Source organism: Lepidochelys kempii, chromosome 4 (genome assembly GCF_965140265.1).
Source record: "Lepidochelys kempii isolate rLepKem1 chromosome 4, rLepKem1.hap2, whole genome shotgun sequence".
NCBI classification, from domain to species: domain Eukaryota; kingdom Metazoa; phylum Chordata; order Testudines; family Cheloniidae; genus Lepidochelys; species Lepidochelys kempii.
In genome coordinates, this window is record NC_133259.1 from 31,571,959 (window position 1) to 31,644,047 (window position 72,089).

The 72,089-nt window shown below is 42.3% G+C and overlaps 2 protein-coding genes across 2 annotated transcripts; both read left to right on the forward strand.

Moving 5' to 3' along the window:
* Positions 1-23,947: 23,947 nt before the first annotated feature.
* On the forward strand, positions 23,948-29,999 carry RPL34 (ribosomal protein L34). The gene is made up of 5 exons (XM_073340866.1): positions 23,948-24,073; positions 25,040-25,113; positions 25,198-25,297; positions 27,267-27,370; positions 29,872-29,999. The coding sequence occupies exons 2-5, from the start codon at positions 25,049-25,051 to the stop codon at positions 29,954-29,956; spliced, it is 354 nt and encodes a 117-aa protein (XP_073196967.1). The 5' UTR covers positions 23,948-24,073; positions 25,040-25,048; the 3' UTR covers positions 29,957-29,999.
* Positions 30,000-38,689: 8,690 nt separating this feature from the next.
* On the forward strand, positions 38,690-51,114 carry OSTC (oligosaccharyltransferase complex non-catalytic subunit). The gene is made up of 4 exons (XM_073340872.1): positions 38,690-38,947; positions 43,564-43,657; positions 46,134-46,331; positions 50,434-51,114. Exons 1-4 carry the CDS (start codon positions 38,809-38,811, stop codon positions 50,450-50,452), a joined length of 450 nt encoding a protein of 149 aa, XP_073196973.1. The 5' UTR covers positions 38,690-38,808; the 3' UTR covers positions 50,453-51,114.
* The last annotated feature ends 20,975 nt before the right edge of the window (positions 51,115-72,089 follow it).

Consider the following 72,089-nt stretch of genomic DNA (forward strand, 5'->3'; position numbering starts at 1 on the left):
AAGAAAAAGATTGAGGACCCCTGATCTAGAACACTGAAATAATGACGAACTTGCTCCCGGGGCCATGTTGTGCAGTAGTTGTGCCATATTCTTATGCTATCCCTCCCGCTGGTGTATTGAGCCAAGCAGGAATCTAGCCCACAGCTCAGGATGAGGAGTTTGGTTTTTTTCCCCCTCTTCATTGTTTTTTTATTTTCATGCACCTCTGCATTTCCACCCAGGATCGGAAAGTGCTGACGTACCATGAGAGAGGCTGTTACCATAGCCTATCCATAAACAGGAAACAGTGGAAATTTTCCAAAGCGCTCCGGATCCTCCACAGCCTTGCACCCTTGTGTAGACATTTGCACCTTGCACAATAGGTGTAAAATGTTACCATTCTGTTTTGGGAGCATTTTACACCCACTTTGCACTGGTGTGAGAGACTACACAAGGTGCAAAGCAGTGAATCTCAGCCAAGAAGTTTAAACCATCTGGATAAGCTTCAGACAAGTCTCTGAACCTTAGGGCTTGTCTACACTGGTGAGCTTACAGCAGCACAGCTGTACTGATGCATCTGAACCTCTGTAAGTTTGCTTGTGTAGCCTCTCTGTGCCGACAGAAGAGAGCTCTCCTGTTGACATAATAAAACCACCTCTATAAGCGGCGGTAGCTATGTCAGCGGGAGAAGCTCTCTCACCGACATAGTGCTGTCCACACCGGCGCTTCTGTCAGTGTAACTTATGTCACTCATACTCCCGACTGACATAACTTGTACCAATAAAAGTGGTAGTGTAGATAAGCCCTTAGAATCTTCTAAGCTTCACCTGTTGCTACCAAAGCTGCTATTATTACAGAATAATGACATACAATTATCAAAAGAAACCCTCCCCAGCTAAAGCCAGTAGGAGTTTTGATGCTGATTTCAGTAACAACAGAATCAGGACCTTTGTCTGTGGGTATCAGAGTGTCCTTTTCAAAGACTCAAATCCAGTTCTTAATTTGTAATGAAAGAGGTGTCGGGGCGCGAGCAATTAGGTGTCAGGGCTCAAGCAATTTTTTTACTTTCCTAACTGATGCAGCAAGGCCAGAGGTGCCAGGGCTCTGAACTGCCAAACCTAGAGGTGCCAGGGCTCAGCCCTGGCACAAATTAAGCACAGCCCAAACCTGATTTATATGATTAGAGATTGCACTCAACTAACATCACTGTATATTTTAAAAGAAAATTCCTCTTAATAGCCTGATTTTAAAGTTTTTTACAACATATTTATTATCTCATGCAGTGATGTTTTGTAACTTGGATTTTTTGGCTAACGAGTAGCTCATCTAATGAAAATAATGATTTTTTCATGCTGTACTACATGGTAATTTAAAGCATTTCAATTAAACAAACTGTCTCATTAGTGTGCCTTGATAAAACAGTTGAATTTTCTTTGATACGGTCAGAAATATCTATCATGCTTTTGGGATGCAATCAAACTCTCCAATAAACTTGTTGCTAAAGACGGCTGCCTTGTACCATATACTTTCAGAGCAGTCAAATGACCTAGTTTAGAAGTGTTTGAAGCTATTTTATAATGTGGAATAAGAACAAATTAACCTTGTTTAACAAGTAGTTTTCAATTTGTGTTTCAACATTCCTCTAAGCTCTATCATCTCAGAGGCAGGTTATATAATATATATTTAATAACACTGGAAAGCACCCCTTAAATGATGTACAAGGCCCTTGGTGTGTGGCACTTCCATTGCCCTCAAAATGTATCTTATGCCACAGGGTTGGTTATTTGATTATTCTGTTGCTCTTTGTGTGTATTTAGGTGAGCAAGTCTAGGCACCATTCTTTTCCTCTTTGATTTGTTTGGCCATTTCTTCCAGGTTACAAAGGACTTATTTGAATTAATAAAAATGGCAAAGGTAATGTAGAAATAATTGTAGCAGAAATAACTTTGTGTATCTGTAGCCAAGGTCAGTTGCACCTTCCTTGCAGTGGACTGCTATGATTGAGGCCAAATGTTTCTTTGAGCGTGAGGCCAGATCCTTCGCTGGTATAAATCAGTATAGCTCTATTGAAGGCGATGAAACGATGATTATTTACACCAGCTGAGGATGTGGTTTTCATTCACCGTGCTGTTATTTCCCCCTAACAATGTGTTTCGCGTGCAAAACCCCAACACAGTGCCAAGCTGTGTTAAAGTGGTGACATGCAGGAAGATGCTATAGTATAGCCTTTTACTTTTGGAGTCTTTGGTTCAAATATAGTCAAATATACATCACAGGGGGAAATGAATTGTGTGATCTCATGTTAGTGATAGGATATTTTATCCGTGTCACAGCTTGATTGGTTTTAACTGCTGAAGAGAGATAATGGAGGGGTACAAGAGAACCATGGTTTGTGATATCTTGCAAGTCAGAAGGGAGACATGCTGGCAGGACTCGAATGAGAAGTTTGCACAGACAAATAGACAATCTGCAATGTCTGCTATAACTAGTCTTTTCAGAAAACAGAACAAACAAACCCAAAGCTGAAAAGCCAATTCAAAGGGATCTGAATTTACATGTGTATTTATGATACTGGTAGATCAGGAGCCAGCTCATGTCAAGGTCCCCATGTCACAACTAAACACTGACAAATACATAGCTGGAATCAGTCTGGCTCACCTGTGTTACTAGGTTTCAGAGTAACAGCCGTGTTAGTCTGTATTCGCAAAAAGAAAAGGAGTACTTGTGGCACCTTAGAGACTAACCAATTTATCTGAGCATAAGCATAAGCTGTGTTACTAGTATCGTTAAAATAGGTATTAGGATTGTAAGAATGCATTTGGTGTTTAGACGTTATTGAATGCTAGCGAGTTGTTGCGTGCGTTAATCTCACTTATAATGTCTGTATTCCACATTGTAAGATTATATTTAAGCATTTGTAGAGTAAGCCTCTGTGACTGTGTAACTCACCAGACATGAGAGAGACATTAACTAGTGTGAAATGCTGGTCTCCAACAGAAGGTGTTATGTCCTATCGGACAAGGAAGGCTCATTGACACCAGATGAACTATTATTGAACATTACAGAGGACAAAAGACTTTGTTGTTTACACACACACCCAGGAAGATTAGTGATGCAAGTGAAAGGCTTTGTCTACACTAGGAACTGAATAAAACTTTTGTCATTCAGAGGTGTTAAAAAACACACACACACACCCCAAAAGACAAAAGTTTTGTGGATGAAAAGCGCCTGTGGGAACGGCGCTTGTCAGCAGGAGTGCTCTCCCCTCCCACAAAGCTACCTCTGCAGGTTGGGGCATCAGCGGGGAGGACACGTTGCATTCCTGTGCTGTGATTGGCCTCTGAAAATGTACAGAACACACAACCAATTCGGGGTTTGTGCCCTGGTTTTTAACAGTCTGTTCTTGAGCCATGGCAGGACAACTTGACAGGGTTAAAACTCGATCACTCCCTGCACTTTCAGCAAACAGACCAAAAAAAAAAAAAAAAGGCTGAGAAATCACAGGGACCTGGAGTGCCCTGCCCCTCCTCCCTTCCCCCGTCCCCCAATATCTGAGCATGGAAGGCAGCATCCACACAGGGATCCCCTCCCTCTCACACAACGGGATGCTTGATGGGGGGAGACAATAAGTATCTTTAACACCATTTTACAGCTGGGGAAACTGAGGCACAGGGAGGTGACATGACTTACCCAAGGTGACCCAGCAGGCTGGTTAGCTAAGCCAAGCATAGAATTCAGGTCTCCTGAGTCCTAGTCTAGCATGCTACCTGATAGGCCACCTAGCCTCCCCTAGAAGGTGGGAAAGGAAGGATGGCCCAGTGGTTAAGGCACTAACCTGGGCTCAACTGATCCACATTCAGTCCTCTGCTCCACCATAAATTTCCTGTATGACCTTGGGCAAGTCACTTAGCCCCTCTGTGCCTCCGTTCCCCATCTGAAAATTGGGATAATAGCCATGCTCTACCTCACAGGAATGTTGTGAAGGGCTCAGGTACGACAGTGGTGGCTACCATATAGGTAGTCAGACACCTCCATGTCCCTTTCTCATTCTGTGGACCCCAGAGAGACCTCTCTGTGGGTCCAATATCTATGTTGGAGGAGGGGATGGAGACTAGGGTTTGAGAAGATGCTGTAGAGAACTTGGGTGGACACTGAATTTTACTCGGTATCTTTTCTTTTACAGACGTGTGTAACTGACTTAGGAGCCTAAGTCCCATTTTCAAAAGTGACTTAGGCACAGGAGCCTCTCATTGAAAGTCAGTAGGACTCACATTCCTCCCTTCTTGGAATCATTTTTGAAAACAGGACTTAGGTTCTTTTGGTCACTGTTAAAATAAACACCATGTGTTTTTTAAAATCCTTGTCAGACTAATAACACCGTTGTTACTACATATGACGGAATGTTACAAGTCAAATAGTGTTTACTTTCTGCACTTGACTCCCCTTCAACAGTAGAACTAGACTGGACAATATCACTTTCTGTTTCTAATGGTTTTTGCTTGATGGTTCTCATATACCAGCAGAATGATCATATATTTGGGTTCGAGTATTGCAAGGAAATATTTATATCCAACACACAAGCCCCTCATTTACCCACCCCTGCTTTTTAAGAAGGGCTAAATTCTAAGCCTAAAATAAGCAGACAGTGTCCCTTTAATCAAAATTTAATGCTTGTTTTCTATCTCCTCCAAGTACTTACAAATCTAAAGCCTTTGGAAAGAAACAAATCATTAGTGCTGCTGTTTTCTTCTGGTTTCCAGCATGTGGGAAGTTTGACCCTGAGGTATCATGTTAATTTGTTTATTGTTTTGTTATACACAGAGCCCTTTTTGCAGCCATCTGTCACAGTATTTCTCGTTTTGTTGTTTAATGGGGGCCGTCTTGTGGGGAAAGTACAGAATGAGCTAAAATCTGCTTGAGCACAAGATAAGGCCAAAACACTTCTTCAGCAGGGTACAAAAAGCATCTGCTTGCATCCTCCAGTTACAGAATAGAGAGGTCCACAGAAAAACACTTCCAAGCATGGCAGAAATATTCTGTACTGTTGTGTAAAGTCTTGTCACTGGTATGTCGGATGAAGCAGAAGTTGGCCATTAGGCCAGCGTTTTCAGAAAACACTCAGTTCCCATTTAGACACCTAAAGAAGTGGCCACATTGAGTGCTGAGCTCTTCTGGAAATCTTTGGCTCTGAGGTTGAGAACTGAGCACAAGAAAATCTGGCCCTTTGTGTGTCCATGTACATCTCGGAGTCCTGTACAAGGAGCAGCTCATCAAGGAGAAGCCTAACTGAGACAACCAGTTTGTCACAAACTCATGAAAAGGTAAAATCTCCAGGGGGTTTCTCTCCACAGAGTGAGGTATAATGTTGTAGAAATATTTTGTGTGTTCTGTGCCATACATGTAGCCAGCTGATCATAGGCATAGATATCTAAGGCTGCCTTAGCTTATTGATCCAGGTTTTCTGTTACAGTGGGAAGTTTTGTATTGCTAGCAAGCAGTGTGACTTGCTGTATTTTTCTTTACAAAGCAGAAAGGGAGAATCTTTTGAATTAGCCATTACCACCATGCAATCTGCTTAGTGCAGTTGGAGGCTGATGGGCACTGTATTGTATAGCATCATTTCCTTGTTGCACACACAACATCTAATTTTTTTACAACAAATTTCCATATGTGTTGCACATTGCATGGGTATAGATAGCCCTTAGTTGTTTTATTTCCAGGCTGTAACACTATCTATCTAGCTAGATTAAGTATTTATACCACATTCATTGCCCCATTCTTGACAGCTCCAAACTTTAGTAATTTTTAGTCCCTAGAGAAAAGTAATGTTCTGCAGTATGCTGTCTAAAGTCTTACTGTTCTTCTCTTATCTATCAATGAGTAATGCCTTCCTTGGGGCTGTGCAGGTTTGTAACTACCCCACAGTGTGAGCACGGAGGTCAAATTCAGCCCTAAATGAATGTGCAACACACTGATGTAGGGAGGGCAGACAGCTGTTCTTCAAGTTTTGGATCACATAGTAGCGTGATATTCTTTGGTTCCCAGTGTGCCTGTGATGATGTTGCTGTCCTTTTCAGCATTTCCACCTTGGTACATATTAGAAACCAAACCTGAGGTTTATTTCGGTTGTATTGTGATCTAGAGGTACAAAGGCAGTTTTCTCTACATTAAGCAAAAAATCCTTACTTTGAGGAAAGAGGCATTATGGGCCAACAACTAGGCCACTCAGCTGTGACTCCAGAGATCTGAGTTTCATTTCTGGGTCTTCTACTGACCTGCCCTGTGACCCTGGGCAAGTCACTTAGTCCCACATTTTTGAAGGTATTTAAGCATTGTTCTGAAGACTAAGTGCCTAAACCACTTTTAAAAATGAGCTTTGGGTTCCTAAATCACATAGGCTTTGCAGTGCTGAGCAGAGCAACACCACAATACCTTTAAAAATCTGGGCCTTAATCTCTCTGTGCCTCTGTTTCCCCTCTCAGCCTTAATCTGTTTTGCCAATTTAGCTTGTAAGTTCTTTGGAGCAGGGACTGTTTCTTACTATGTGCTTATATAATGCCTCACATAGTGGGATCTGATCCCAGCTGAGACCTCCAGGCAGCACAAATAATATACAGTATTATTATTATTCAGGGAAATGACAGGTTGGCCTATTTGCCACTTTTGGTATTATCATTATTTTATTATTTATTTGGTGCACCTAGAGGCCCCACTATGCTAAACACTGTGCAAACACCTAGCAGGAGGTAGTTCATTCCCCACAGAGCATACAGTCTTAACAGACAAGACCAACAAAAGGTGGGTGAAAGGAAATATTATTATCCCCATTCTACAAATAGGGAACCCTGAGGCACAGACAGATTTAAGGACTTCCCCAAGGTCACACTGGGAGTCTGCCGTAGAGTTGAGAATTAAATGTTGATCTTCAGAGTCTCAGTCCATAGATCATCCTTCAGTACAAGACAGCTAGTTCTGCGTCGTTTTAACATTTACTTAGCTAAAAGCAAATGAAACAAAATGATCCTGTCACCCTCTTTTCCTCTTTAAAAAAAAGATGCGGTAATGGGGGAGGGGCAGTCTGTTTCATATTTTTAATTCAGTAATGTACATGATTAATGGGGTGATGCATTCTTCTCTCTTCAGATGATAATAAAAAGTGATCAAAATGGATTTTTGTTATCCTCTGGGCATTAAGAGCTTAAATGCAAAATGCATGACTTATTATATCTAGCCAACACTTAGGGGTAAATATTCAGCACGGGGAATTAGTTGTTGTTAATTGGAGTTGTGAGCTGAATTCCCAGGGCACTGTACCCCTTTGTTTTAATATTGAAATAGGGAGAAGCCAGCACTGTGATCTAGGAAAGCATGTGTATTATGCTCTGTAAGCTGGAGTGCATGCTAAAAATCTTCATTATCTAAATGCTTAATTGCAATTGTTTGAGACATACATTTAAGGGAGAACTTGCTAAATGCACCCTGGGAGGTGTTTAAGGGGTTTTTTTTAATGGATTATGAACATCTCTTCCATACACTATTTTGAAAAGTTGGGGCCAAATCCCTCGCTAGTATAATTACGCATAGCTCTATTGATTTCAAAGGTGCTAGCTGATTTATACTGGCTGAAGATATGGCCCCACTGTTTTTCATCCATTGTCTAAATGGATAAAACATTGCATAGAAAATGCAGGGGGGTCAATTCTGGTCTCAATAACTCATGTGCAACCCAAACTGAATTCACTGGGGTTGCATAAGAACTGAACTTGGCCTTTATCTTTTCCTAATAGTAGTTCCAATTAGAAGGTTTCACTGCAACCAAAATGAGCAGTTTTGTAATGGGTCTGCTTTACAGTGGCATATTTGAGGTTCTTACAGAATCTACATCCTTGTACAGTATTTCAGCTTTCTCATATGCATTCCCCGTCTCTCTCTGAACAGTTTTTAATTACTACAATAAAAAAATCTCTCTAACACATTTAAGAGACCCAAGAACACCCTGAGTCTGCACTTCAGGTTTTTGTCCCCTGAGCCAATCCAGGCTGCACATGCTGAGAAAATGATAAAGTAGCAATCCCTGAAGTAGAGGCCACAGGTCAGACATCTCACATAACACCCTCTTTTAGCTGATCCTCCTTGCATGGTTAATTGCCAGTGGTATAATCCAAAAAGTAACAGATAAACCCAGACTAACCTTGCCTGTTCCTGTCAGTAAAACATCACAAAGAAATGTTCACAGTGCTCCTGAACGGCTCAGAAAAATAAGCTGAGATGTTTAAATGACTTATAAACCCCTTAGACTATCTCACCTGCAAATCCTTCCTGTACCTCTTCATTGATCTTTAACTTAAGAGCACAAATACATATTTTTAAAGAAAAATTGACTCATGATTGACATTTCATCATCCCTTGCCCAATATTTGGTGCATTTGCTAATGCTTCACTGTTCTTTAGGCCTCAAAGTGGGACACCAGCTCCCTTGGGCTCTTGTCCTGCTGTCTACTCAAGTTACAGTTCAGTCCTGTGCTCACTCACTGAAATCAAAGGGAGTTTTGCTATTTATTTCAATGGGAACAGAGTCTAGCCCAGATCATTCTTCTCTGCCTTGGCGGGCTTTCTTTTACCATGTGGCCAAATTGTTTGAGTCAGATCTTATTCAGTGCTTGGCGTTTTCATAGCACATATGGTCTCTTAACTGATTAATTATCCTCCTTGCAACATACCTCCAAGATAGGTAAGTATAAATTATTACCCTGTTTTGCAACTGGAGAAATAGGAAGCAGAGATATTAAGGGTGAAAATTTAATCAACTTTATTGCCTTGGGTTTTGAGTGCTCATCTTGAGACAGCTTAATGTGTCTTATGTTGGGCACTCAAAAATTGGGGCATCCAGAATCAGTAGCCACTTTTGAACATGTGGCCCTAAGTGATTTATCCAAGCCCACAGAAGGAAACTGTGTCAGAATGAGGATTAGAATTCTGTAGATCTTGCCCTCCTGGCCCTGTGCTTAGGACACTGAAGCACACAGTTGCTCTATAATGTAGGTTAAAAATAAGTATGTTCCTCACTTTAAGACACATCCATAAATGAGACAAAACAGGAGATCCTGAAGAACTGTGGAGAGGTTTCCAGCACAAACCGCTCTGGAAATTGTGAGTATATCATATAGTAATGTGGCAAACAAATAGCCTGCAGCACCTCCCAGCATCCTCTGTACATTATTGCAAGAGGGGTTTTATACAGAGTGACATGAGCTACAAACAAAATTAATTTGCATCTCACATGAAGGATAATATGTAGCTAATGCAAAGGGTCTGCACAATTATGAATGCCCCACTGTAGCCTCATAGTAGGGATCTCAGGGCAGAGTGGAGCGAATCCTGCACTGACTGTGTACTGAAGTGAAGGCATCTGCACTCATCACACATAGTCTGGTGTAGATAGGAGCGTGGGGGCTGGACCAAGGTTGATGCCACTGTGTCAGCAATTACGTGTCTTCGTAATTGCTGACACAGTGGACTGAATCCCTGCATATGTGATGTGTGAGGCCAGTGGCCACTACAACAGCTTAGGTGGAAGAGGCTGTGCTGGCTTCCAAGGAGGATCCGTGCTTTAACCCCATGCTCTGCCCACATGTTGGGTGTTGTATTCCATCCCATACAACTACTGTGTGGAGATTTACACAGAGCCCATTTAATTGAGTTTAGTGCAAGACAGGTTAAATTTCACCTCCAGAGAATAGGAGGATTGCAGGTCTCCTCCAGACGGTGAGACTTTTTTTTCCAGGGTAAAGGAGGAACTAAGCAGGTACACAAATGGGGCACACCTATGTTGGTTTTATTCAGCAACTTTAAGCAAACTCGGTGCTCTAATCAGCAAAAGAGAAAAATAAACAGCTGAGCACTATAATTCATTTACACTTCAAATATACTTTTGAGTTGGTTATTCCTCAATTAATCAAATAGCTGGTGTATCCCTAAAGTAGTATAAAGTGACACATTGTGTGAAATCAATTTTCCCTTCCAAAATCATTAAATTCAGTAACCTGTGACTACATCCCTACTAATTCTGGTACCGGTCCTTTCATCCTCCATTAACTTTGGCGCGCCTAACAGGCTGTCAAAAATAATTTCCCAGAACGTAAATAATTCAGAAATTAAAAATTAATAAATAATAACAGAGAGCTACTGGGAGATAGACTGGGTCAATTAGTCGGCTCTGCATTCTGTTTCTTCGCAGCAGGGAGGTAGCCACATTCGTTACTAGAATCTTTCCTCTGATTCCTAGGTCTGATTTACGGCTCTTCATTACTGGATCCAGTCAGACACAATTACCTCCATCACCATCTCAGTTCCTAACTTCAAAGAAACACACATTTTCTTGTCTGCTTTTTTTCTCCTTGCAGCAGCCTCAGCTTGACGTCCTGGAATTTCTTCCACGCGGACTAATTAATAAGACTTTGACTTATCATATTCACTTCTCTTCTTTGATGTCCTACCTTAGTCAATCATCCTATTTAATTAGAATTTCAATGATAACTTTACTTATCTTGTGGCTAGATGTAAATTAAAATAACGGGATTTTAATTCTCTTTCTTATGAGGTTATGACATTTTTGACAGAAAAAGTTTCAACCCAAATACGACATTTATGAACTTTCTATGCTAGACGTGCATTCTGCTAAATTGTTTTCCCCATTGCTACAAAATAATTTTGCTTGTTTCACAAGCTCCACTGAAATGGAAATGAATCCGGTTACTTGTAATGTAATTTCTACAAGTCCATGTCATGAAAGGTTACATTAGCTTAGATGAATACAATTGAATCATGAAACACGTCACACAGTTAACAAGAAAAGATTATGTGATTTTGTTTTTTAGACGCAAGAGTTTCAAAGGGGCACCAGATTTTAGGACTTTTCCCTCTCTCTGCCCTTTTAGTCAATTCATAGCACATACCATAAAAAGATTTCTTGCTTTCTTTCCTTATGTAAATACCCAATCCTGCTGTTCTTATTCAACCAATACTCTGGGCCAGGTTTTCATAGACACTAAGGCAGTGTTTCCCCAACTTGGGACGCCACTTGTTCAGGGAAAGCCCCTGGAGGGCCGGGCCAGTTTTTTTACCTGCCGCATCCACAGGTTCGGCCGATCGTGGCTCCCACTGGCTGCGGTTCGCTGCTGCAGGCCAATGGGGGCTGCAGGAAGCGGCGCGGGCTGAGGGACTTACTGGCCACCACTTCCCACAGCCCCCATTGGCCTGGAGGGACGAAGTGCAGCCAGTGGCAGCGGCGATTGGCTGAACCTGCGGACGCGGCAGGTAAGCAAACCGGACCGGACCGGCAGGGGTTTTCCCTGAACAAGTGGCGTCCCAAGTCTGGGAAACACTGCACTAAGGAGTTTTAGTGTAAATGAGAGTAAGGAGAGTTGCAGTCAGTGAAAATATGGACTGAATGAGGACTACAAGTCAGGCCCTTAATGAGAAATGACAGACTTTATAGAACATGCATATGAATAAATCACAGGATGACTGCAGTCCATTCAGCATCTTTTCATCCCCAAACACATAACTCAAGGACTGCTTAACTGTGAATAGTAAAGGTATCTAGTGGGGTGTTTTTTTTTTAATCCAGAGGAAGAAGTTTCGAATCTATTGAAAAAGGTGCTTAAATGTCATGCTTTTCAGTATGGTATCATGAAGTCAAAGAGCTTCTCTACACACACAAATTGTACTGCTTTAATTATACTGGTATAGCTACACCTTGGACACAGTTATACTAATACAAAGTTGTCTTAGACCAATATAGCTTATGTGTGGGTTGTACTGCTTTAATTATACTGGTATTATACCTCTATAACCTATATTGGTACAAGATAGTTTTAAAGTGGTATAGCTGCATCTACATGAGGGGTCGTTCTAGTAAGTAAAAGCTCACACTCCTAAATGACACAGTTATATCAGCCACAAAAACTGTGTATAGACCAGTAAACTCAATAAATGCCACCTGTCCGTTATATATAGTACGTCATCTTACAGGTTTTCTTCCCCATTTATTTTCATCCCCTTCTGTCTAGTCTATTGTACCCTTTACCTGCGTGCATCCTCTCCTGTCTAGTCTCTTGTACCCTCTACCTGTGTGCATGTATTCACCTCTGCTGATGCAATGTGTAGCCACACTACCAGTGAGAGCTCACACAGTTGAATGGGGATTCACTCTGGGACAGAGCAGGCAGCGTTTGCACAGCAATCTTCCGCAGAGCTCTGCAAGTGGAGAACAGCTTCTGTAGCTGGGGCTCAATAGGTTCAACATATTCCCCAGTTGCATCTAGGCTTTTTTCTCTTCCATACTTATTTGCGTGCACATACAGTGCTTGCTTCCCCCACGTCTTTTAGAATTTTGGCAGACTAGGTGAGTAAATCAATGAATGAATAAGAGATTAAATAGTAGTTCGATCTTGAAACAAATTTTATGAACTAGAAGAGCCCATAGGACTGCAGAAGTCTACTAGCGAGCAACATTACCACAGGGGCAGAGGACCAGCACAGTGGATTCACAGTGGAAGCCTGCAAATACTAGACTACCAGAATGAGACAGGACAGCCAGGAAAAGGAAAGGAGGTGGTGAGAGGATACCTTCTGAAAGTCCAATTATGTAAGCCTTAGAGCTCTTACCCTGTGACTTCAAGGGAGCTACTAGTGTGAGTGAGTGTTCTCCAGTGTGAGTATGGAGTATGGGGTTGCACAACTGAGGATCTTGGGAAGGGAGACGGTCATGGAGGAGGACTGTATAAGGAAGAAAAGAGCAGTAGCTAAGTACGGGGGCAGGGCTCAACAGCCTTTGGACTCTCTTCTGGTTTATGCCTGAAAAAGGGTTTCAGCTGGTCTTCTCTAGGGATCAGGAAGGGAATTCCCTCCAGTGGGAGTGGGGGTAGTTTTGATCTCCTTCTGAAGAATCAGGTATAGCCACAGCTGGACATGGAACACTGGGGAGGTGGGCCAGGGCTATGAGGTGGCACTGAACATTCTCTCTTTCAGGTGTGTCATAAATATAAACGGAAGGGTAAACACCTTTAAAATCCTTCCTGGCCAGAGGAAAAACCCTTTCACCTGTAAATGGTTAAGAAGCTATGATAACCTCGCTGGCACCTGACCAAAATGACCAATGAGGAGACAAGATACTTTCAAAGCTGGGGGGGAGAAACAAAGGCTCTTCCTGTCTGTGTGATGCTTTTGCCGGGGACAGAACAGGAATGGAGTTTTAGAACTTAGTAAGTAATCTAGCTAGATGTGTGTTAGATTCTGTTTTGTTTAAATGGCTAAGAAAATAAGCGGTGCTGAATGGAATGTAGACTCCTGTTTTTTGTAATTTAAGGTTTTGCCTAGCGGGGATTCTCTATGTTTTGAATCTGATTACCCTGGAAGATATTTACCATCCTGATTTTACAGAGGTGATTCTTTTACTTTTTCTTCTATTAAAATTCTTCTTTTAAGAACCTGATTGCTTTTTCATTGTTCTTAAGATCCAAGGGTTTGGGTCTGTGTTCACCTATGCAAATTGGTGACGATTTTTATCAAACCTTCCCCAGAAAAGGGGGTGTAGGGTTTGGGAGGATTTTGGGGGGAAAGATGTTTCCAAGCGCGCTCTTTCCCGGTTATACATCTGTTAGACGTTTGGTGGTGGCAGCGATAAAGTACAAGGGCAAAAGGTAAAATAGTTTGTACCTTGGGGAAGTTTTAACCTAAGCTAGTAAAAATAAGCTTAGGAGGTTTTCATGCAGGTCCCCACATCTGTACCCTAGAGTTCAGAGTGGGGAAGGAACCTTGACAGGGTGCTTGGCTGGTGGATTCTTGCTCTCATGCTCAGGATCTAACTGATTGCTGTTTGTAAGGTCGGGAAGGAATTTTCCTCCAGGTCAGATTGGCAGTGACCTGGGGGGATTTTTGCCTTCCTCTGCATCATGTGGGTGTGGTCACTTGCCAGGATTAATCATTTCCCTGCCATTTCAGGGGCCTTGGGCACTGGTGCACCTCAGTCCCTTGTCTTCTTTACCTGTGATGCATAATAGTCTAGTCTCCTGTGAGCTGTAATACTTTGGCCTAATTTCAGATGTTGGGTTTAGTGTGCGGGGCGCTGGGTGACATTGGTGGGATGTGATATACAGAAGGTCAGACCAGATGATGTGGTGGTCCCTTTTGGCATTAAACTCTATGATTCAAGATGTCATGAGATGATCTTAAAATATTTACAAAGCACCTAGAGGCCTGGTTCAGTCGAGAAGTTTTGGTTATACTTTGCTGGCCAATGCTAAATGCTGTTGTTCATCTTTCTTCATATCCAGGACAAAGGAATGAAGAACTTGGAATTTCTCTGGGGATGAAGCTTGGGAAAAAATTTGGTGCAACATAAAGTGCACTTCACCTTCACCTAACTGTTACCTAACACAAAACAAAGTATTGAGTAGATTCTATTGGAAAAGACCCTCTTGTACTCAAATAAATAAAATATCTTTCTGAAAAAACTGTCATGATTTTTGCCTGTCTGTACGTCTCTCTCTATCCTATGCTCATCAAGAGGGTATCTCAGTGTATATGACTCCTGGCATGTAGCCAGATTGTCTCATCTTTGGAGGAGGGTAAAAAGTCCACTGGAACTTCTGTGAGGTTCTTTGTGCAGGGAATCTTCCCTATCCACCTCTGAAGAGGGAGGGGTTTTCAGTTTTGCAATGAAGACAAAAGAATGGTCTGGACACCATACGAAGCAAAGGCTCTCTAGGGAAATAAGATTCACTCCCCCCAGACCTATGCACCCAAGGACATCACCGAAGGAAATGATTCTTCAGTGATGCTCCTGGCTTCCCATTCCCTGTTGAGAAGTTGTGCTGCATTTGACTGTCATCCCTCACCAGTACACTATGCTTCATCCAAGGGGAGCAGCAGAAGTTAATGCCACACGTCAACCACAGTGCCTCCAGAAAGTCAGTTCAGCCCTGTGAAGTAGTGGGAGCAATAAAGGGAGGGTCAAATCACTTGATCATCACTAATCTGTACAACACTAGTTACATTCTACTCTAAGAACATAAGAATGGCCATACTGGGTTAGACCAAAGGTCCATCTAGCCCAGTATCCTGTCTTCCAACAGTGGCCAATGCCTGGTGGCCCAGAGGGAATGAACAGAAGAGGTAATCATCAAGTGATCCATCCCATCACCCATTCCCAGCTTCTGGCAAACAGAGGCTAGGGACACCATCCCTGCCCATCCTGGCTAATAGCCATTGATGGACCTATCCTCCATGAATGTATCTAGTTCTTTTTTGAACCCTGTTATAGTCTTGGCCTTCACAACATCCTCTGGCAAAAAGTGCCCGGAGCAGGGGATGCCAGGCCCAGTTCAGAGCTAGCCAGGCCAGGACCACAGGGCCAAGTAGGAACGAGTCAGCGGCAGGCCCTGCCTTGCACCACCCGGAGGGAACCTGGCAGCAGCAGCGAGAACCATACGAACAGAGCCCCGCTCTGCCCGAGAGACACCCAGCACAAAGCATTAGCTAATCCAAAGCCCAGCCGAGCAGTATCACCTGGGCTGCCAGGCTCAGCCGCCAAGATCTCTCCCCTCTCTAGCACTCCTTGGCCACCCACCCCGCTGCGCTCAGCCTTCTGCTCCCTGCAGGAGCCAGCTGCTCTCCGCCTGCAAGCCCAGGGACCCCTTGCTGATGCGCCATGGTCTCCTGGATAATCTGCCGCGTGGTAGTGCTGGTCTTTGGGGTGCTCTATCCGGCCTATGCCTCCTACAAGGCAGTGAAAACCAAGAACATCCCGGAATACGTCCGCTGGATGATGTACTGGATTGTGTTCGCAGTTGACTGTGCATTGTGTGAAAAAAATACTGCCTTTTCTTTGTTTTAAACCTGCTGCCCATTAATTTCATTGGGTGACCCCTAGTTCTTGTGTTATGAAAAGGAGTAACTAACACGTCCAAATTTACTTTCTCTACACCAGTCATGATTTTATAGACCTCTATCATATCTCCCCTTAGTCATCTCTTTTCCAAGCTGGAAAGTCCCAGTCTTATTAATCTCTCCTCATACGGCAGCCGTTCCATACCCCTAATTATTTTTGTTGCCCTTTTCTGAACCTTTTCCAAGTCCAATATATCTTTTTTTCAGATGGGGCGACCACATCTGCACGCAGCATTCAAGATGTGGGCATACCATGGATTTATATAGAGGCAATATGATATTTTCTGTCTTATTATCTATCCTTTTCTTAATAATTCCCAACATTCTGTTCGCTTTTTTGACTGCCACTGAACTTTGAGTGGATGTTTTCAGAGAACTATTCACAATGACTCCAAGATCTCTTTCTTGAGTGGTAACAGCTAATTTAGATCTTGTCCTGAGGTGACATGTACCCAGTCAATATGGGGATAGTTGAAATTCCCCATTGTTATTGAGTTTTTTATTTTAATAGCCTCTCTAATCTCCCTGAGCATTTCACAGTCACTATCCCCATCCTGGTCAGTAATATATCCCTACTGCTATATTTTTATTATTCAAGCATGAAATTACTATCCATAGAGATTCTATGGTACAGTTCGGTTCATTTAAGATTTTTACTTCATTTGATTCTACACTTTCTTTCACATATAGTGCAACTCCCCAACCAGCACGACTTGGTCTGTCCTTCTGATATATTTTGTACCCTGGTATTATGTGTCCCATTGGTTATCCTCATTCCACCAAGTTTCTGTGATGCCTATTATGGCAATATCCTCATTTAAGACGAGGCACTCTAGTTTGCCCATCTTATTATTTAGACTTCAAGCATTGGTATATAAGCACTTTAAAAACTTGTCACTTTTTGGCTGCCTGCCATTACATGATGTAATTGATTGTGACTTTTTTCATTTGACTGTTTCTCATCAGATCCTACCTGTATTTTATCATCTTCCATCCTCTCCTCCTTATTAGGACATAGAGAATCTCCATTTATAGTTCCTCCCTTAAGGGATATCCGAACCATGTGCTCCTCTGCACCTGTCGGCTTTCCTCCAGCCCTTAGTTTAAAAACTGCTCTACGACCTTTTTAATTTTAAGTGCCAGCAATCTGGCTCCCTTTTGGTTTAGGTGGAGCCCATCCTTCTTGTATAGGCTCCTCCTTTCCCCAAAGTTTTCCCAGTTCCTAATAAATCTAAACCCCTCCTACATACACCATCATCTCATCCACACATTGAGACTCTGCAGTTCTGTCTAACTGGCCCTGTGCGTGGAACTGGAAGCATTTCAGAGAACGCTACCAAGGAGGTCCTGGACTTCAATCTCTTACCTAGCAGCCTAAATTTGGCCTTCAGGATCTCTCTCCTATCCTTCTCTATTTCACTGATACCTACATGTACCATAACCACCGGCTTCTCCCCAGCACTACACATAAGCCTATCTAGATGTCTCAAGAGATCCGCAATGTTTGCACCAGGCAGACTCGTCACCATGCAGTTCTCCCGGTCTTCGCAAACCCAGCTATCTATGTTTTTAATGATCAAATCGCCCATTACTAATACCTGTCTCTTCCTAATAACTGGAGTTCCCTCCCCTGGAGAGGTATCCTCAGTGCAAGAGGATACCACAACATCATCTGGAAGGAGGGTCTCAACTATGGGATCGTTTCCCTCTGCTCCAGTTGGATGTTCTCCTTCCCTGAGACGTTCATCCTCCTCAACAGCACAGAGGCTGTCAGACCGGGGTGGGACCATTCTACTGTGTCCCAGAAAGTCTCATCTAGGTACTTCTCTAGCTCCTTCAGCTCAGCCACCCTGGCCTCCAAAGCCTGTACATGGTCTCTGAGGGCCAGGAGCTCCTTGCACCAAATGCACACATACGTTACCTGCTCATAGGGCAGGTAATCATACATGCTGCATTAGGTGCAATAAACTGGGTAGCCCCCACTCTGTTGCTGGACTTCTGCCTGCTTTCTCTTTTTACTGCTGCAGCTGGTTTCTTTCTTGTTGTTTTCTTTTTACCATGGGATGTTTTTTAGCTTAAGTTTAAAGAAGTTCAAGGAATGTTAAGTATGCAACACCCCCACCCCCCCGTAAACTTCCTCACAAAACTTCGCTGTTCGCTAGCTCCTCTGGTCGCTTAGGAGCATGCTTTTTAAAGCCATGGTCTTCCTGAGTAGCCCCGCCCCCTGGTTCAAGGTTTATGGGTGCTAAAGGGCTTAGGGATCAAAGCCTCGTTAAGAAGCTCTCAGCCTTGCCTAGCAGGCCGCTTGGCTCAGCACCCACACAGTCAGCACACTGTCCCTCAAACAAACAGACCACAAGCAAACACACCAACACAAACACACACACACAACAACAAACTTACCCTAAGGGTCATGTAATCGCTCCTTCTTCACCTGGAGAAGTCCCTCGCAAAATTCCTCTGTTAGCTGCTCCTGTTCACTAGCTCCTAGTAAGCTTCTTCTTCAGCTTGAGGGTCTGATCCACCAAACCAGATAGTATTAAAAAAAGGTTGCCATCAAACTAATATTTAAAGATGCATTTGTAAACTCGTTTGACAGTCCTGTTAATCGTACAAAATAAATTGCATGTGTTTTAAAACAATAGGCCAGACCCTCAGCCAGTGTAAATCAGCACAAGTTCATTTACTTCCATGCAGCTACTTTTATTTACACCAGGTGACGTTGTGGCCCAAATTTGCTAAGTCTAGGTAGTATCGGTAACTATTCCTTGCTAATAAACTGTTGCATTTCCAAACTACTTCATCAGTAATTTAATAGTGTTGTTCTTTAACAATTGGGTTCTGTTACATTTTTATATTTAGAGCATGATTATTTAATGTAATTTAATTGGTTTCCTTACTCCCCATAGGGATCTGGACCTAGAAAGTTCAAATTAAATACTTTAATTGCTCTGAAATTCACTTGTCTAAAATGTGCTTCTTTTTCAAATGTACTCTCATATCTAGTTCAGACATATTTTTTCTTTCACGAAGCAGGAAAATTCTGGTGCCCATAATTTGCATTTAAAAAGAGTCAATAATTAACCAAAATAATAATTATAGATATAAGACAGGCAGAATGCTGCACAACAAACTGTGAGCTAAAAATCTATAAATAAGGCTATGAACACACATCAAAGGTTTCTATATACATGCTACTTCCAAGAGCAAAGCTCAAGTGGCTAATGATTGCATCAGAACCTTGAGATGTGTGTACAGGTCCTTTGAAAATGTATACAACAGATTTTATTTTTTGTAATACTGTTTAAACAAAAGTAGCAGAGAACACTTCATGGCTTCATTTCACTCATTTGGTGGAATCCTGCTCCGAATGAATGAGGAGTGGGGGCTTGCATTGAAGCCAATGTTAAGGCTCTGTCTTCAACCTTAGGCAGAATTTGGCCTTATAAATCAAATGCAAATAAACTGTGTCAGTTACCACATCACCCACAATGCGTTCTCATGTGCTGTGTGAAGTAAAGAATGGAACCACCAAGAGCAACCACAGCTCAGGAGCAGAAGGAATGGAAACATATGTTTTAGAATATTTTGTTCTTTGATGCCTTGGTGTCCCATAGTGGGATGGGAGCAGCATCCATGAGGTAGAGAACAAAATGAAAAACACAGGCCTTCCTATTGCCAACTAGTCACTAATTTCGAAGTGAAAAGGCCAGCCATGCTTGTCAACATACTCGTCAACCTGTCAAGGCCTCAATGTGTGGGATGTGATCTCTGACAAAGGTCCAATTGAAGAGACTGGAGAAACCTAATACAATGGGAATCTTTAAAGCTAGCATTCCTTTCTTCAGTATAGGTAACAAACTCCACTGCATAAAGGTAATTGAAAATTATTGATAGAAATCATTTTCCGAAATAAATAAGGAGATAACATCAGATTTCCATGGGCGGAGTTGACACAGCTGGAGTACTCTCATTGGTTGTTGAGAGACCATCTGACTTCCTCTGTGCTCAACTCTTACTGCTTCCAGTCTTAGCATCTGTCCCGTGTTGTGCAGTGCAAGTGGGAGGCAGTACAAGTTCAGATAAGGGCATAATTTGTTAGTGGACTATCCAGGCTCAGATGCACCAGATTATCCCCTATAAGAACCCTCCACTATTATGTTTATGGGCTAGCAGAATTACATGGGTGGGTGTTAACAGAGACTGCTGAAGAACCTCTGATGCCGTACACCAGGGAAAAGAGGAGTCCCCATCCAGAACTCTCAGTTCAGCTGCAAGTAGAACAAGAAATATTGCAGACAGCTGTAACCTACGTGAACACAACTCATGTCACTGCTGAGTTTTGGAGGGCAAAGGGGTGCGTGTTGAGGACTGAGTAAGACAGGAATAAAAAAAAGTAGAAGGGGACCGGACATGCACAGGAATCTGGTGCAGCCACAGGTTCAAGAAACATTTGTAGTTGGGGACAATTTTTCCTTGACCAGTGTAACTAGCTGTGACCTTCACATCTTTGTTCTTATTATAGGAAAGGGGAATGCATCTGTCAAGGCTGATTCCCCACTTTGGCACTTCAAGTGCAGAAGATGGGGGCCTGCAAGGATTCTAAAAAAATTAATAATGGCCACTCCAGGCTGGTATTAAACTCCCAAGGTCACAGCTTCTCTCTGAACTTGGAGGGGTAGACGCTGCCACCACCAAGTGCAAAAAAATACCCCCCTTTTGAGAACCTAACAAGGAGCACTTGAGAATTCCTTCCTGTGGGGTACCCTCAAGCCCTTTCACCCCCTTTCCTGGGAAGAGCTGAGAAAAAAAACAAAGGAAATCAGCTGTTGCCACCAGCTAATTAAACAACATATGCACAAACCTCTTAGGGACACAAAAATCCAATCCTGTTCTTAAAAAAGGTAAATTTTATTAAACCCAAAAAGAAAGGAAATATATTTGGAACTTAGGCTTTTTGCTAGATCTTCAAAGAAACAATTACAAAAATTAAGCATTAAGATAGCTCTCTTAAGGTTTCAGCTTAAAGGTTACAAACAAAACAAAAGCTTGGGGTTAGCACAGAGGAGTCCATAAGCCAATAAGAAATAAAAGAAATAACCCTAATTGCATCTTTCTAGACATTTCCTAATTTACTTACATATCTGAGGCTTCAGATAAGTAAGTTCGAGGTATGAATTGATGATCTGTGATCATACCTGGCTTAAAGCTGTTTACAGCATTGCTGCTCTGTGTCACCACCCTTCTCCTGGAGAACAACACCAGACAAAGGGAAGTTTTTTCCCAATTTTAAAAAATTCTAGCCCCCCCTTGGCTCTTTTGGTTAGGTGCCCACTCCTTTTCCTTTACCTGGGGGACTTTGTTAACCCTTTACAGGTAAAGCAAGCAGAGAACAGCCACCAAGAGGGACTTTATAGCTAACTAGCTGTCTGGGTGTTCATAAAAGGGAGCTCCACCCGCCCTTCATTCATCACAGCATCTATGTGTAAACAAAGTCATTCTTTTTAACCCATGGTGTCTGTGCTTTTTCAACTGCACCACATGGGCATTCCTCAGAAAGGGCTTTCAAGACCAGGATTTCACCCATGGATTTCTTGTATAAAAAAACAGGATGTGTCCAAGATGCTTTGTCTGCCCTTGTTCCATTAGCAAAACCAAACAAAACCTATCAGGTCATTTATGGTTTAGATTTTTGAGTAGTAGATTTAAAACTTTCTTCCTGTGGGCATGAACCATAACTGCCACAGTATAAAACAATAAGGTGTTCAGGAAATAATCTGATGTTTAGAAAATAGGCTTGCATAAAAAAAAAATCAGGATTAGTGGAACCCTGGAAAAAACAGAACCGTCTACCCAGATATACATTTTAAATGATTTCCTTGACTTCAGCTGTTCCAGCTTCACTGATGTCAGAAAACCAGATACTGCAATTCTACTTTTTAGACACAATCCTGGGTTCAGCAATGGTGTCAAGCAGCAGTCTGAAAACAGCTCACAAACTGAAAATTATAATGTATCAAACTGCAAGAATTAGCATCTGTGTAGACGATCCTGCTTCACTTCTGGAATGCAGAAGAGGATTAGAACCAGTCAGAAAAGAATGGGGAGAAAACAGGCATCCACAGTGCAGTTCTTTACCTTGAAGGGATCACTTGTTGGGATAGGCATGTGTTTTTTATTTTCCATTGGACAATTTTATTGCAGCAAAGAAATAAAAAATAACAAAAGAAATGGAAGTAATCACTGGGGGTTAAAAAGGAACTGCCTGATTAGGGCTCTCTGTACTTTTTCTTTATTGGCTGTCCAAAACATTATCTCTTGGCAAAAAGAAAAGGAGTACTTGTGGCACCTTAGAGACTAACCAATTTATTTGAGCATAAGCTTTCGTGAGCTACAGCTCACTTCATCGGATGCATACAGCAGCGGAGTGCCGCGGCTAGGAGCTGGGAGACCGTGCTGCTGACTGAGCTGTCATGAGGTTTTGAGTTGAGCTGTGAACTCAAAGCCTCATGACAGCTCAGTCAGCAGCACGGTCTCCCAGCTCCTAGCCGCGGCGCTCCGCTGCCCGCTGCCGTATGCATCCGATGAAGTGAGCTGTGGCTCACGAAAGCTTATGCTCAGATAAATTGGTTAGTCTCTAAGGTGCACAAGTACTCCTTTTCTTTTTGCGAATACAGACTAACACGGCTGTTACTCTGAAACTATCTCTTGGGTTGTTTCCAGGTTTCTGAGGAAACAGCTAATAGGTGTTATATACCTCTAGCTCTGCATATTTTCAGGCTTTTGGTTTAAAACTCAAGATTCTAGATTTCTCAGGTCCTCAGGACTGCTTTCAAAATCTCAGGATTACTGGAGTAGTAAATATCGTCAATGCAGTAGATACTATGCCTGCAGCAGCCACAACCATGACAATGGCATCCACTAGATTAGAGGAGAAACAGAGAGATTGGTCCTGCAAAGGCAGGCTGCTAAGAAGATAACTCTTAGGTCCCACTGTTGTCAGAAAACATGTGAAGTCTTGAGTAGACTATTTTCCTGATTTAAAATTATATAAAAAGTTACCACATCATTTTTTTCCCTTAAAGTGAGAATTAATCCCAGTGTGGCAACTCAGGGAGCAACCAAGGGGAAACTTTCAGGCTTGTCAATTGATTGGAATCCCTCCCTGTGGGCATAGGTAGTGTCTATACCAAAGCTAGTATTTAAGCCTAAGGCATATCCAGAGAGCCTTCCAGCAGTGCATCAGGCAAGGCAACCAAGATCTGCCACCTGTGATTCAGTCCTTCTCCCCTCCATTCCCAGGGTGAGGAGGTGTGTTAAACCCAGTGCTTGGCTCTGGCAGGGTTTGGGTTTGTAAGGTACGCACAGTGCTGTGTGTGTTAGAGCCAGGGTGGCCGCAGCCAGTGTTATGGGTCCAATTTAAGGTTGTCAGCCCTCCCGGATTGGCCAAGAGTCTACCGGAATCGGCCTCAATCCCCTGGTGACTATTAAAAGCAATCTGGGAGATTACAATCGGCCAAAAGTCCGGTCAGCGGTGCAGCAGGGCTAAGGCAGGCTCCCTACCTGCCCTGGCTCCATGCGGCTCCCAGACGTGGCCAGCATGTGCAGCGCTTAGGCGCAGCCGGTCTCCGCAGGCTGCCCCCCATGCCCTGCCCCGACTCCACCGCTCCCATTGGCCCGGAGGCACAGCCAATGGGAGCTGCCGGGGCAGCACTTGCAGGCAGGGAAAGCGCACAGAGCCACCAGGCCGCCTCTGAGCCTAGGAGCTGGACCTGCCAGTCACTGCCGGGGGCCGCCCGAGGTAAACGCTGCCCAGCCGAAGCCCGCGCCCCAGCCCCCTCCCGCACCCCGAACCCCTTCCCCGGCCGCGCTCCAGGCCGGGGAAGGGAGGGCGAGAGGCGGCCCAACGGTGGCGAACTGTGGGCTCTCGCCCGATCTTCTTCAACACCCCCGCAGGCAGAAACTCACACCACGGCCAGTAGCCCTTAGTTTTCCGTACAACATGGCGATACCCATGCCCCGCTCGACGGCGATCAGGAAGCTTGACCTAGTAAACGGGAATACTACTTCCGGGCTTGCTCCGTCACTATTTGAACTTTGACCCGCGCCCTTCCTCTTCCTCTTCCGATCCCGGCGAGACCAGGTATGGTGGCTTCCATGGCTTGGCCTATGTACGGGAGCTGGTTCGATCCGCTTCCATCCGCGGATTGGCGGGCCCGGGCGGCCTGGGGCTGAGTCCCGGGCGGGTACTGGAGTGTGGGGAGCCGCGGGAGGGCGGTATTGAGGAGCGGGGATTGCGTCAAGGCCCGGATGGAGCCTCGGGACCGGGGTGTCCCGGGCGGGGCCGCGGTTGGGCTCGCGCCTGCTGGTTGCAGCCCATGCCCCGCACTCTCTTCTGCGGCCTGGCGAGCCGCTGGGGCCATCGACAGGCCGCGGGGTTACGGGGATGCTCCGGAGCCGGGCCGGGCCGGGCGATACCCGCTTGGTGGGGGCGCCTCTCCTGCTTCTCGCGCGGCTGGGGCGCCAGGCAGGGAGATGGGGGAGCCCTGCTGCCTTCTAGTGACTCGTGCAGCTTGTGTCAGAACGACCGGGAGAGCGAACACGGGGCTTCTGGGATGGGCCTGGCGCAGTGGTGGTGACAGGGCTGTCGTTCAATGGGCAGGAGACGGGGAGCAGACAGTTCTGCCTGCTATGAAAGGTATAGGGGTTTTCAAGCGCTCAGTATGTAGGTGCTAGCTACACTGTGATTCCACAACATCTCAACATAGAATAATTTGTTTGTAGATGCGGATACTTCCCCCCCTTTATAACGTGCTTTGAGATTTAGAGGAGACAAATGCCAAGACTCAGAGCTTATTATTGTTATGTTTGTGGGATTAGTATTACATCTTTACTACTAGCAGGTGTGAAACCTGAAGCATTCTGCTGCCCATGTCAAACTTCAGTGTACTGCTGTTGGCAGGGCCATTAAAAGTAATATAATTCACTGATGATGTCATCTACTTCTTGTTGTCCAAATTCTCCCCCCGCCCCTCCAAAACAAAAGTTTAAACCTAGTGGCAAAAGATCATTGTGAGTCTAATGCTCTTTCTCTCATTCCTTTATTTAGATATAAAAAATGGTTCAGCGTCTGACATACCGTCGTAGGTTGTCCTACAACACAGCCTCTAACAAGACCAGGCTGTAAGTAAGATCAAAGTTTCTGAGGGTTTTATCTGTTTGAATGTAGTTATTTACACTAATTGCATGTTTCTCTGATGCACACAGGTCCCGGACACCAGGTAACAGGATTGTTTACCTTTACACTAAGAAAGTTGGCAAGGCACCAAAGTCTGCATGTGGTGTGTGTCCAGGAAGACTTCGCGGTGTAAGTATTGTACTCATATAACCGGTTTCAGAGTAGCAACCGTGTTAGTCTGTATCCGCAAAAAGAAAAGGAGTTCTTTTGGCGCCTTAGAGACTAACAAATTTATTTGAGCATAAGCTTTTGTGAGCTCACAAAAGCTTATGCTCAGATATATTTGTTAGTCTCTAAGGCGCCAAAAATACTCCTTTTCTTTTTACTCATTTAACTGGTCATTTTCGGTACCATGATCAAATACTTCAACTCCCACTGTTGCTGACTTGCTGTGTGATTTTTCTTTTCTCTTTTCTTTTCTTTTCTTTTTTTTTTCAGTTAACAATCTTGCCTAGTGCTTTCCAGTCTTTAATTGGAGATATGTGTTTGTTGTGAGGATTAGTTGTTAAAACTCTGAAAACGTAAAGCATTTATTGGATAGTGATGCTATTTTTTTCCTTAATTTTTGTGCTTATAATCCACAGCATCTGAGCCCCTTTAGCTTAGGGGATAAGTAGCAAATGCCCATGCAATAAAAATTGGGCATGGGTAGACTTAACAGAATTCACCTTTTTTATATATATATATATATATAATCTATATAGATATGGATGGATGATATTTATTTTAAGTGATTTTTTTAAATGGATTTAAATTTTCAGTTGCACTAAATTCTGGGGGTGTCAGAGCATTATTTAATGACACCCCTACGTTCTTAAACAGGATTTTTCTTACTTTATCTGTAAATTTCAGTTATCAATGGAAATAATATTTTTTCATTGGTTCGGATGGGGGGGATGAAATTGCAGTTTACTGACATTTAGCCATAAAAGTCTAATCCTTGCTAGTCTAGACGTAGATAACTATCAAAGAGATACTGTAGTAGGAAACTGTAGTAGTTCTATGTGCAGATTGTACAATCAAAAGTGAGTTATAGTAACGGCAGTATTTTTTAAAAAAACAAACAAAAAAAACTGTCCATGTAGCAAAGGTATCATTTTATTCTTACAGAAAGAAGGAAATTGATTTAATCTTTGCTAGGATTGCTTCCAATATATCACTAACTACCCTGCCTGCTGAAACACTTAAAAGGGTTTGCAGGCTCAGTGTGAAAAGTGACATTTTAAAGGACAATGTCTATTCTAAAACTCATATTGTCATCCTCTCTGACTCTACCATTTCCAAGTAATACCACCACCAACCTAGCTTGATCTGGCTGCTGTGTCCATTGTATTTGATAAAACTGATATATTTGTAAAGAAAATATTTGGGGCTTTATTTTAATTTTTTTGTAAAAGAGGTTCTTATTTGTTTGTAGTACATGGACTGCTTGCTGGTGATTGCCAGAGAGCTTGTTCGACCACATGATACGTCGTCATCTTGTTTCTAGCACTAAATGTCTTTAAAAGATAGCTAGTACATAATGTCCAAATGTCACTTTTCAGTAAAAGCAATTACAGTAATATCTATTATGATGTAGTCTACAGTGTGATGAAGTTTGATGTAGAATATGTACAATGACTTGAAGAGACACTGTAACACAAATTTCCTTAGTTATGTTATTAACAAACCATGTTGGGTTATTTAAAAACTGATAAGTCTTAGAATTTCTTTTTATAGTCTAGTTCTCAGCTTCACTTCCAGGTTGTCATGCAGTATTTTGGCCCAAGCAATCTACTGACATTTAACTACCAGTTTCCCACAGTGCCGGTTGGGGGAGATCCTAGACCAATAAATTATCAAAGTAGGGACTTTTTAGTAAGATATTTGTAGTAAAGAGATATTGCAAACAGCTGTATCTTGTAAAAGCATATCTTGCACATTCAGCAGAAGTTCTCTTTTTTTTCCAAGAGAAACTGCTCAACATCCTTATGCTTAGTCTGAAGTGACATGCTTAAATGGTCTGCTTGATTTTTTTTTTAAATATGGCTAGTATATCCAAAAAGTATGCATGATTATGAATTATTCTGTATGACATTTCAATTTTTGCTTCACGTAGGTTCGTGCTGTGCGCCCTAAAGTCCTTATGAGGTTGTCAAAAACAAAGAAGCATGTTAGCAGAGCCTATGGCGGTTCCATGTGTGCTAAATGTGTCCGTGACAGGTAAATTTTTAAAAAGCTAAGCAACTTTATCATAAATATTGGTCAAAATGGGGGAGGGGAGAAGAATTACTGTTCATATATTAGCAATAACACATTTTTCTTCTTATAGGCCAAATTTTTCAGACCTGGGTGCTTAACATTCTTTTTAACAGAATATTTCTCTTGACTGACTTGGAATGGATAAACATGGGACTATGAAACTCAGCAGTGATGTAATAATCTAGATGCATTTATATGTACAAAATCTTGTCCCCTGGATTCCAGCTGGTTCCTGTTTTACTATCTTTTTGTTATAAAGGTTTTAGATTCTTCATTGTAATTTACCATCAAACATCATGATCTTTCTGTATAAACCTGAACTTTGAGTTATGTTCTGAATACTGATTGATACAGGAGAGAAGTGTAGTTATTTAAGGAAAGCATTAATGCCAAAGCTGACCCTGTATAAAAGTATGACACTAGTTAATCTTCTAGTTTACTGTCTGTCTTAGGGCTAAATTGGCACTGCTGCGATCAATGCAGCAGAGTCGATTTAGTGAGTCTGGTTAAGACATGCTAAATTGATGGGAGAGCGCTCTCCTATCCACTTCTGTAATCCACCTGAAAGAGAGGCAGAAGCTATGTAACTTACATGGACTTAGCGCCTTAGTGAAGACAAGCCCTTACTCTGCATACATAGCACATATTCTTACAACTCAGGTATTTTAAATAGTTCTGCCTGTCTTGTGTGAACAGTGACTAAGAATAGATATAAGTTGAAGTGTTAGCTTTTTCATGCTGTTCACTGAACCCAAGTCCTGACAATTATTGTCCCTGTTAGCTGCACGCTGAGCATCTCAGCATTGATATAATGGCTTTGCTATATGGATAAATTTTACATTGCACACTAAACTAAGGCCATCTTAATTAATTTTATGGCAAAGTGCCAATGTGTATTAGCCATGTCATAGCCAGAGATAACAAAAAGGTCCCTGGTGCAATGAGCTTCGTCTATGCGCGTATTAGACCAATTTGAGTCCAGATCTCCAAAGTTAAAAGGTTAATATACTATTCCCTGCCTGATCTGTACTATAACCATTGCTAGCAATTTTTCTACCTTTAAGTATTTTTAAAAACCGAATTGCAGAGATATGTGGAAGACATCAGGTGTGTGACTGACATAATGCGTAGTTCAAAATTTTCCATGCTAAATGTGCCACCGCCCTCCCCCCCGCCGCCCTCCCAGCTTGTTGAGGATGCTAGCCCGTACACTGGTGTTTAATTCATCTATATAAAAGTTTTATTTTGTGACTAAGACAGCCTACTACAGGTGTGAATGATGTGAAAAGCAGCTTTATCACATGAAACGTGTATCTTTAAGAATAAAGATAGCTTGATATGGAAAAAAGTGATAGTAAAAAACCACCTTTTTGAACTGTGCAGAACTAAGTGTGAAGCACTAATATTCACGACAGCTTGAAGGTAAATTGGGTGTTTGGATACAACTCCAGGAGGTGAAGGAAGTTTCTAACTGTGAGACGCTTGAGCACTACTGTGTTATATCCTACAGAAAAGGCAATCTAGGGTTCAGTTAAACTGTTTTTAATATTGATTAACTAGGAAGGTGACAATTCCAGGGTTCTTTTGCTGCTGGGCTACAAAATGATTCTCTGTATCACGCAAATAAATCTGTATATGGCACTAGAGGGAGTTGGTGCTGCTAGTGGGGGGAGAAAAGATCCTGACTATCATGCAGGAGGGGAGCAGGGGTTCTGGGCAACAGGAAGGAGCCACAGACTGGGTGTCAGTGTAACAAATGTCTGCTGCCATGTGGCAAGGCAAACTTCTAGTATTCTTTATTTTTGGGGTGGGTCTTATATGTGTATAATTAGGGATGGGAGGAGTATTTGTAGAGACATGGATTTGAGAATCAGATTAATCCCATCACTAGTATTTGAATTTGCTTAGGCTAACAGCAGCTTTTTTAATGAGATTATTAAACTACTCTTCCATGTCACTCAACCACCTTTGTATTAAATGGTAACTAGAAATGTTCATATGGTATATTTGTGTTTGGGTATGGCAAACCATCAAGCAAGCTGTCTGGTGAGTTAAGCGTTCAATCTTTTTAGGCTTGAGATCCTCTACATAATGACCATGTCTAACCTACAAAAATAACCATGTTTAAACATGACTGTGGCCTCTGTGTGCATGAAGGGTGCGGGGGGGAAGAGAGAACTGTTTTAATCCTGAAATACCTAGGCCTTTGCAGTTTTCTGAGTGTTTTTTCTGCCCACTTTGCCAAGAAAATACTATGTGAGGCCAAAAGCATTTTTAAATTCAGATGGTATGCATGTCTTATTTCAGTAGTGCTGGCAGTGGTGAAGAGTGCAAGTAGAAAAGTTAAAAATTGGGTTTTAGGTATCATTTTGTGCTTAATAGCTGGGCTTGGAGAAATGTGTGTAATATCAAAGCACAGTTTATATATTAAAGAGCTAATGAAGGCTTTTTCTCTTCCCTAGAATCAAACGAGCTTTCCTTATTGAGGAGCAGAAGATTGTTGTGAAAGTGTTGAAGGCACAAGCACAGAGTCAGAAATCTAAGTGAATCTCTTTGTATTGTCTGCCTAATAAATAAAAATTCAACTTTTCTTGTGTCCTCTACCATTCTACATAAGTATGGGCAAAGCTAGAAAGCATCTTCATCAGAAGATTTGCTAAATGCAAAAATAACCTTTTAGTTCGGTGTTCTAGTGCAGTTTTCACTCCCAAGGCAAGATGTTCTTCTCTGTTGTAGTTTTCACAGCCACTGTAACTACTCTGTGAAGAGCTTTAAAGTCACTACACAGACTCGGTATGCAACTTTTTAATCATCACTCAAATCTCTCTGTGCATATGGGAAGAAAGAGCCTCCCCTTCATGGCCCTGGCCTGCCCCAGTACAAAAGGGTTAGTGAGCTTCAGAACTCCTCTGCAACCTGAATGTAGTTGAGATGGGACGGAGTGTTGCTGAACAGGGATCTCCCACTAGGCCAGCCAGTGGGGAGAAGAGTTTTGTAGCACCGATGGAGGAGCTGCTGAAGTGGCTGGGGTATGTCCTCAAATGTAACTTGTTATGCATCTCCTCACTCAGTAAGTTGGAACGTGTCATTGATCCTCCACTCAGAATAAAATGTTGTCATTTTACTGCTACTGTTAAATTCAGGTAACTACTAACATTTCCCAAAGTGTGGTGTGTGGAGAGATGACTGGTTGCAGGATGCTGGCTCTGTCTGTTTGTAACTGATTCTACAGGCAGCCCAGAGATAAAGAAAAAAGGTGAAGCCTCACTCTGTACAGCTGCTACAGAGGGAAATCAAGATTTACTCTGAATCAGTAAGATGGGAGCTGTTGACTGGGTAATATGTCCAAGGAAGCATGCAAGTGGCAGGGAAGCAGCAGCAGGTCCAACCGTGTTCAGATATCACACAGTGCAATATAAAAATCTACCTAGGAACAGGCAACAGAAGTATGAGGGAGATCAAGCACATATATACACTGAGCGCTACAGCAGCATACAATGGTGTGTAGCTATGCCATGAAACATGTTATGTAGATGCGCACTACACTGATGAAAGTTTTTTCTAATGCTGTAGTAACTCCACCTCCCTAAGTGACAGTAGCCAGGTTGCTGGAAGCAGTCTTCCATCAACGCAGCTTCATCTACCCTGGGGGCTAGGTCAGCGTACCTGTGGTGCTCAAGAGTGTGAGGTTTTCATACCCAAGTGCTGTAGCTATATATACTTAGGTTTTAAGTGTAGACCAGGCTTGATTTTTAAAGGTTTTTAAGTATTGCTCTGCTCAGTGTTGCAAGGCCCAAGTAACATGTCCAAGTCTCATTTTCAAAAGCGACTTGGGGTATATGTATGTTGCAAAAAACACTAAACGGCAGCAAGTCTCAGAGCCCAGCTCTACTGACTCAGGCTCATACTGCAAGGCTAAAAGTAGCAGCCTAGATGTTCCTCCTTGGGCTTGAGACAGGGTTCTGAAACCCAGTGAGGGAGAAAAGTCTTAGAGCCCAGGCTCCAGCCCAAGCAAGAATGTCTGTACTGCTATTTTTAGCCCTATAGTGTAGGCCTGTGTCAGTTGGCCTGGGGTTCTGAGAGTCATTGCTACAAGATTTTTTTCAGTATAGATGTACACCGAGGTGCCTGTCATTGGGACATAGGACTTAGCCATTTAAATCACTTGCACTGTTCCAGTGACACCTAGGGGACTAAGTCCTTTTTTAAAATGGGACTTGGACATGTAATACTTACTTAGGCCTTGCAACACTGAGTAGAGCAATGCCTGAATACGTTTAAAACTCTAGACTTAAGTAACTAGTCTCCAGAGGTATGCAATATTCTGTTAGGACAAGTAAAATATACTAAATCTGCTAATACTGATTTTTACAGTGAGACTTGTAGTTGCCATAATGTAACAAAGTAGGAACGGTGGAGAAATGGGTTCCACATTATGAAAACAAACTAGAGAAACTCCTGCTTGTGGTCACAAGCCGATGCATAACCATCAGCTAGGAAGAGATTTCTCACTAGCTGCAGTTTATCTAGTAGTAAAGTATACAACTTTTCTCTTAAAGGTGATCTCTAAAGGGAAAAATGGGCTTGTACATTTTTGCTTTTTTTCTGTTAAAATATCCTTAAATAATACCTAGCTTTTATACAGTGCTGTTCAGCAGTAGATCACAAAGGAGGTGAGCATTATTATTCCAATTTTCTAGTGTTTTTTTCCCCTTCTAGCTTTTACCTTAGTAATTCTAGTTCTGTCTGTGCTAGAAGACTATGATTTACCAAAAAAAAAAAAAAAGTCAAAAGGGCAAAAGCCCAATTTTATTCTGCTGCAAGCTGCCTTTAACAGCTCTTCCCTAAGAGCAAAGAACCCTTCATTCGGCCTATACTGTAACCAGCCAATATTCAAATATGGAAGGGGAAGAATAATTTGATATTAAAAAACTGACCAATGGTGGTAGTCTTCTGGTTTGAAGAGGTCCTCAGTATCATTCGTTGCTCATTTTTCTCCCAATATTATGGACCTCAGCCATGGTCACTTTTCATGGAGAAACAAAGGTCTCCATTTAAAACTCCTGAATAGTTTGGTGGGGTATTAACAGAAGAGATGAAACAGTCTCTGTCCCCCAAGAGAAGTGCCCTTCCGGTCTGCCAAGGCAATGAAGACAGTTTTGTTAATGTTCTCAAATTGAATGAACATACACCTATTTAGACTGTAAGCTCTTCAGGACAGGATGCTTTATTATATGTTAGTACCTAGCAATGATTGAGAATCAAAGACCATTCAAAACCTAGGGAGGTGGTGGAATCTCCTTCCTTAGAGGTTTCTAAGGTCAGGCTTGACGAAGCCCTGGCTGGGATGATTTAGTTAAGGACTGGTACTGCTCTGAGCAGCAGGTTGGACTAGATGACCTCCAGAGGTCCCTTCCAACCCTGATATTCTATGATTCAGAGCAATAGCTCTACCATTGCCAACCCAGCTTGGAATGTGTTTTTAAAGGCTATAAACTAGCAGAAAGACCTTGCCCTGGGATTGTAACATTCACTAAATTGTCTGAGCAGCAGTGTAATATAAAGTTCAGTTTTCAAAGTTGAAGTTTATATTCACTGTCTTAATGTAATACAACTGTATCTGCTCTGCAAAATGCTGAAAAGTATGGATTTCAGACAGGAAAGGGAAATGAAGACAGGTGTTTAATCTTCCCCATAAGTGGTTTTTCAATTAAATATGATTCAACATGCATGATTTACATTAATGTCTGTTAGATTAGATTTCCTTTAGGGCTCTTGGGGGTGGGGGAAGAATGGTGGGAGAGGAGTTGATATTCACTGTGAGCTTCCATTTTGGTTTGTACAACATTTTCAATTTAATCATTGCTAAATAATGAACAGGCAGAAATCAGTGAAATTAGGCAATTTGCTCTGAACTGGGGTGTGTGAGGGTGCGGGGGAATTGGAAGGAAAGAAAAGAAACCAATTATAAAAATGAAATTTGAGTGAAGAACAAGGGCAACTAAAATCTTAGTTTCCATGTATGATAGCTTGGCTAGCAGCAAAAATAAAAATGCAGTCATTAGACAAAGTATCAGGGAAATGATAATAAGGCTGTTAGATCTGTGTGTGCGTGGGTTTTTTGTTTTTTTTTTTTTTTTACATTGATGACAGACTCAAAGCAGACAGCTGCAATTTAGATATCAAGGCAGTTTTTACAGGTGTGATGTGCCTCTTAACTAGCAATGTCTTCAAGGTAGTCACTAGATTAAATTATTTAGAGGCAAGGTATGTTTTCTTGTAGAGCAAGTCTGCTAAACACTGACAAATAACCAAACATTTTCATGGTTGACAGTGGGGTTTAGGTTTCATGTACAAGTTTTATTGCTTTACCTATGGAGTCAAATTATGCCTATTGAATGGTAGCAATATTCCTATTTACAGAACTCTTTACAGATGTATAAGAAGACATGATACTTACCATTATGCTGCTGTCAATTAGAGTTTTGATACTAACTTCAGTATGAGTTGGAGCAGGTTGTAATTTACATATAATTGAATACTGACATCAGTGGCGGCTTGGGCAGGTAATGCTGCTTTGGGGAGAGATGTGGAGTACTCATGGTGATGGTAGAAAATTGATTTTTGTGTGTGTGGAATTCCTGCTTAATGGACCTACAATCTGGACTTTAAGGGATTTGTCGCTGCATCAGTTTCCCTTGAAAAACATGGGGTCATCTTCAATGTAATGGGGTTCCAAATACATCTCAATGAAGTAGAGATTATTTTTTTCTCTTCATGCTGATGATTAAAGGATAGTGCTGATACTGGAAATGAATCAAAATCAGAATTAGTTTCAATTGCAGTATTGAAAATTGTATCCTTTATTTCACCTTAAATATTACCTGCTCTTCTTTTCCCACAATTTAAAAGTTAAGATCACCTGCACGTGCCACACTGCATTTGATTAATTGTCGGCAGAAGCATGTCAGCATGCTATAAATATTCAGATGGGCTTAATGCACTAGATATTTCCCTCCATCCAAATTTGAGAAATCTTTTTGATGAAATGTATATTTTTCTGGCACCGCTGACAGTGCCATCATCCTTCCTCTCAAACAGGGCAGTAACCTGGAAGTTATTTTTGACTACTTCCTCCCTTTTGGTCCATGGATCCAGCCTACCTCCAAATCCGCTGATGTTTCCTCCATAACAGTTCCAAGCCAGGACACCTTTTTCTCTCCGGATAGCTAAAACACTTGTCCAGGCCCTTATCATCTCACATTCTGTCTACTGCAATCACCTCCTCTCTGGCCCACCTTGCTCCCATCTAGTCCTTATGAAACATAGTTATTAAGATCATCTTCCTTGCCTGTTGCCCCAGTCATCTCACCTCACTCTCTGAATTGTCCATTGGCTCTCCTTTCACCGTCTCAAATTCAAGCTGTTTAATCTCAAGGTCCTTCACAGGGCCCGCTGGGGCTTGGGGCTTCAGCCCTGTGGGAGGTGCCGGGGCTCTGGGAAATAATCTTTGAGAATTTAAGCCCTGATGGTAACACATGCTCTTGATTGAGGCTCCATTATACTGGGACTGTACAGAGAAAAGAGAGGGTAATAACTTTTGATCTCATCTGACCTGGGCCAGATTTGAATGAATGACCTAAAGGTGAAAGGCTTTAGAACTAACCTCTAGTCCTCTGAAGAATCCTGTTTCCCCACAGTTCCCAAAAATGTCTTTCAGTATATTGCTATCCTCCTCTGATACTCAAATGAGTCCTCATTCCTTCATTGGCCTAAGTAGTCTTTTACTGTGATAGCTGCCAGTATTTTCCTTTTCTTAAGATCTGCATCTTATTTTTCTGAGCAAATGCTACAACAATCTCTCCTGGGAACATTCAGAGTATGATACACGTTTTTCCATCTGTTAAGATTAAATTACTGTGGACACAATTACTTTAAAAGTGTACTCCTACCACGCTGTGGCCACCTCAGTCAACTACAGTTTAAAATATATCAATTTACAATAATATTATATCAAAGTAGTCAGCGATGAAACAAAACAAAGACTTTCAACTAAGCAGATCAGGACTAGTTTCATCTCAGTTATGTTCTATTATTTAAATCTATTCAGAGACAGCACAAAATTCAGCTTATTAGGACTGGAATTTCCATTGTATAGGGTTTACTGCTCTGGATGTATACCTGTCCTTACCTGATATGAGAAACTGCTGGGCACAAGTCTCCAGCTCTGTGCTCTCTTCCCAGCCCCACTGAACAGTGCACACATTTGTGTACTGTCTGTAACATAGTATGGTGTCAAACATGGGGAAGAGAGAGACCACAGCAGTAAGGAACGGGGAGAAAAACAAAGGAAAGCTATGTGGGGAGAATTGCAGAGAAGAATGAAAACTGAGAAAAAAGCAAGAAATAATTGAAGTTGAGTAGGGAGGAGAGGGATGAATAAAGCTGTAAGGTAAAGGGCAGTAAGGAATTAAAAACACAGAAGGGTGCGGGGCGGGAGGGCGGGAACACCACTAGAAGGAAAAATGAGAGGACAGAAAAAAAAGGACAGGAGAAAGAAAACAAATGTGACCTCAGGTATGCTAGAAGGACCAGGCACAGTTCCACTGATCCAACCATTAAATGTTGGGAAGCACAATTTTAATGTAAATGTGAGATCTCATTATCTAGCTGAATGTGATGGTTCACTGATTTCTTTCTAAACTCCACAGTTGGGAGCAACTTTTTCTAGAATATCTTTATTTAATGGCTTTGACCTGCACTGTTTGCAACACACAAAAGTAGCTTGAATTATTTATTTATAAATTTGTGACTTTGTGTGATGGTTCTTGGGGTACCCAGGAGCCTAGTCACCTTGTTACCTCCCGCCTTCAGCTGAGGGAATCTTGCCTATGCCTGGCTGGGTATCAATTCCCTAATAGCACGAGCTTTTAGCTACTCAAGCACTCTCCTCTGGGCTATGCCAGACTTGTCTTCGCTGGAGATTAACAATAGATGCATCCCAGTTCCCAAGTTCCTTTGCATCATTCCCCTGTGATATCCTGACACCGGCTATTCACAGAAATCCCAGATCCTCTGCCAATGTAAAATCACATAGCACTTATGATCACTTATAATAAAACAAATGTAGGTTTCTTTAAGAAAGAATAGAGATTCTACTAGAAACAAGCTGTAGTGCTGTAAACAACCAGATGCAATACAAAACAAAATATGCTCCTATAAAATGTCACAGATGCCCAGAGACATGGCAAATGCAAATCAAATTAAGTCTGTAGTCAATTACAACCTATAGCCGGGGTGGGCAAACTTTTTGGGCAGAGGGCCACATCTGGATATAGAAATTGTATGGTGGGCCATGAATGCTCATGAAATTGCGGTTGGGTTGTAAGAGGGGGTGAAGACTCTGATTGGCGGTGCAGGCTCCGGGGTGGGGCCAAAAATGAGGAGTTCAGGGTCTGGGAGGGGGCTCCAGGCCCCTAAAATTACTCGTATTCAAGCGAGTTCATCGGCAATCAGTCAGAACTATGTAATACAAACATTCAAATTAACATGAAGTTGACTGAGCCCCTGTTAAAAAGAAATGCTGCATCTAAAATTCTTTATATTTACTTTCTTATCTTTAAGGCTTTAGGGTTCACATGGGGAGGGGTGACACACACATCCCTACCCCTCCCACACACACTCCCTATACACCTCTCTCACACAGGGGAGGTGACTGACTTACCCGACCATCCCTGCCTGGCGCTCTCCACCCACCATGCTGGACTGGGCCCCCGGGACAAACCCATCCCTCCTGGTACTTGGCACCACATCTTCTCGAGGCAATACATGGGGGGCATTCAGGGTCACATGCCCATTTCTGCGAGGATACACAACAGAATATGGTCAGTAGCAGCCTTTCAGCACTGTGCGGGAAGGAAGGGATGGGAGCTGTTTCCAACCGCAGAGGAGGAGGGGGGGGGGAAGGGATGGCCTGGCCCATGACTTTGCAGAGCTCAGGCCAGCAGCAGGACCCACCAGTAGGGCTGTCCTTAGGATTTTTGGAGTCCTACACAGTATTATTAAACTGGTGCTCGCAGACACCTCTGCACTGCTGACACACTGAGCTGACTGCAGCAGCCTGGGGCAATGGAGGGAAAGGGGAGGCAGAAAAGGATACCGAGCCGCCTGGTGGCGGAGAGTCAGAGTTCCCCGCAGAGACCCCCGTACCCTTTCCCTCTCGCAGAATGCGCCACACCGGCGCATCCGGCTCTGTGAATACGGCCCCTGCCTAAGGAGACTGCCACACGCGCTGGGTGTGTGGGAGCCGACCTGTTCTTACCTGCTGTCCCAGCGGTGCACCAAATTTTTGGGTGCCCTATGCAGCCACATATGCTGCGTATGCCTAAGGATGGCCCTACCTGCCAGTACCGATGGGGGGGGGTGGAAGACAGAAAATATGGGACAATTTGCCCATTTTTAAGAAAAAGTCAGGACACCTGCAGGAGGGCATAAATACAGGACTGTCCCTTTAAAAAGGGGGTGTCTGGTCACAGTACCTAAAAAAAGCTTGCTGCACCCAAACTTCTCAGAGTGCCGCAGGGGCTCGGCACTTGGCATCCAGCTTTTCTGCGGTCTAGCGATAAGAAGGACCCACACCGATTTTGCACCTTGGGAAGTTCACACGCTCCTCGACAGAGGCGACCCACCTGGGCGTAGAACGGCTACGCTCGGGAGAGGACGGGCGCGTAGAAGGGAGACCCTGCTGCCCTCTCACCGACGCAAGACTAGCTGCGGGCTCCGCTTTTTGCTGGGCTGGCCGATCCGGGGCCGAACCCAGAGGCAGTTCCCGGCGCTCTGGTGCTGGGAGAAGGCACACGCTGGACAGGCTTAACGCACCGCCCCCCACGTGCTGCCCGGCCGGTGCCGCAACGGTAACGGGCGATAACGAGCGATAGCCCAGCCACGGCGCCCCTCCCCCGGCCAGGTTCCGCATTGTGGGCGGGGCCTCCTGCTCTGTGGGCGGGGCTTCGGGTGGGCCAGTCCCGCCCGAGACTCTCCCAGTTGCCGTGTCTAGGCCACGTCAGGGGCTGCTAGGATCTGGCAGGTGTGTAGTACTGATATTCCCCGGACACGTATAGTCGGCTTGAAACTCCAGAGTTTGGCGGTGTTTTAACGACGTGAGATTTCGTAGCTCGAGTTTTTCTCCAGGTGACCTTTACCATGCTCAATTTTGCACTTTTTCGCCCTATTCTTATCACCTTCCAGGACCCCGCCGTTGCCCTACGTTCCCTCTGTAGCTGGCTTCCGCTTCCGCATTCGTGTAGAGTGACGGTGGCCGCGGCGGGTCAAGGCGGGGTAGACGGCCGCGGTGGTGCTGGCTTTGATTAGCCTTCCGTGGCGGTGGCTGGGTTGCCATCATGGAGACGCTCTACCGGGTGCCGTTCGCGGTGCTCCAGTGCCCCAACATCAAGCTGAAGCGGCCGAGCTGGGTGCACACGCCCTCAGCTATGACCGTCTACGCGCTGGTGGTGGTGTCCTACTTCCTCATCACCGGAGGTAACGGGCCCGGGCGGGCGGAGGGCTGGGGGGCCGGGAGCGGGCCCCGGGCGGAGGGCTGGGCGCGGGGAGGGGGAGCAGGATTAGGCCTGTTCTTTCCGCTCCTAGAGCGGCGGGCAGTGGGGTTACCCCTACCTCTCTCGGTGGGAGCCTGGCTGCGGGCGAGTGCCTCCCCCCGATCCCCACGCTTCCGGGGCTGGAGCCTGCTGCCGGGGCTCCCTGAGGTGGTGGCCGAGGGAGACCCCGGGTGAGGGAAGCGGAGGAGTGTGACACACTTCCCCCCCCCCCCCGCCCCATATAGGTGATCCCGTCACAGCCGCACGGTGTGTGTGTGTGTGGGGGGGGGGGGGGTTTGCTCTGCACCCTCTCCTGGGGCATCGCGGTTCCCCGGATTCCGCCTGCGGCCCGGGGAAGACCTGCCTGAGCCTGCCCGGAGAGGGCCCCTGTGAGGACAAAAACAGCAGCCGGCACAATTTTCCCACCCGTGAGCAACTTGTGTCACTACGCCCCGCCTCACACAGTGCAGGGACGCCCTCCGGTGGGGTTCCCAGAGAGGGGTCGTCTTTGCCCGTGGTGTAAACCCCCACATCCGCGCTGAGGGTGGTACGCAAATCCCCGTCCCCGCTGGGGTGATTGGCCCAGCTCTGTGACCAGCGGGCAAGGCGGTGGAGAAGGTTTTGGTTGTCTGGTTCAAAAATAGGCCTTGGTGAGGATCTTAGTTCAGGTGCAGTAACCGAAGAGATCTGTGGGACCATATCCATCTCCAGACCAGGATACACTTGCTTAGTATAGGCAATATTGGAAATCAAACTGATACTGTGTCTGAGTCAGGAGATGAGTGTCCCAGAGGGAGAAACCTTTGTTCCTGTAGGCAGACCTACTTTCCATTCTTGGCTTTTGGAACAGATAATTTTAAGACCGTTCTTATAACATCTTTCTCTAGTGGTGAAGGATTTTGCTCTGTGTGTTTCAAAGACATTCAAAAGTTCCCTCCTTTAAATTGATATGCAGCCTGAGAAGAGCAGCCCGTAAACTCTTATATCTGTTATGTCAGTGAGGTGTATTATGTGCTCCTCCCAACCCCCCAAAACTCCCACTCTTCTCTGTCCACTATGGAAATTTTGCCTTAATCCTGATGCTGGAATGGGACTTTCTAGTGTGTGATATGTAGAATTTAATCAGTGATCAAATTAGAGATTTTGGTGCATATCTGAAAACCTTATTTTAGCTTTGATTACCTGGTTTTTGGGGAGTGTTGATTAAGGAATGAGAATGGTACTGTTGAGTAGTGACTTGGCAGGTGGCTGTTTTGCTTTCCTATGCCAACCCTGTAGCAGTTTTTGGCTTATTCATCACTACTGCTGCTTAATAGCAAATGGTATGTGGATCACAAGCTCTTTCTCTAGTTATCAAAGGAAACTCCAGTCAAGTGATACAATGTAGTTTGGGTTGATGCACCAAAGAAACATAATTCTGCATTTATTACAATTATCCCTAAATGGCATGAGAAGTCTGTTGCACTAGTCTGCAGAGCTGCTCCATTCAAATCCTTCATGAAGATCCTCTCTTTGTCACCTGCAAGAAATATAGGTAGAGGGGCATGTAGAATAGTTTATATTAGGGCTGTCAATTAGTCACAGTTAACTCATGTGATCAACTCAAAAAGTTAATTGCTATTAATTGCACTGTTAAACAATAGAATACCAATTGTAATTTTTAAAACATTTTTGGATGTTTTTCTACATTTTCAAATATATTGATTTGTATCACAACACCAAATACAAAGTGTACAGTGCTTGCTTTATATTATTTTTATTACAAATATTTGTACTGTAAAAATGATAAAAGAAATAGTATTTTTCAATTCACCTCTTACAAGTACTGTAGTGCAATCTCCTTATTATGAAAGTGTAATTTACAAATGCAGATTTTTTTGTAATATAACTGCACTCAAAAACAAAACAGTGTAAAACTTTAGAGCCTACAAGTCCACTCGGTCTTACTTCCTGTTCAGCCACCTGCTAAGACAAATAAGTTTGTTTACATTCATGGGAGATAATGCTGCCCGCTTCTTATTTACACTATCACCTGAAAGTGAGAACAGGCGTTCTCAGGGCACTTTTGTAGCCAGCATTACAAGGTATTTATGTGCCAGATATGCTAAATTTTCATATGCCTCTTCATGCTTCGGCCACCATTCCAGAGGACATACTGATGATGCTCATTAAAAAAATGTGCGTTAATTAAATTTGGGACTGAACTCCTTGGGGGAGAACTGTGTCTCCTTTTCTGTTTTACCCACATTCTGCCATATATTTCATGTTATAGCGGTCTCGGATGATGACCCAATACATGCTCATTTTAAGAACACTTTCACAGCAGATTTGACAAAAGGCAAAGAAGGTAGGATATGAGACTTCTAAAAATAGATAAAGCACTCAACCCAAGGTTTAAGAATCTGAAGTGCCTTCCTAAATCTGATTGGGACGGAGTGTGGAGCATGCTTTCAGAAGTCTTAAAAGAGCAGCACTCTGATGCAGAAACTACAGTACCCGAGCCACCAAAAAAAAAAGAATCAATCTGCTGGTGGCATCTGACTCCGATGATGAAAATGAGCATACGTCGGTCCGCTCTGCTTTGGATCGTTATTGAGCAGAACCCGTCATCAGCGTGGACGCATGGCCTCTGGGATGGTGGTTGAAGAATGAATGGACATATGAATCTTTAGCACATCTGGCACATTGATATCTTGTGACGCCGGCTACAACAGTGCCATGCAAACTCCTGTTCTCACTTTCAGGTGACTTTGTAAACAAGAAACGGGTAATATTAGTTCCTGCAAATTGAAACCAAACTTGTTTGTCTGAGGATCGGCTGAGGTAGGACTGAGTGGACTTGTGGGCGCTAAAGTTTTATGTTGTTTTATTTTTGAATGCAGGGTTTTTTTTACATTATTCTACATTTGTAAGTTCAACTTTCATGATAAAGAGATTGCACTGCAGCTCTTGTATTAGATGAATTGAAAAATACTATTTCTTTTGTTTTTTAATGTGAAAATATTTGTAATAAAAATATAAAGTGAGCACTGTACACTTCGTATTCTGTGTTGTAATTGAAAATAATATATTTGAAAATGTAGAGAACATCCAAAAATACTTAAATAAACAGTATTCTAGTATTCTTTAATCGCCCAATTAATCACGATTAATTTTTTAATCGGTTGACAGCCCTAATGTATATTAATTAAAAATACCATATCAAGACATGGCTAATTTATCCTCCTGACCACTTTCCTTGTATGTTGTATTTTCTGCTCCCTCTCCTTTTCTTTCCCCCTGCTTCTCTTTCTGGGGCTGAGAATGTGCGTCCTGTGAGTTTATACAGTGCCTCGTATGCTGTAGTTACCCAGAAACAAATAAGGAATGTGAAGTCCAACCACAAGAGGCAGTAGCTCAAGTAAATTTGCTGGAATAAATTTAGAGTTTCATGTAAGTAACTCCTAAAATTCTAGATTAAATTCAAAATTACAGCTAAAGTTTACAGGATCTCTGTTCGGCTCAATGACATTGCAACATGAATCTTCCCATGATATTCTATAGTGTCTGTACCTATACAGTAAGAAAGAATGGTCCCTAAATAGAACACTACTGTACATTTTGAGTCTTTTCAGCCAAAAGTGGTTTTTATTTTTGTTATCCTTATAAAGGTAAATAGAATTAATCAAGGTTTCAGAGGAACAGCCGTGTTAGTCTGTATTCGCAAAAAGAAAAGGAGGACTTGTGGCACCTTAGAGACTAACCAATTTATTTGAGCATGAACTTTCGTGAGCTACAGCTCACTTCATCAGATGTTTACCGTGGAAACTGCAGCAGACTTTATATACACACAGAAATCATGAAACAATACCTCCTCCCACCCCACTGTCCTGCTGGTAATAGCTTATCTAAAGTGATCAACAGGTGGGCCATTTAAACTCTATTAAGTAGGAAAACAAGGTCTAGTGTCCTAGGCTCTGATATGAAGAACACTTAAGACTGTGAATGTGAAAAGTCATTGGAGCACTAATCATGTATAAGCCACTTACTGTGAATGGTAGTCTACACAGCAGCTGGGGTGGTGATTCTCCGCTCTGGTAGACATACACACGCTAGGAGTGGTTGAACTAGTGTCCTAATAGGAGTGGTGGTGTGGCAGCTCAGCTGCCTGAGTACCTACCCTGGGGGTCGGGCAGGATTGTACTCTGGTAACTAGCCTGAGCCACTGTGGCCATGCTGCTATTTTTTTGCATGCTAGCTTGAGCAGAACTAGCATGTGTATTTCTACCCAACCTGGGAACGACCCTCCCAGCTGCTGTATAGGTGTACCCTAATGTAAAAAAATGGCTTTCTGAAATGTCTGATATCCATCCCATTATAATTTAAGGTTATAACTTACTTAATTATGTGTTTCTTACCATTTGAACAGGAGATGTAAAATGGCAAGTAATTTACTAAACTGTTTCCTTTCTATTCATACTGTCTGTAGAAGGAAATCATTCTTAATATTTAGAGATGGATGATGCTGGCTCATCATTCAAAACTAATGTCCTTTTTTTCTTTTTCTTTCTTTTTTTATAGGAATAATCTATGATGTGATTGTAGAACCTCCCAGTGTTGGGTCTATGACAGATGAACATGGACATCAGAGACCAGTGGCCTTCTTGGCATACAGGTAGAAATTATCCTTTGTCATAATCGAACGGTCTCTCCCTGACCTGCAAACAGATGAATGCAAGTGAACCGTAGTGCTCTTGGAGAGCTCCATTGACTTCAGCTGTGCTCTCTGAGGGCCCCAGGATCCACAAATATGCATCTGATTTCACTGATTGGAGCCTTCTTTTGCAAATGAATTGTTTAAATATTCACAGTATATTTCATATATAGGCTTGGAAGGGTTTGAGGTTTTAGTAGATATGTAATTGATAAAAATACAAAGATTTTTGCATTACAGGAAATGAAATTTCAGGTAGATGATACAAATTAATTTTCATGAGTAGAAGTCAAGATTTATAACAAACAGAAGCTATATTTGATCATATTTCATAACTGATATCTTTTTAATTACTTGTCAGAGTTGACATCATACACCAGTTTTGTAATGTGTTTTTTTATACATTTCCTTTCTGTTAAACTTTGTTTAATAATGGGTGAAATATTTTTGAGTGCTTGTTTGTAAAAGGAAAAGTGGGTGGTTGCAAATATGTAACAATTAAAACTGAATACCCCAATCTAGTTGTGTGTATTAATATAACCTGTCTTTAGTTGGCTTTCACTTTCTTTTCCCTCCCCAACTCTTTTCTAATATTTTGAATGACCATTTTTCTGTTCTACATCCAGTTCTGCTGTAAGAGCAAACCACAAATCTTATTTTTCTAATTACGCTCAACAGCAATAAACTATAGAACTCGTATCTGTAATTTGCATTCAGTTTTTGAACCCAAAATAAAATGATTTGCAAGATCAAGGTCTTAGTTACTTTGCATAAATGCAGGGGATCACCCATATGGAGTAACTTGCAGTTTAGGGACAGATTTTATTCAGTTTGAAACCTAAATCTACAGTGTCTGTCCTTCAAAATTAGTTCAGCAGATTCTTCTTGCTTAGAATCTAAAATTTTATTAGAGGTAAAACTAATTTAGTCAGAAGTTAGTTGAGAAAATTAATGAGTAAGTTTACAGAGCTCTGGATTTTGTCTGTCTGGATTGGTTATCCTTAATTCCTGCAGAAAATGTTGGGCTATTTTTTTGTTTTTTAACTGAAAGTACCTCATTGTAAAAAAGAGCTGACACTGTATTTAAAAAAAAAAATTGATTATAAAATACATAGTAGTTTCTCATTGTTACTCTTGACTCTAGGAATCTTTTGCGTAGAGTTTGTGTTCAGATTAACATCTTCCAATATATGCTTCAGATTTCTTTGGGCTACTGCAATATACATGAATCACATTGCTCTAGGAAGTTGGGAGCACTTTAGTGAAAGTCATGGGGAAGAACAGTGTAAAAGATTCAACTACTATTTATCAAGATTAGACACTAATGAAATGCTCTGCACCCTGTAGATCCTTCCAGCAAAGTGCTTTACCAAGGTGGTGGTGTATACCTGTATTACAAATTGGAAAACTGAGGCACGGATGTGTTAAGGGACTTATCCAAAATCATGCAGTGACAGAAATGAGAATGCAGTCTAGTGCCAGGGTTCTCAACCTTTTTTCTTTCTGAGGCCTCCCCAACATGCTGTAAAAACTCTGTAGCCCATCTGTGCCACAACAACTGTTTTTCTGCATATAAAAGCCAGGGCCAGTATTAGGAGGTATCAAGCAGGGCAATTGTCCGGGGCACCACACTGCAGGGGGCCCTGTGAAGCTGAGTTGCTCAGGCTTTGGTTTCAGCCCTGGGTGGCGAGGCTCAGAGCCCCGTGCTTCTGCTCCATTAGGTGGGGCTTTGGCTTTCTGCCCTGGGCCCCAGAAAGTCTAATGCTGGTCCTGCTTGGTGGACTCCGTGAAATCTGCTTGTGACCCCCAAAGGGACCCCGGACCTCTGTTTGAGAACCACTGGTCTAGCACATCTTACTCCTAATGCTGTGCTGGAACAAGGAGACACAATTCCTCCCTTGATATGGATTTGAATAACGCTTCTCTTCTTGCAGTGACTGGAATTCGGGGTTTGTCTTCTAAGAAATGGTTTGGGAAACAAACTTGAAAGCTCAACAGTCTAGAAGTTTTGGGTCCCTACTTACATTCATTTGTTAACTTATTTTTGCTTTCAACTAAGACGCATTTGAAATTACCACTCATATCTAAAATTCTAAATAAGTAATGTATATAATGTGGTGGTTTTGCATACAGTCACATTACCCTTTTATGAATACTCATGATTAAAAGCATTAGTACGTTTCTGTCACCTTGCAAAGTACTGATCCAGGAGCTAAATTATATATTAATCCCTTATCGCATCAGGAGACAGCTCCAGCAACATGTGTTATGTTCCACTAAGTGTGTAAACATCAAAATGAACTGTCCTGGGTTTTTGTAAAACGGAAGCAGATCAAAATATTACACTAAATAGCTGGCTCTTGAAGTGAAAATAATACTTTGAGGGGCTGGTGTTCTACTGAAATATCTTTTATTCCTGTTTTTTCCCTTCCCCCAGAGTAAATGGACAGTATATTATGGAAGGACTCGCATCCAGCTTCCTCTTCACAATGGGAGGCTTAGGCTTCATAATTCTGGACCGATCCAATGCACCAAATATCCCAAAGCTCAATAGATTTCTGTTGCTTTTTATTGGATTTGTCAGCGTCCTGTTGAGCTTCTTCATGGCAAGAGTTTTCATGCGGATGAAATTGCCGTAAGTTGTTTAGGACACTTCATGCTGTTCTCCCCTCCCTTTCTGTTACTGATGAGCAGGGATCCTAGTTTTGTGATAAATCAGATTTGTATGGTTTTTTTCCATGATTAAAGTGGAATGCTGAACTTCAGTTTCCCTAGCCACTATAAATATAGGTGTCAGTTGAACACACTGTTTTATTGGTATATTAACATTTTTGGAGCAAGTTCAAAGCCTTCCAGTGACATCAATCATTATAATAAAATAAAATTAATAGAATTACAATTTGTATTTCTTACAAATACCAAATATTTGTCTGCTTTCTATGTTTTCAGAATTTTTTTTAACGCACAAAATAAAAAGCAAAAATTGCTTTTCTATTAACTTTACTCACTTTCTGAGTTAGTCCTGGAGGCTGAAATTTGAGATGCATTAAAATACAAACCCCTAAAGGTCACTTAGTAACCTCTATATGCCAAAGCAGTGTATTGGAGTGTGTTTAGCTATGTACAGTTTATCCGAGTCTCCATTATCTGGCTGTCTGTACTAACTGAACCACCAGCCACCCAGGGCTGACTGTGGTAAGGGCTTGGGCGGTCAGCGCATTCAAAAATCAACCACAAGAGGGAGAGGTTGTACCCATTGAATAAGTGGCACTGGTACTTTCATCAGTTAATACATTTTCATTTTTTCACAAAATGTTAAAACTAAAGAATCTCTGTAAAAATGCAAATTCCATGTTTTTCTGTGGCAAACTGATTTCTAGGATCCCAGCTAAGTTTACAAAGTACTACATATGAAGCAAGGATAAGTTGTATTTTAAAAAAAAAAATGGTGTAGATTAAACACTCACAGCTTTGCTTTAAGGTGTTTTAGTTAAAATTGGAATGTGCCCTCTTTAGTGAAGTGTAAATGTTTTTGGGTCTGCCCATTCATTCTGAGACATCAAGTTGTTGTGCAGGGAGGTGACAGGCTCCCTGTCAGAAATCATAGCTACAATACAGTTTGATTCTAGACTGGATGGGTTGGATTTTGAGGAAAGATTAAAAGACTTAATCTATACAGGTTGGCTAAAATCCAGCACAGGCTTTAGAGAGAAGCATAAATAGGTAAACATTGGGAGGATGGGAGATGAATTAGGGGTATAACAAGGTGAAAATTAAGAAGAAGGAAAACTGAGGCTATCTGGAAAATTGTTCTACAGCCTGTGAAAAATCTTCCAAGGAAGGTAGAGTAGTGTTAGTTCTTGCATGTACTGACAGGGCTTTCGAGCTTCTTGATTCTGTGTTTTCCAGTCTATTCAGTAGCTTATAATGAATTTATTTTATTTTTGCTGCCTGCCTGCCTCTTCTCCTTCCCTCCCACTTCTCAACCCCACTATGACCTCTAGAGCTGCCAACAGCAGCAGTTTCTTTGAGGGCCACTGCTAAAACCACTCCATGAATTAACTGGCAGGGGATGTTTCTGGTTTGTTTTTGTTGTGTTTTTTTTTTTAAATAATGATATGGTCATTTTCCATTTCTTGGAGAGTCACTAAATCTCCTGCAATATAATTACTGGCCCATAAAATGTAAGTGTTGGGTTTCCTGGCAGTGTGTAGCAATTCAGCATAAAGCACCAGCATACAATAGACTTATTTTTTTAATCAAATGTGGCTGGTCTCAAGAGTTCGTGGTCATGTTAGAGAAACTCTAAAGAATAGGAAGGAAATCTTATAAGAATCATTTGCAGCTTGGACAGATGTTCTAACAATAACAAAGGTTTTACATGGTATACTGACTTTGTATCATTTCAGTTAATTTCCTAGCACCCTTTTGTTCACTGATTATTTGATATTCAGGAATATCTTGCCTAAGGGAGAGTTTGTCACATATGAGTGCCAAATAACTTGCTAAATCCTCATTAATGAAAATACAAGACTTATCGGATACAGGACACGACCCTGAATTTTACTTTTATTGAAAGGCAGGCAGTTCCTAAGTTACTCAAGGCACAGAAAAGCCTTTGTATTCTGGTGGTATTCATTACATTGTTTTTGATTAATGTGGACATTATTCTTGTTTTTGTATCTGAGAACACAGATTTAAAATCTAAATCATGATTCCCATTGTTGTTGTAGTTATACTCACAACAATAGACTTATGCTGTCCCTTCTGTTTTTGCTCTGATTTTCAAACACCCAAAATTGTGCTAGATGCCTTACAGAAACAAGTAAAGACAGTCATTGCTCTGAAATGTTGTGGTTCAGACATGATTCAAGAAGTGAGAGCCATAGACCGACAAGGGGAAATTAGGGAAAGGAAGGAGAAAGGTTGCAATAATATACAGCTACTCTGTAAGACGTGTGTCTTGGCCATTACTTTACCTTAGTTCATTGAAGAAGTGGAGGTTAGAGGAGACAGGAAAGGAGAAAAGTTGGGGCTCAATTGTACCAGTTTGGGCTGAATGATGTAGGATCTTGAAATTGATAGTCTGTTTGAGCAGCGCAAATGCAGAACCTTTCACAAAATGTAATAAAGGCTTCCAGAATTCATGATGATAAAGGCTAGGTTGAGAATAATAGACTGAAACTGTTCCAGTGATTATATCAAAGTAAAATGGGGGTGGAGGGTGGAGTGCTCAAGCTAGTCAGCAGAGCAGGTTCCTGTTTGAACCAGTCTCACCCTTGAATTTCTCAGCAAGTTTCTCTGCAGTTAATGGCACAAACACTAAGGCTAGGAAATGCTGGTATATGAAGGTGCCCCTTGGATTTGCTAGTATAGAAGTCCCTTGCCAGCCTGCTGGATATCTTCTCAGGGCTACCTGGCTATAACTACCTACACCCAAGCACAGCTGCCATGATTCTCTTCATGTAGATCCCTATCTACAGTAGGTAATAGTGTGCCAGCAAAGGAGAAACTTCCCAGACTACTACAAGTTGGTAAAAAGGAATGGAAGAAATTTCTTACAAGGAATGTTTTACCGGATTCTTTATAAAATCCTTGTTAAAAACATTAACCCAATGTGATGGTTATTTGATGGACTTGAGAGGACTTATAGTCCTCTCCAGATTACACTTCTGAAAGTTTTTGATCTTTAATATTCATCAAATGAAAATTTCCTTTTTGGTTAGAGAGGGTTTTGTTTTGGTTTTTTTGCTTGATAAACATAGAGTAGAACCCTCCATGGACATGAATGTGATGAAAGATCAGAAATAAAGACAGGATTTTAAGACCTGTTTCAAATGACCAAAGATGCAGCCTTTTTTTAAGGACACAGAGTAGGTGTTTCCAATGTTCCAGCAGTGCCCAAAGTGTTTCCCACCATTACAGAGCTTGTTTGCATATGTTACCAGAACAACACCACAAAGATGCCAGTTTGAGCTTTACTATAAAATGTTAGAACTGTAAACTGAATTTGCATTTCTTTAAATTTCAGACAATTGCAGGGAGTAGCTATCTTAATTTTATACAGACCAACTCGAAACTTGCATTTAGAGAAGTTGATCTAAGGGCAACTGCAACTAGTTTCAACCACAAGCCAATGTTTGGAGTTGACCTTGGTGAATAATCTGGTTGTCAGCTACTAAAACCAGATTTTTGGACCTGAGACCTAATTATAACTAGACTCCAGTTAATTAACCTAGAACAGGGAGAACAGAGAGAATCCTTGGATCCATACTTTATTGTATGGTTATTTCTGAACAACTTCATCTCTTGGTCTTCTGTTTTTGAAAATTATATTCTTAAAAGAGGCTCTGGAATTGTGGAACTAAACTTCCATTAATATATCCCATTCACCACAGGAATAGGTTCTGTGTTCTGGTGAAAATTTTGAATATGGAATAGACTCTTAAGTTTTAACTGAGTGGAAAGTTTCATAGGTATCCATTGACCATGTTTCTAGTGAAGGTCTATACCATAACATTATTTAAGGCTTGAACTGTCATTTTAGCTAGCAATTTGTTGTTCCTGTTGTTTGCTCATTAAGATTTTTTAATATATATAACTTTTTCAATTGTTTAAGTCTGACAAATCGGTACACTGGTAACCTGGTATAGCTTTATTTTGAAAATTGTAATCTGTTCAGTTTAGGTGTGCTGTGCTCCTAACTTCTCTCTCTCAACTTTTATTTTGTCCTGCAGGGGATACTTGATGGGTTAGTGCCTTGTGTGATATATGCAAGCACAAAATGGATTTGCTTCTCTTCATGAAGAGCTTAAAAACAAGCAATCTCTTAAAAAAAAAAATAAATACTGTCCACCACAAGAAGACACAAGAAAGGTCTAGTTATGCGAATCAGCAAGTGCAAGAAGTGCTTCCAACTGTCTCCTTTCATTAATAAAAACCGTCATTACCCGTGGTTGGTGTATTTTTAAAACAGGGTTTTATCACTTGTCTATTTCTATCTTTAAAAAAGAAAAAGTTACTGAACTGTTACTTAGCTTTAGGTATGAATTTGTATCTTGAAACAATTCACTATAAAATGTAAAACTGGTATTTTTGCCCTCTGCATTTTTTCCCTTAACCTGACTGAGGTATTGGACAAACGTTTTACAATTCCTGATTTTAAAGTGTGCAGCACTCTGGCCTTTTTTCTGTGGCCTGCCCCATACCAAGTTTATACCTGGAGAGAAGTCTTTTGGTGATACTTTACTATCAAACACACTGTGTCTAGTGAAGTTATTTCTAAGGCACCTGTTGCCTTGATATTCATGGCAACGCATTAACAAATCCAGATGTACACTGGATACAACACTGTGTGAGTGCATTTCTTTTTGGAACAGTGTATGAAAGGAGTCAAATTAAACATGTTTTCTACTAAACCACTTGCATTTTGTGTGATTTCTAAAACAGTAATTTTTGCAAATTGTACACAGTCTATTCTATAGGTTCTGCAGTAACAATGCTACTACACAATGGTTGTTTACTTAATGTATCTTTTATTGGATAGTGATATTGTAAACTGCAGGGGGCAACTGTAGCTGTCTCTCTTAAGCTCACCGGAGCCTGCGGTGAAATGGTACACCATTGAATTACTTTGGAAGCTTCTGCTTCTGTTTTAAATTGGCTAGGGACAGACACTAACTTATTTTTTTTATTAGTGTGTATACACATGAGAGGAAATATTAACAATTAGAGTAATGAGATTATTTGTGCAGGTCATGCATTGCTTTTCTCTGTGGGAAGAAACAGTCTTTGTCAAAAATCACAGCAAGGTCCTTTACCTAGTCACAAGTGTTCAAAGTTCTATGTTATCCTCTGAATTCAGAAGTTAATTCTGTCACTGGGAGCCATAGTTCTGTTTAGGACCTCAGTATGCCTACGTTTTTAAAGATCTTGCTGTTTGACATCTACTACCTGACATGCCATCGTGAGAAGCAGACTTTCCACTCATTCCTTCTCATATGTTTATGTAATCATTGCTACATTCATTTGTTTTGCTACACCTATGTCTATAAGGAGAATTGGTGTAGTTAGTGGGGGTTTTTTTAAAAGCTATGAGTGAGTTCTGATGGAAGCTTATGATCACAGGAATCCTGCATTTTCCCAGGTGTGTTGTTTGTATCCCTCCTGGTACTGACAGTCTTAGTGGGGAAAGTACTATTTACAGGACCACTACAGACCAGCTATTATCCTCTGCTGTAAGGAGAGAGCAGAAAGAAACAGATGAGGAGAATAATAAGAGAGCGAGCCCAGAGGTGCAGTACACCATGCAGAAACGGGAGTAGTTTGGTTCGTAAAGCCTCAGTACAGGACTGAACCTGGTTCAATTCTGGCATGGTCTTGAGAGGTTTCTTCTGTGAGGTAGTGTACCAAACAAACTGTAAAAGAGCAGCATTGCTGGATCTCATCTAACTCTTCAATTATGTGAAGGGGTGTGTGTTGTAAAATTGTATGCTGTTTACTGTACACACCACCAGATGGCTTCATGTGCCTGGTTTTGGGTTATTCAAGAAAATGTATGAATGAGTGGAAGAGAATTATACAAAAAAAATTTGGCTTTACCTTTTATCTAGACTGCCCCATCCTAAAGCATATGATGGGAGAGAACCTGTCAAGCGGACTGAAAAGCTGCATGAAGGTAAAGATATTGATAACAGGAAAACATCTCTCCATAGTGGGGAAATAAAGATATGGCTATTTACTAGCTTGGTAAACACAGCACTTTCAATCTGCTTTGTGATAGAAACTTCGTGGCAGTCAAATTAAGAACTCCTGTGTTCAGATATATTTTAAAAAAAAACTGTCCCTCCTAGGCTGGTGTGCTAGAAATAGACTTGAATTTGGAACTCTTGCATGTCAGCACTCCAAGCAAGGTGAGAGGTACTAGACTGGTAATAGTGCTGAGAACTGTGAGAGACACTGCCTAGAAGTGTGGTTATCAAGCTTGGGCACTGTCCTGACTTCCTTTTTTCTACTACCCCAGCCTTCTGAGAATTAAATATCAGAAGTAGAATATGGTGTATTTGTGGCATTGAATCAACCCTCTGAAGAACAAGTTTGTGGTTTGAAAGATATGCTGATAAAGACATTACTCTTTGAAAAAAATATGCCTAGTGAGGTATTGTTTTAAAACGAGTAACTCGCTGCTCAACAATACCATGGCAAAATGTATGGAGTAATGTTATATGTAAAATTCTGAATCCCCCCACCCCCATATGATGTTTCTAGAATATGTTCAAGACCAGATGGCTTTGCCTATGTAAAACTGTTAAATAGGTCTGTCCTAAACAAAGTAATGGGGCTTTGCCTCAGTTTTTGTACAAGCAGTAAACCTGACCATCAAGACATCAGGGGGAGGAGATGGCAGAAAGAGAACAATTTGCATTTTAGCCAATGCCAGTGAGGGTGGAATGAGTGTGGTGGTGGTGAAGGAAGCTCCATGCTCTGTCACCTTGCTCAAAGCTTGAATAAAGTTTACACGGAGGGGTAACCTGCAGAAGAAAGTTTCAAAAGGTTTACTGGTCTATAAAGCTACGTTGCTATTTTTTTGTATCTTAGCTTGAGCAGAGCTAGAGCACATATGTCTGTCAGCTGGGCATCACCCCTCAGCACCAAGTGCAGACATAGCCTCCTGGCTCTTCTAATCTTATTTCAGGCTCCCCAGTGGCTTTGCCCTTCTCTGTTCCCTTGACTACTCCTGTCTTCTCTCTTAGTTACCTGGTATCACTATGTTTTTATAGCTCCACTCTCCTCATTATCTCTGTAGTGCTTCTTGCTTGAATCATTCTGAAAACAACAGAAATCCAAGTGCATCGTACAATAATACACTGGAGATCTAACAAAGACACTGCAGTGTCCAAACTCCTTTCCTGTAGCACTGTCTCTTTAAAAAGTAGACTTTCCTTTCCTGGTCTTGGACTTAAAACATCTTTTAATTGATAAGCTGAAAGTTCTAAAATTTCTTTGCAATGTAATTTAGTTGTTTTTAAAAAAATCAATTGAACATTTAATGGGCATGGATAGCATATCTCTGTACATAATGGAACAAACAGAGAAAACTCATAAAGTAACAGAGTAGCATACACAGCACATAAGGCATAGCCAGGAAATGCACACATTCAGAAACGCAGGAAAAGGAAACTTCCTTCAGGCTTCCTTCTTAAAGATATCAAAACATAAGAACTGCTACCCTAGGTCGTATCCCTGGTCCATCTAGCCTAGTATCCTGTTTTAGTCAGTGGTTGATAGAACTGCAGGGGGTGTACAGATCAGAGCCTATTTTGGAGTGATCCAACCCTGTCTTCCACTCCTGGTTTCTGACAGAATTTTAGGGACAGCCAGAGCACAGGGTTGCACCCCTGACCATTTTGGCTAAAGCCATTGATGGACCTATCCTCCATGAACTTATCTAGTTCTTTTTTGAACCCAGTTATACTTTTGGCCTTCACAACATCCCCTGGCAATGAGTTCCACAGGTTAATTGTGTGTCAGGTGCCCACCTAACCATTGAAATCACTGTTTCTTGCACAGGTAAAACAGAATGATTATGTTAAACTAGATTAAATCAATATTTGGGTTTGTAACCTAGTCAGGAGAAATTTAAATAAACATCAGCTCCCGCCAACTTAGATCTTTTCTTCTTTTGGTACTTGTTGAAGTCGTAGCTCATATCATTGATGGCCCTAAACAGATTCTCCTCTCGCCTAGCACTGGTGTAATTCCAGAGTAAACTCTATTGAAATCAATGGAGATGTGCCAGTGTAAGAGGAGAATAAGCCCTGTAATTTTTCAAATGAATTTAACAGCCATGCTTAATTATGGTTTAAATTAGGTTGTGGCTGAAACAGCCTCATCTGACATGCTGTGGATCAGCAGTGTGGACAAAGCCAATTGTAGAAATTGTCTCAAAACTCATGCTGTAGTTAAGGTATCCCTTAACTTAGGTAAATCAGAGATGGCCACTTTGCCTCAGCAAACCATGGCTTCAGCCATGACAGCTCAAACTGTGCTTAAGCATTGTTGTTAAATTTTGTTGAAAGCTCTGTGTAGATTGAACCAGAGAAAGACTGAACCCCAAAACACCCACTACTAAAAACATTAAGACATTATTCAGCGACTGGCAGAGATAATCCTGTTGAAAATAACATTTTTTGTTTTACTTCAAAATTATAAGTGTTTCTGCAGTTGGCCAAATAAAAATATTTTTTCTACCTTCCAGTAACTCTGGCACTACCATCAACCCCACCTCTGCTATTTTTCCAGCCGTAACTTTTCAGCTTTATATAACGTGTGTATCTGCAATATGAAGTGTCAGTCCAAATCCTCACTGACCACTGGATGGTGCTCACTACAATGCTATTCCCCTGTCTCTGAGAATACAGAGGTGCTGGAGAGAAGAAACTCCTTTAAAAAGTTGTAGAAAAGTACTGAAGGGCAATGAAACAAACACTCTAATACTTTTGTATTTGTTTTACAAAATCCGACAAAATATCAGCATTGTTCATGTATTTAACACGCCATCTTTCTGCTTCTTAAGAGTACAAACATGAGAACAAATTTTCTCTTTGAACAACTTGTGGCTGAGGTTTCAAACATAATTGAGCTGTAGAGATCTTTCTGACTGAGAATTCATACTGACCACCTTGCCCTTCTATCAAGGATGTCAAAGTTGTTTCCAAAGACTGATTAAATTAATACATCGGTGAGCAGGTAAGTAGTATTACACATATTCTGTAGACTAGAAAGCTGAAGTGCAGTGATGTTATTTGGCTTGCTCAAGGTCACAGAACATTTGGGAATGAGCTGGGCATAGAATCCCTATCTCCTAGTCCTAGATTTTAACCATAAAACCATCCTCCTGCCACTAAGAGGCAATGAAATTACCAAAGAGGAACACCACTAATGAATTTTCCATTTACAGTGGGTCAGATTTTTTCTAAATCTGTACTTACATGTTTTCGAGTGCCAAAAAACTTGGCCCTGTAGCTATCAAATTTGCATATGCAAATGTATGACCCACAGACTTTGATTTTAGTACACGACAAATACAAATTATCAGGCAGATTAAGGCTTATTTGAAAATTCAGCCCTGTGTATTGAAAGTCATAGCCAACATCTGTCTCTATAATTGCCAAACTAAAATGCTAGATCTGAACACAATCAGGTTTTGAAAAAGTTCACACTAAGACCTGAGCCTCACACTTCGCAGTTCAGGCCCTTCTCTAGGAGTAATATGAAAACCTCCTTTTTGATATCCCAGCTCACTAAAGGCCAAATTCTGAGGTGCTTTGTTCAAGACACTAAGGGCTTCATCCAACTACCATCAAAGTCAATGGGAGCCTTTCCACTGAGTTGAATGGAGAACTAAATGACAGCCTATGATGAGTATGTCTTATAGATACAAAGTAAACAGAAACTGGGAGAGAAAAGGGCAGTCTGCAAAGGAATGTGTGTGTACATCCTATACTTTGGAACGTGTGCTACAGTGTCTGTGAGCTAGATCCGGCCTCCCTCCTAACACTCTGCATTTCACAAACAAAAGTGAATTAAGCCTCACACTGTGCGTGTGAGGTAAGCAACTGTTGTTATGGCCCTTTTACAGATGGGGAAGCTGAAGACTTGCCCAAAGGCATGTAACAGCTCAGTGGCAGAGTAAGGAATAAAATGCAGATCCTTCTGATTCCCACTCCTTTGCTTTAATGAGAAGACTAGTGGCTTTCATATGCTATGGCTAGGAATTAATGTCAGCAGTAAATATTTTGATTGTTATTCAGTGTAAAATGGCTTTTTTGTCAAAATAGAATTTTCTATGGGAAATGTCCTTTGTGACAAAATTTGAAAAACAAAACAAAAATATTTATTATTTCTTTTGGTAACCAAAACCTGAAAATATTTGGCTGGTTGGGTGAAAGTTTTCAGTAAAACCAAACATTTTTGCCCAAACAAGTGAAATATTTTGGTTGGGGTTGTTTGTTTGTTTGCTTGGTTTTTTTGGGTTTGTTTGTTTCTTTTTTCTTTTTTCTCTCCTCTGTAATACTAAAAAAAAGCCTGTAGCAGAATTTTGGGAAAATGAATAAATGTTCACATTTCTTGAACTATTTAATGGGGAATCGTAATAAGAACATAAGAATGGCCATACTGGGTCAGACCAAAGGTCATTCTAGCCCAGTATCCTGTCTTCCAATAGTGGCCAATGCCAGGTGCCCCAGAGGGAATGGATAGATCAGATAAACATCAAGTGACCCATCCCCTGTCACCCATTCCCAGAGGCTAGTAGCCATTGATGGACCTATCCTCCATGAATTTATCTAGTTCTTTTTTTGAACCTTGTTATAGTCTTGGCCGTCACAACATCTTCTGGCAAGAGATTCCACAGGTTGACTGTGTGTTGTGTGAAAAAATACTTCCTTTTGTTTGTTTTAAACCTGCTGCCTATTAATTTCATTTGGTGACCCTAGTTCTTGTGTTATGAGAAGTAAATAACACTTCCTTATTTACTTTCTCTACACCAGTCATGATTTTGTAGACCTCTATCATAGCCACCCTTAGTCGCCTCTTTTCCAAGTTGAAAAGTCCCAGTCTTATTAATCTCTTCTCATACGGCAGCTGTCCCATACCCCTAATCATTTTTGTTGCCATTTTCTGAACCTTTTCCAAGTCCAATATATCTTTTTTCAGACGGGGCAACCACATCTGCACACAGTATTCAAGGTGTGGGCATACCATGGATTTATATAGAGGCAATATGATATTTTCTGTCTTATTATCTATCCCTTTCCTAATGATTCCCAACATTCTGTTTGCTTTTTGACTGCTACTGTTCATTGAGTGGATGGTTTCAGAGAACTATCCACAATGACTCCAAGATCTCTTTCTTGAGTGGTAACAGCTAATTTAGACCCCATCATTGTATATGTACAGTTGAGATTATGTTTTCCAATGTGCATTACTTTGCATTTATCAACATTGAATTTAATCTTCCTTTTTGTTGCTAGTCACCCAGTTCTGAGAGATCCTTTTGTAGCTCTTCGCAGTCTGCCTGGGACTGAACTATCTTGAGTAGTTTTGTATCTGCAAATTTTGCCACCTCACTGTTTACCCCTTTTCCCAGATCATTTATGAATATGTTGAATTAGGACTGGGCCCAGTACAAACCCCCTGGGGGACACAGCTATTTACCTCTCTCCATTCTGAATACTCCTTGCATCTCCTCACCTGTTCTAATCTCTACATCAAATAGGCTGAGGTTTCATATTAGTTTTAAAAGTTCCTCTTGGAACTCCCCAGTGCCGGCCCTCCTTACCCCCACTTTACTCTCTCTCTAGTTTTTCTCCCTTTCTCTCACCCTCCTCCCTGGAGATCTATTTGCTGAAAAGTGCTGACACACTAATTAGATTGTCTGTGCTTTCTAACCCCCTAGGTCTTTATTCAAATTGCTGGCCAGTAACTTTCTCCCTATTTTGGTTATGAGCCTTTTTCTGCCTAGGAACAAATCATGACACACCCTCCACTGCTGTCCTATCCATTTTCCTGCTGACGCTACGTGTTTGTGTTATGCTGCTTGTCCCAAGCTAACCTCTCACTGTGTCTGTGTGCTGTTGATCAGATGTACTTCTATGAACATACAGAATATGGACAGACAGTCTGCGAGACTGAGCATGTTAACTCATAGTGTGCTTCATTTAGCTACCACTCAAAATGATAAACATAACAGATCAGGTTCGGCACTGGGAGTGGTTTTACAGGAAGAAAGTTACAGGAGATTTTAGGTGTAGAATTTTTCTGTTCACCTTTTCTAGAAGATACTGACATTCTCTTAGAGATGGTGCTTAGTAGCAAACCCTGTAATGATGGAAAAGTTTCCCTTACATTAGCCCTTTGTTTTCTCTTCTGAGCTGACCTATTGCCCACTGTAAGAAATTGTTGCCACATTTTTTATTTACACACTTCACACTTAGGTCCTGATCCTGCACTGAGCTCTGTGCAGGCACAGAGGTCCACCCACGCAGAATACCTTGTAGGATCTGGCCCTGACTCAGTGACCCCGTCTTTTACATAGAATATAGAATGGGGAAGTCATTGAGTAAAGTGTACACTCACCAGAAAAGGGCATCACTAAGTGCCTGATTTTGATGTAACGCTACTGAAATCAATGGAATTACACCAATGTAAAAGTACAGAATCAGGCCCTGAATGCAGATCTTGTGCAAGGAAGAACATTGCACTGTTGTCTAGCAACCAACATAACTGATTCCTGTTCACCAGCATTACAGTTCTGTGCACTGGCTTGGCTTAGGGATTTTGAGGTTCAGTGATATTATTTTTTGAGGTACACCCCCAAGCTTACCTGATTCATTTTCAATCACAGTCTGTAAGTGGTGGGGGATCTTTAGGTTCTCACCCCTGCCCCCACCTCCTACTGCAGAAGTGGACCCCAGCAGCATATTCCTATTCACTTTTGCTATTAGTTTTTATTGCTTTATATTTTCAAGGCTTTTGCACAGTGAAAAGGATTAGAGATTAACTTTTGTTTATTTAAATGAAAACTGAGATTCTTCATGGGGTCAAAAGGCTGGAGCTGCTAATAAGGGGCTCGTGTGAGCTCACTCTAGCTCATCAGTATAGTGTGGAGCTGTTAAGAAGGCCTCTTTCTGGAGAGTCTTTCCAAGACAATCTTCTGGGGAAAATCTGTCTTCTGGACTCGAGAGGGACGTGTATGCTGATGTCAGGGGAAGAAAATCCTAGAGAAGCTGCAGTGTCCCCTCGGGTTAGAAAGACCAGTGGCAGTTCCAGAGTTCATTGATATTTGATTCACCAAAGGAAGCTGTACATGGACAAACCTAAGCCAAGATTCTGATTGAGAGTCAAGCTCCCCTACTGCATGTTGTCTTTGACTCTAGGATTTTGGTTTGGCCCATTACAGAAAACAGTCATGGCCAGCAATGAATCTGGATCCAATCTAATCAAACTTGCTCAAAGTTTGGAGGTTTGGATCTAGGGTTCCCTCCTCTATGTAACTGAAATGTGGGGCTGTGCCTCCTGGCGCACAGAATGAAGCCACCTTTGGGCAGTTAGGATTCTGGGCTGTTGTGGTGCCCTAAAATGTGACTCCAAAAATATAGGGAGAGATTCTGGCCCCTAATCAGATGCTCCTATCCCACTGTGGCAGTGTGTAAGGCCTAGAGTTGTGCCCTAGAGTCCTGTCTTGATAGGCAAAAAGGGTCTGCTTTTCAATACTGTTTGTTCAAGTGTAGCTTCACGTGACTGAAGAATACTCTTAACCCTTGTTAAGATGCTGGCTAACACATCAGAAGCCATGTTCATTAACTATGTGGTTGCTTAGGCTCTCATCTTACAACACACCCTGCTGCATGCCTAATGTGCCCCCCTGCACCAGGACTTGCAAATAGCCCATCATAGGGCTGATTATAGAGGTCTTCCACTATGCTAGTAGTGGGGAAATTCTCCTATGACCCTTAGGGCACAGTTCTGGCACATATACACTACTGCAGTAGCATACTGAATCCAGATTAAAGGACAGAATCTATCTATAACAGGGTGAATTACCCCTCAGGCTGGAGAGCCTGAGGTTAAGCCAACCTGATTACAGAATCAGCCCCACTTGAAGATGGCTGCCCTAATGGAAGGGAGAGCTAGGCTTAAGTGGTAATGAAGGCCAGCTGGGCAAAGAGCTGGAGTGTGAGTTAGGTAGGCAGTTCAGAGCAGCAAGGAAAGCTCTCCAGACAGGGAGGCCTGGGAGAGACCCTGATTAAGCAGGGAAGAGACAGTGAAACCCGGAAGGGAACTTAAGCAGTCTTGTGAGAGAGGCAGTGGCATAGAGAGAATGGCAGTGCAGATAAAGAAGATGACCTTGTGGTTTTAGTACAGGGCCCTGGGCTAGAACCCTGAGTAGAGGGTGAGACAGGATTCCTCTTCCATTGCAAGGGTTATTGAGCCTAGAAGGAGGGCTGCAGGCTAAGCTCTGGAGATGCTCTGAGGAAAAGCTCCAGAGCAAGGGTGGAAGGACTTTGTGTTAAAGACATTTTGGGACTTGGACAACTGTGACCCTTAAAGGGGTAGACTTAAAATGGTGACTCTGAGCTTGTTACTGTAGTGACTGTTGGCAGGGGAATGCTAGAGAAGCGAGAGAGCTGCTATGCTATGCGGGCGTACCTAGCAGTGAGTAGACTCATTTATACTATCCTATTTTTTTATTAATATTTTTAGGGCAACAAAGCTGAACAGATCAGCAATCAAGCACCCAGATTCTTGAGGTAGGCAATAAGTAGTTAATTAAAATATCAGTCACTTGGGATGGCTGTTTGATTTTATTTATAAGTAGGATTTAGGAGTAGGATCTAACTCTGTCCTGTTCAAGTCCATAGTAAAACTCCTGGTGGCTTCAATGGAAGCAGAATTGGGCCAATACTGAATGCTTCTAACAATCCCAGCTTCAGGTTTTGATATTCTTGTTTTCATGTTGTTTACATGAAATGCTCTTATAATTACCAGTTGTAACATCCATGTGTGTAGGATGTGTTAATTATGTGCACTTACTATTATTTGTAGTGTGGTAACAGAGGTACCAGTCCAGACTGGGGCTCTCAGCCTGTCTTCCAATCAGTGCACAGCACAGTGAAGCCCCAAAGAGCTTACAATAGTCTTTCTTTGTGAGGTTTTTTTTTTTTTTTTTTTTTTTAAAAAGGACACTTTGCCGTACCCCATGTTAAAAGCTCCCTGAGTGGAGGTACAAATATAATAGTATTGACCCTTGTGGTCGCACTGTTGGGGCAAGACCAAATGGAAGACTCAATTTCTTCATCTTTGCTGCTTATTAGGCCATTACTTGGCCCATACACAGGGCTGGCTTGGGGTGGAGGGGAAACCATCCCACAGCACTCACCAGCAGTTTGTGCTGGGGCCGGGTCACTGCACTTCCCGCCGCCTATGAATGCGGGCCTGGCCCTGCTGCAGAGCTCAGGGCAGTGGGGGCAAAGCGGGGGGGAGAAGGAGTGGGGCTAGGGTGGGGCAGAGCGGAGCGGGGGCCTTGGGGAAGAGCTGGAGTAGCACATAGCTGTGGAGGGCATCAGGAAATTTGGTGCCCCACGCAGCTGTGTATTTTGTGTATGGGTAAGGATGGCTCTGCCCATACACTTGACATATGTTGTCATCCTTGAAGGCTTTTGCCAAGTTTCATTTATTTCCTTTATTATAGTTTTTTTTTTTTTTGGGCGGGGGGGGGTCTCCCCTATGCCACATAGTATTATGTTCATTGGTTTTCTCCAGTAGCCCAGTTATTCTGTGCTTGATTTCACTGAAAATGTGCACTCGGTGTGAATTAAAACTGTCCCATGATCTCACGAAAAGTCCATTCTTAATAATGTTGAAAGATTATATAACACTTCAGGGACATGGAATCACACACAATGAGTTGATAACACAATGTCTAAAAAATATTTAACCACCTCTGCCTGGCTCTGCCAGTACTCTTACGTTACAAATGAGGAAATTTTGGTCAAACAAATCCACATGAGGTTGCTTAAGGGTCAAGATTCCTGGACTTTGCGATTCCCAGTGGATTAAACAAGTTTCAGGAAGATTAAAAAACACATGCAGTAAACTAGCATGAGGGTGTCATTAAGTGCTATAGAATTTAAGCTTTTCTCCCAAAGTATCCCTAAATGCTTTATAAACTGCATCTTGTACACAAAAGGAATCCCTTCTTCTATCACTGGAATGTAGCCATTTCTAGGGTGGAACAAAGCAGCTGCTAGCACAAGTTTAGGACAAGAACTTTATCCACAAGAATATCGTGTCCAACTGGGCTTACCTACGTTGTTACTAGAGATTCAATGTGCCTATCTCTGGTAAATTGGAAATTGGCCAGGGAAATAGGGCTAGACACCGCAATGCTTGTGGAAAGTCCAAGGCTTGTGTGTATGTTTCTGCTGTGTGTGTTTTGTTTCAAGTAATCAGGACCATGGGTTTTATGTTTTTTACGAAATAGGGTAGCACAGTGTCCCAATACTTAGTTCAGCACCGCTTACTGAATCTCTGACTCTCCTGCCTATTTTACTTCTTGAATTTCACCTATTCAACTGCTGATTAGACCCCCCCAAAGCCCTGCTTATCTTATAAGTTCTAGAAGATTCTTACAGCCCTGGTGCCATAGATAGATAACTCCATTCCTCAGGTTTCAGGGTAGCAGCCATGTTAGTCTGTATCTGCAAAAAGAAAAGGAGTACTTGTGGCAGTCTCTAAGGTGCCACAAGTACTCCCTTTCCATTCCTCAGGCACACTGGGACTGCCCACAGCAAAGGTAATGCTGTGTAGCACATTGCTTTAGGAATTAAGTACCACCATAGCCTTCACCACTTTCCACTTCTTTGATTGCCTTGCCTAATACACATACAGCATATTGTACCTATAACTTATTTTTACAAAACCCAATGAAACAATAATCTTCACACACTATTTTGCCTCTGAGGAGATGTGGAGAGAGAGAAATATGTTACTCATCGCACATAATGGACTTCTGGAACGTGTTCAGATGCAGTTGTGATGAGTCATAAGAACCTGAATAGACTAGCCCTACTCTAGACTGAATAAAAAATTGTGGGTATATGGGGATCACCTTCTGAGATGCAGGTAGTAGATAAATGAGGGGCAGGGTTAGTTGTTTATTGGATGACAATGATCTGTGTTAAATAACTTTATTTTCAGTATATCTCCAAGAGCAAGTGGATGACTCAGGAATTGGTAATAAGATGTACCATTTTTCACGTCTAGGTTGCCAGTTAGTCTGTGAGTAGGGCTGAGAGTTGCAGTCTAATGGCTGTTCAGAGGCTTACGTGGAATGAATTTGGTGCCCTCCGTGGACATGGCAAAACCAAAATCCATTGCCACACTTGGCACTAGCTGGCAGTCTCAGCAGAGTCCAAGGACTGACTGGGAGCAGACTGAGTCATGCTCTCACCCGCAGAGATGGTCCATGAGAAAGTGTAGGAAAGTTACCATGCATTACCACAGGATCTTTACTCTAAAGTAGCAATGCCGGTTTATTAACAATGTAGAGAATAGGTAATAAGTTATCCATCTTGTATAGCCAGGCTGCCATTTATCATCCTTTATATGGAATGATAGCTTGAGCTTTAAGTTCCCTGGGAGTGTGAGAAGCTTGAGACTTGTACAACAGCATTGTTTCCCCTCTTTGGAGCATGAAAAGTTGATAGAGCTTTACAATTGCTTAAAAAGGGAGAGTTAGACTTTAGCTGATGGTGCGAACACGTACAAACGTGTGCATATTATGAAACCATGGACAAGTTTCTTTATCACAAAGCACCATCCAGAATGGCATTAACTGTTAGCCATCTTGTTGGCAGTTTCAGCAGACAGGCAATGGATTCAATGGGCTATGGAAGCTGCATTACCCTCTTGCCCCTGGGAGTGGCTGCTTCAGCTCAACATTGAAATAAATTGCCAAGGCATCAGGGAGACCGTTACAAAATAGGCAGCAGCAGTGCATCCATTTGGGATAAACAGAATATTTTGGTCTCCAGGGCTGTCACAACGGTGAGCCATTACTCCCACGTATTTCCATGGAGCCAGTGAGTCTAATCACATGAGTAAATACTCCCTGCTGTGAGTAAGGGCTCTACATCTGGCCTTTAAAAAAGGGAGAATTTTTAAAACTAAACAATCTACTATTAAGCAGAAGCATCACACATGGAGAAGACAGAAATCTTTAAGTAGATGCTAATAGCTGATACATGCCAAACTTACAAAACACTTGTGTTCTGTATTTAAACTATTTTGAAAAAGGAATATGATTCCACCCCAATAATAGGTGATTCAGCCATGTAAAATGTGTAAAACAGAGAGTTTATTGGCGAGAGTGCTATTATCAGTTTTATTAAAGGTGACCTAAAAGGAAAAACCATTGCCTCTGTGCCCTGTTTTGCCTCTTAATAATGTATGAAGAAAACCTAAAGTTTGTGTTGGTATTTTAAATTATTGTACAGAGGGGAGTAGGGAAGAGAGGAGATTACCTAAGAAATTAAGATCTTATCATTGCTAGAAGCCTCGATAGACAATTGGGGAACTAGTGGATGTAACGAGGCAGAAAACTCAACAATTGGGAAGGGGTTAGTAAGACTGACTAAAACTTTCTGGTGCTTGGTGCTAACATCCATTTAACTCTAACACCAAATAAATGGTTGGAAGAAAGATTCAAGCCCCAGATTCTGAGATTTACCAACAAAAAGGGAATAAAAGTCTTAACATCCCTGATACCTGAGGCTAAACAAAAAGAACCCACGCTTTTTTGTGGAAACCTGCAATTCTTTTTCATAGTCAAAATCAGCAAAAATCTCTCCCTTTCTTTCCCCAGCCTTCGCAGCGCATGAGAGGCAAAAAACATCTAGCTGATAAACGGCATCAACACTCCAAAAAGCAATATCTAGGTCAATGGTTCTCAAACTTTTGTATTGGTACCCCTTTCAGAAAACCTATGAGTATGACCCCTGCCTTATAAATTAAAAACACTTTTTAAAATATTTAATAAATTATATTATAAATGCTGGAGGCGAAGCAGAGTTTGGGGGTAGAGGCTGACAGCTCGCGACCCCCCATGTAATAATCTTGTGACCCCCCTAAGGGGTCACAACTCCCAGTTTGAGAACCTCTGATCTAGCTGATAAACAACATCAACACTTCAACATTCACTTCACTTCCTCTGTTCTAGTCCTATACAGGTTTTTAAATGGAGCTCGTCAGTGTAGTATCTGAACGCCTTCCAGTACTGCACTAAATGATGAGACTTGTTCTCTCTCTCTCCTGGGCAAGAACTGTGTGTGCAGTGAATTTTGTTTTGGGTTTTTTAATATAAATGCCTAGCCATCTGTACATTTAAAAGAGAGAAGGCAAGCAGTTGGACTTTACAGATGGCCTGATTCCACCCTCCTTTACAAAAGCAAACTATCCAGTGAGTTCAACAGGCGTCTTCCAGAAGTAAGGACTGCAGAATTAGGCTCAGCGGGTGAAATTTGCTCTTGTGTAAAAAAGCTCAGCACTGAATCTGTGCTTCACTTAAGCCCCTATGTAGCCCTCAGAATAGGACTTATGTTAAGTGGCACTAGCCCTTGTGCTGCTCTGTCAACATAGAATGTGCCAACCTAACAATGAGCCATTCTCGACCTGTAGCCATTTAATTGAATGTAAGCCATTTTCCTTCCCTGTTTCTGCTGGAAAGCTCAGAAGACCTTAACTTTGAGTAGTATCTCCTACCATGAAATGTTATCAGTGTAACTGAACCTGGAGCTATCGCAGACAGGATAAAACCAGTCAGTTTCAAGAACACAGCCGAAAGGTCAAAGAACTGAAAACTCAATACTGCCAGGGCCAGCTTAGGTTACAGTACAGGGGAAGGGGAAGAATGATGCGGTAGCTTGGCTCAAAAATAGAAAGTGACTTTGATTCTATTTGGGGGGAAAATATGAAGAAACTATATTGGATATGTACACCTGCCATTATCACTCTCAAATGCCAGGAGATCAGGTTAGAAACCAACTGTCTCCAAACCTCTCAGCTCTTAATTTAAAATCAATTACATTTATTAATTTAATGAACTGTTGGGCTGGGAGAGAGATGTTGGAATTGGCACAAGCACTATAGAAACACGTAGTTGTCTGTGTGTCTGGTTCTGCAGTCCTCACTCAGGCAAAATTTCCAGGGATTTCAACTGGAGCTTAGTTTAGTATGAACTGTGGAATCAGGTTTTATACCGTTTTTGTTCATAGAAGTAAGAGGTAAGAACACCTTCTCTTCCTGATATGATCTGATCCTAACTCCATTTGAAGTACTCCTTTTGTAAAACTATCACATGCTTCTTTGTACCCAGGATGCCATAAATAACTTCTACCAGAGAGAATCCCCTGATCCTATATTCTTCTCTTCACACTTTTGAGGCAAGCTCCAAAGGGAACCTGTGAAACTTTGAATGAAAAAACTGAGCTAGAAAACCAGCAGCTGCTTCTACCCTTGATTCACTTGCAAGGAAATCTAAAACCCAGTATGCTTTCTGTGTCACCACCCAAACTGTCAGCTGCATCCAATGCTTTTCAGGGCAGCAGTAGAAAAGTCTGTGAATTGCCCTATACTTGAAACTAAGTGGAAATAATGTAGGGATATGTAGCAGTGAAGTCTCTGTTTACATTTTCCTGGTAGGTAGAAAATACCATTCTGTTTGGCAAACCTGTGTGGTATTAAACCAGTAGTCTGATTTACCATTGCAAACGAGGGTCCTACTGTACTGCAGCTATGTTTTTGAGTCAGCATAACAGATGAACAGGATTAATCAAGGGATTGAGAGGCTGGAACTCTGCTGAGGAATTCTGCCTTTTGGCACATGTCAACACCATGCTGTCCTGACAGTTCTGAGTGGGCTGGGAGGGACTCTGGTGCCCAGGGAGCCATGTCTGCAGAAAGTGCCAATCAGACAAATAAGATTACCCCACTAAAAGATCCTCTTTGGATTATGGAGTCCTGCCTGTGGAGCACCTCAGGATGTGTCCTTGTCTTCCACACGCAGTCTCCATGTCCTCTGCAGTTGAATATCAGGACAATCCATCAGCCATGTGACTTTATTTTGCCTCTGGCTGTCTTCCACCCTTGGGTGGATCCAGCATGTGTAGAGCCCCTTAGTGATGCACTAGCCCTTTAATTCGGCGTAAATGGGCAAAAGTAGAGATGTGGGTCTTATCCACAGACTTGCACATTCAGGGCAGGTTTTGCAGCCATTCAGGTGCTTCACAGCTCCCTTTTGTGAGGAAGAAATTTTCCCACCTCAGCACTTTCCCTCTGCACTGCAGAAACGGATTAACAACAGTTTAGCCAGTGACTTTGGCTCCCCAAGGACTGGGTCATTTGCCACTATGATAGGGTTTTGGGAAGGGGTCCAATGGGGCAGGGAGGGGGGCGGAGACTTTGGGGAAGGGGTTGGAATGGGGGCAGGGAAGGGGTGGAGTTGGGGTGGAGCTGGGGCGGGGGGTGCAAGCAAATACACCCTCCCTCCCCATGGAGTGTCCTCCTTTTTGAATGTTCAAATATGGTAACCCTACAGTATGATGATGTGCTCTTCCCCTATTCCATATTGAACTGATTTAAACAAGTTGATTTTGAGGTTAGCCATGAACTCATGCTCTACTGATAAGGTGTACAAATTTTGAGCGCCCTGAAACAGACTGACAGACACGCAAGTGACATTGATATGCTAACACATACAGTGCTTCTCGGAATATTCTAACTACTAGTTCCTTCATTTTTTTTTCAAGAAGGTTTGTTATGATTCTGAATTCTGGATGAAGCAGCTCTGGTTTTAACTTAATAGGGGCTGTGTAATCATTTTAGTTACCTGAGCCAAATTACAATTTTACCTGTAATGCTTTGGAGTTTGATCATCTCTTCCTAACCCTACTCCAATGTAGCTTAATGCAAGTGCAAACACAATAGATTTTTTGCTTCTGTGCAAGGACAACCCTACCCCAAAAAACTGATTATTCCCAGTAAATTGTGAAAGATTTTACATAATACAGGCCAATAGGAGACTTTAATGATTTACTTCTTAAATTTCCATTGTAGTCTCCATCACAAAGGCTAGCAGAGTGTTTTACAAGCTTAAACCAATACATAGATTGTATTCCCATTATGTGTATGAAGTAGCATCTAAGAGCGGCAGTCATGAACTAGGACCCCATTGTGCTGGGTGCTGTACAAACACAGAACAAAGGCAGTCCCTGCCCCAAAGAGTTTACAGTCTAAGTAATGAAAACTACTGCAGCCACCTAATAAAAACATACTACTAAAGAGATTTTAAGGCCAGAAAAGACAACTATAATCTTCTAGTCTGACTTCCTGTACAACACAGGAGGTAGAAGCTAAGTCATGCTGTTTGTTTGCCTTGGTTACTATCAGCTGTATTCCTTGCATCTAAGGCTCTCTGTTGTGACATTGATAGTTAGACTTCACCCTCTCCTTGCTGCTGAGGTAGGGGGTTGGGAAGCAGCAGAAGTTTCCTGAAGCTAGTCAGATCTAATGTTTCTGGAGACTGTAGAACAGGCTTGTTAGATAGTGGGCTTAATTGGTGTTGCAGGAATGGTGCCAACAGGGCATTCTGGGGCCCAGGGCACACCATCACATGGTGCTCCATGCCTCTATCACCCACTTGGGGTTGTGATGGCAAAAAGCCCTCTCATTCTTAAAGGCAGGTGGCAGGATGTGTGTGGGTGGGTGGGGGGAGGAGGGGGCTTCTTCTCACAGGGAGCAATGGGAGAGGTGCAGCAGGCCTCTATCACCCCAGCTCCACCTCTCCTTCAGGTGAATGTTTAGGTGGGTGTGTGGAGCTCACTGCACTCTTCTGCCACACACAATCCTTTGCTGGGATATTGTCAGCAGGGTCTCCCAGAGCAGTGAGGCTTGGACTTAATCGTTCTGTAGCTGTTGGTTCAGGCTCTCTGTAGACTCAAGCAGATGTCACTGCATTGGTCACACCCATCTTATGTTTTCAAGGTTTTCTTCATAAATCTTATTTTATTTTGTAAATGAAAGCTGGGATTGTAACAAACATGACTTCAGGAGTCGGGAGGCCTTAGGCAAATGCTTATAGTGCCTATGCTTTAATGTAGCCCTGTTCCTGATTCTTCCTTGCTCCTTGTGTAGTCACTTACACCTGTGCAGAAGTGAGTGTAAAACACTACTACTTTGATCTGGTAGCTGTTTACACCTGTTTGGCCCATTGACTTCAATGGAATTGCTCCTGACTTAGCCTAGTGTAGGTGAGACCAGAAGCAGGCTCCAGATTGCCAACTGCAGGGATGCAATTCAATATGAATTACTGCTGGGGAGAGACAGTCCCTAATTCTTCTAGCAAATTATTTTCCATGTCTCTGCTCCATCCCTCCAAAAAGCTATTCTAGTCTAAAGGAGTTTTATGGAGTTGTGCCTATTTGTCTCCTTAAAATGTCCCCAAGTATAACTTTCAGTGGTTGGCAAGTATTTGTCTGGTTAAACAACCACAGACTTCAGAACACACAAGGCCATGAGTTCTTATGTAAGAATGTTACATGAGCATTTTGAACAGTATTAGGAGGCTAGACTACTATGACAGCAAGACCTCTGTGTAAAGTGCCCAGGTCTGCAACTGCTCCTGCAGGGAATTTCCACTGAAACCAACAGGATCTCTGAAGTTACAGACTCGTGGACAATATCAGGAAAGAGCTAACCATGAAAAACAGCCTTACGCTGCCTCTGTCAACTTAATTTTACTTCAGTGCAGTGTCAAATCTTTTTATCAGATGAAACAAGAATGGATCAGAGCTGCTCCAGCCTTGTGGATAATTAGTACATATTTTAGACCAAATCCTTCTCACCTTACTCATACATACATCTTACTGAAACCATGGGATTTCTCATATAGCTATGGTGAGCAGTATTTGGTCAGTTATCACCAAATATGCCATTTCTTCCTGGGGCGGGGGGTGGGGGGGAGGGCTTGCCTTCACTAGACTGAAGTACCTTAAGTTAGTTGGCAATCATTTAACCAAAGATACATAACACATTTGTAAAAGTTAGTGTGGACACTCCTAAGCATTTGGTCCAGCTACAAAAGAGTACTTTACACTAGCCTGATCCCTAGGTTAGTGGATAGAACACTGGACTGGGACTCTGATGATATGGGTTATGTTACCGTCCCTGTCCCTGGCCTGCTGGGTGATCTTGGACAAGTCACTTAACTCTCTCTGTGTCTCAGTTTGCCCTTCTGTAAGCCAGAGTATGATATTTGCCTTCTTTGTAGAATACTTTGAGATCTACTGATGAAAAGTGCTATATAAAAGGTAGGTGGTATTAGGTTAAATTCAAAAGTAAAGCTCACATCTCCTACAAGTTTTACAATGTGACTGACCCCAGTGTGAAATAAAAATCAGGCCTGTCCTGTTTTTTTAAATTTACACCATCTTAAATTTATTCCATGAAGACCAGTTGTAACATAGGTTGTTCACAGAACGCACCTACTCTTCTTGCTTTATACAGTTTGCACTGTGCTCTCTGTACAGAAAGCTAGTGAGCATGAATTTAACGCCTTACTTCGATGCATTTCAAAATCAATCTTGTTGTGACTCAGGAGGAGAAACATTTCCTGGACTGAAGCTCTGAGGAAGGAAACAATGTGTTGTCCTACAGCACAGGACATGGGCTTCAAAGATTAAAAAAGTAATCGGACAGATGGACAGCTTTAGGAATGGGGTGGACAGCAATGCCCTTTGGGAGATGGATCGCGGCTCCCGTTTCTTCTACACCCTGGAGAAAACGAGGGGGGCCAATAAATACGTCACCTGCCTTCTAGCAGAAGACAGTGCCCCCCTCACGGATCCAGTGGAGATGTGTGGGAGGGCCCGTGACTTCTACACAAGCCTTTTCTCCCCGGATCCGACCGATCCTGGCGCTTGCAGGGTGCTCTGGGGGGAACTCCCCACGGTCAGCGTGGGTGACCGAGACCGACTAGAGCTGCCTCTCACCCTGGCCGAGTTCTCGGAAGCCCTCCGTCTCATGCCCACCAATAAATCTCTGGGCATGGACGGGCTGACCATGGAGCTCTACCGCGCGTTCTGGGACATCCTTGGCCCAGACCTAGCCACTGTCTGGGCTGAGTCTTTGCAGGGCGGGGTCCTCCCTCTTTGTGCAGGTGAGCAGTGCTCGCCTTGTTGCTGAAGAAAGAGGACCTCCGCGATTTATGAAACTGGCGTCCCGTCTCGCTCCTTAGCACAGACTACAAAATCGTAGCGAAAGCAATCTCGCTGCGGCTAGGGTCAGTGATGGCAGACATGATCCACCCAGACCAGACCTATACTGTCCCGGGTCGCAGCATTTTTGACAACCTATTTCTAGTCCGAGATCTTTTGGAACTTGGGCGTAGAGACGGTCTGTCGTTCGCCCTCCTGTCTCTTGATCAGGAGAAGGCGTTCGATAGAGTGGACCATGGGTACCTCCTGGGCACTCTGCAGGCATTTGGATTCGGACCTCAGTTTGTGAGTTTTCTCCAGGTGCTGTACGCTTCCGTGGAGTGTCTGGTTAGGCTCAACTCAACCCTGACCAAACCGGTCATCTTCGGGCAAGGAGTACGGCAGGGGTGCCCCCTCTCGGGCCAGCTGTACGCTCTGGCGATCGAGCCCTTCCTCTGTCTCCTCCGCAGGAGGTTGATGGGGTTGGTGCTGCAGGAGCCGGAGCTGCGGCTGGTCCTGTTGGCGTACGCCAATGACGTGCTTCTTGTGGTCCAGGACACAGGGGACTTGGCGCGGGTGGA

Bases quoted from the DNA above. Each gene is read 5' to 3' on its own strand.
- RPL34 (XM_073340866.1), top strand. From the start codon at position 25,049: ATGGTTCAGCGTCTGACATACCGTCGTAGGTTGTCCTACAACACAGCC. The intron at 25,114-25,197 runs GTAAGTAAGATC...TGATGCACACAG, and splicing joins GCCTCTAACAAGACCAGGCT to GTCCCGGACACCAGGTAACA. The intron at 25,298-27,266 runs GTAAGTATTGTA...TGCTTCACGTAG, and splicing joins GTCCAGGAAGACTTCGCGGT to GTTCGTGCTGTGCGCCCTAA.
- OSTC (XM_073340872.1), top strand. From the start codon at position 38,809: ATGGAGACGCTCTACCGGGTGCCGTTCGCGGTGCTCCAGTGCCCCAAC. The intron at 38,948-43,563 runs GTAACGGGCCCG...CTTTTTTTATAG, and splicing joins CTACTTCCTCATCACCGGAG to GAATAATCTATGATGTGATT. The intron at 43,658-46,133 runs GTAGAAATTATC...CCCTTCCCCCAG, and splicing joins GTGGCCTTCTTGGCATACAG to AGTAAATGGACAGTATATTA.